General features: G+C 33.1%; 1 protein-coding gene across 1 annotated transcript; it reads right to left on the bottom strand.

Moving 5' to 3' along the window:
* Positions 1–22,908: 22,908 nt before the first annotated feature.
* Positions 22,909–34,340, bottom strand: LOC129957075 (fibroin heavy chain-like). Its single transcript, XM_056069215.1, has one exon. It carries the CDS (start codon positions 34,315–34,317, stop codon positions 22,984–22,986), a length of 11,334 nt encoding a protein of 3,777 aa, XP_055925190.1. The 5' UTR covers positions 34,318–34,340; the 3' UTR covers positions 22,909–22,983.
* Positions 34,341–72,089: the final 37,749 nt, after the last annotated feature.

The raw sequence follows: 72,089 nt of genomic DNA, 5'->3' as shown, positions 1-72,089 counted from the left end.
AATCTTTAAATGACTTCTTTTATTTTAATTTTACCTCTCACTATAGAGCTGGCCTTTTTTTTAAATTTTTTATTTCATGAATTTATTTCCGTTATTTTTGAAAGCTAAGACTTGCTTAAGCATTTTCCTTTCTTTGTAAAAAATATAATCACGTTTTTCTGTAATTTTTAAAAAGTTACAATAAGATTTTTGTATATAGATTAAAAAGCAGGCTTTTATTAAATTGTCAGATCGTCTAAAAATGTCTTTGCTAAACTTCAGAAGTAAAGAGAGATAAGACAGTTTTTATATAGTCTGACCATTTCTGAACGCTTCTATTCTTTTCTATTTAAAGAAAAAAAGATGATTTTAAAAAACATGCAGAATATAGCTTTGTTTTATCCTCAATTTCATGACAGTTTTGCCAGTCTTATGATGGTAGCCATTTAGTTCTTAATTTTTTGACACTGCAAATAAAATTTCTAAGTATAGTGAATTAATGCAGGAGGAAATTTGCACTTTCCATCCCTTGTTGAATTTTATTTGCTATCACATATACAAAAATCAAATACAAATTTTTTTTAATCATGCTATGTTCTTCATCAATATTGACACTCTCAAAAAGGATGTTTTCATCTAAATGATTTGTTAATTTTAAGAAATGCTGAAGAGATCAGAGATCTTTATTGTTGATGTTATAAAAGTTTGCTTAGTTTTTTAGTGTTGATGGTTTTTTCTTTCATTTTTACGATCATTATTATGTTTTTAACAAAACAAAAAGGCATAATTTGTTTTACGACAGAAGGCGTTCTGCAAATACGGACATAAATATTAAAATTTAACCTATTCCGAGCAGGATGTCTCTATTCTAGACGTTCAATCGGGATGTCGCCTATGCGAAAGGAATCATCCCACAGGACGTCTGTTTTGCGTCGCTAAACCTAACTTTGAAAAAAAAATCGCAAAAAATAAAGTTTAAGACCAAACATCGTAATTTTTAGTACCTATTTAAATTGTTAGTGCAGCTGTGGTATACATTAAAATTAGCATTTATTAATCATTTTCTTTTAGTTTACACAAAAATATATTTTTAAAAACTCACTTACATTGTGAAATAATTTTCAGAAGTTCTGTTAAAATTATTCTGAATTTTTAGTAGACAAAATAATAAACTTTAAAATAAATATTAACAAATTCAAAAATAAAAGGTAAAATAAGTAGCTGGCAGGCTTCAATGAGCTCAGATTCTGATAAAATATCCTTATCAGAATCTGCCGAAATCTCAATTTCTAATTCTTTAGACCATGAATCTGTGCCATTAATTTGCCTTAGTCATAACGCAAACTTTTTTTTCTTCTCGTAAAAAACGTTTTCTTGTCATAACAAATTGAATTCAAGGCATTCCAAATTTTTTTAAAAAAGGAAGTACCCTTAACATATCTAAATGCTACGCTAAATGCAACAGAACTGACAGTAAAACCCAACAGACCCTGAGAGCGGCTAGATAGAGCGGTGCACCTTACACGCCCAAAATGCTATTAACCGATCAACATTCAGAGTCAAACTGGCATTAGTAGAATCGGGAAAGAAATAACATTTCTCATTGTTTTGTTTAGTAGAAACATTTTATTAGATTAGTATTTCGAAGTAAAATAAAAAGTTTTTTTCATTTACCAGAATTTATTGATTCTTGTCAGAATTAGTTCCCCTTCCTAACCCCAGATGGCAGCACATTCCCTTGTCTTGAAAGTTATGCAGAAAGGATTTCTCGTTTTTTCTTAGCAGTCAAAAAAGTAGACGATCACGAGGTAGTGTGAGCGAAAAATGAGGAAAAGCAGAGCAAATTTATTTTAACGATCACGTAAAATTAGTAGTTTATGATATGAAATTGCTTATCGGAAATTGTATAAAAATAAGGAGTGGCTCCATGTGAATAAATGGATGACTAGTCAAGAAAACTGTTTCCTGATTTTTCTTGCGTAGAATCTTCTATTTTTTGCAAACAGGAGCACAGGGCATGTGCTCACAAACAGTGCAGAAATACTCCGTTAGGGAAATGTCCCTTTTATTCGACACTGATATATTCCATTAGTTACTTCAGTTCTCTTACTGATAGCCCTTTAACATTCTAGTTTAAATTTTATTATAATTCGAAGATTTATTGACCAATTCTATAACTGAGTCATAAAAGCAATAAAAATAAATAATTTTAGAATGTTTTATAATCAAACACTTAATTTTATTGCAAATGAATTGCGCGTGAACACATCATTTTAGCTACTTTTTTAATTTGAATACTTTTTAAATTCAGTTTTATATTGAATTTTTATATTGAAATGCTATATTGCACTCATTCTATAAAAGAAAGATAGCTGTAACATTTCTTCCAATTAAAGTAATAGTTCTTCTTGTGCTTTTAAGGAAATTTTATTGATATTATAAAAGGTAGAAACCTATCAGTTATTATATTCATTCAAATCTTTAAAACTGAAATTTGTGTGGCTTGAATAGAGAAATGAATTAAAATAAAGGAATTAAATAGTACACAATGAATTAAATAGTTGTAACTCTAATGATCTTATTTAATTAATAGTTTTGAAATTATATATTGACATATTTAGCTTTTAAATTATTTTTTCCATAATATTTAAAAATTTCTTAAGCTAATGTTTCAAAAAATAGTTTTTATATCAATATTATTACGATTACTCCAATTCCACAACTACTAAGTCAGTAAAGTCGCCGGGTTCATTTGTAGTGGGTGTATGGTGTAAAAACAATCAGCAGGCCTCAGTAGAAAGCAACAACGACGTTTATTTAACACGAGGACACTAATTCAAAGAAGACAAATACACAGCCGAGACGAACACAGAACAGCACACTATAGCAAATAGTAGCCCACAAGTAGTAATCGAACACAGCATACAACGCGATCAGACAGAATTCAGCAGGAGAGGGGATCTTCGGAGCTTCGCTCTACGGTCTATCCAAACGGCTGAAATACTCCACTGTCTCCTCGCTTTAGCTGTATCCAACTGCCGACTCACTACTACACAACTCGATGCTGTTTCCATAATAAACACAAGGACTCGGCACACAGCTCAGTTCAACACTCGCTTGAGCTCCACACAACGCTGGACTATTCCGCCGTTGCTTCGTTATACTCACGACGACTCGTTTCACGACTCCAACTTCGATTCATTGCAGCTTGAGACTGCCGGCCTTTTATAGTTCCCGGGAGGCAAGCCGAGAAGCAATCAGGTGTAATCATTAAACAATCAGGCGTATCGTGGTTCCTATCGGATAGATGCTAAAATTCTGGAAATTTCCAGCAATATCTATTTACTCCCACGTATATCCTTTCAACCGACAGGGAATCCTAGAGATTCCAAGGTCGGGGATATTCTGTGGCGAAAGAAAGAAAGCAACATCTATTTTGTCGCCTAATGGTCGCCAAGCTCTGAGATCACTGACGCGGCACCCGATCAGCACCAACAAAGCTGATCGTAAAACGGTCTTTCCATTGATTGAACTAAACGTGCTGGGAAGCAGCATTACTGGTTTGTAACAATATTAACACCAATTTTATAACTGAATAGAGGCGCTAGGATAAGATGCTACATTATTGCTTAATATTCTGTAGATACTAGTTTACACTGTCTAGAGTTTACATTTAAGGTTTTTTTTTTTTTTTTTTTTTTTGTCAGGAAAAAATTAAAAGCACAGAAGGGCTCATATAGACTCCTAGGGGATCTAGAAATTTACTGGGAGAGGCCATTTAAATCTAATTTGCAATTCTTAACATTCTTGTGGAGCATAATATACAGGGTGTGGATGGCCTGAAACACTTCGAAATCTGTTTGTGTTCTGGTTGTTCCATTGTATCATATATACGAGCAAATACATACGTATATGAATTTTGTCCAATATTTTAAAAGTCTTCGAAAAGTATAAAGTAGTTTTATTTTTAATGTATTTGGTTTTTGAATTAAACAATTTTGTATACTTTTCTTTATTAAAAAAACAGTACATTCAGTTTCCAAAGAATTGTGATTGGCATAAAAAATATTAATCACAGCTAAAATAGGATTTTTTTCTTTCTTTCCACGTAGTGTTATCACATTTTAACTTTATTGATTTCAGCTTTTAAAGTACAGAATGCATAATTTTCGTAAATTTGTGAATAGTATTTATCCAACAATTGATTTGTTTCTGGTTATTTTTATCAAATAGATTATCTGGAAAAAATTTATGTAACAATACATGCTCTTTTAAGCATTTATATTAAGATATAATACTATCAATGTTTGTGACTTTTTTAAATGTTTATAAAAATCTCCTGAAGATAAATCTGTTACTTATATTTTAACATGTTACTTTAAAGTAGCATGTTAAGCAAGCATTCATAAATTTAAAGTAATTAATATTCATTTTTAGCAATATTAAACATAAATTTAAGGCAACAATATAAATTGAAGACAATAAATAAAAACCAAACGTGCAGTTTTCTTTTTAATAATTTTGTTATTTTTAAAATCTGGGGAATGGGCAGTTTATAAATTGAATATGAAAGTTATGAAGTCAGGATTTAAGAAAATCAATGTAAAAGTAATATAAAAATTTGTTAAATACAGATATTGATTAATTTATAGCCCATATGATTAGTTTTTAAAGTATTTTAGTTAATTTTTGAATTAGAGTTAACTTTGAGCCTTATGTTTTTGATTATGCAAATTATACAATTTTGTTGTGTGATCAGCATGTGTTCCAGACAAATGTCTCTCAGCATTTCTCCAATTAACTCTTTCTTAATCCGTTTTACTGCGACCCAATCAAGATTCACATGCAAACGAACACAATTTTCAAGTCCTGAAATGAGTCAACAGATGGCAGTTTGATTCTGAATGTTGATTGACTAATAAGGTAAGTATAAGGTGCATCACTCCGTCTAGCATCTCGAACAGACCCTGCATAGAAGCAGAAATAAAATATAAACTAATAATAAACATAATTCGGAATGAGACCAGGAACGCGAGAATGTTTCTATCACGTGAGAAGCTAAAGAACCTGCTAAGCCTAACTGTGAAAAAAAATCACAAAGAGTTAAGTTTAAATCCTAACCTCGTAATTTTTGGTACCTGTTTAGATTGTTAATTAAGTTGTCATATACGTTAAAATCAGCATTTAGTACATTTTTTCTTTTAATTTACATCAAAAAATATTTTTAAAAACTCATTTACGTGGCGAAAAAATTTTCAGAAGTTCTGTTCAAATTTTTCTGAAGTTTTAATTGACAAAATAAATAAATAAACTTTAAAATGAATATTGACAAGTTCAAATATACAATACAAAATAAGTAGAAGGTAGGCACGCAGTGAGTTCAGATTCTGATAAAATATCCTCATCGGAATCAAACTCTTCACTTCTAATTCTTTAGACCATGAATATGTGCCACTAATTGTCTCATTCATAATGCGAAACCTTCTTCCTCTGTTAAATAACATTTTCTTACCATAACAAATTGAATTCAAGGCATTCCGAAGTAAAAACAAATTAAAAATTAAAAAAGAAAGAAGTACGGGTAACGTACCTGAATGCTACGGTAAATGCAACAGAACTAACTGTAAAACCCTAACAAACCCTACGTAGTACCAAAAATAAAATAAATAATAATAATAAATAAAATTCAGAGTGAGACCAGAAACGTGAGAATGATTATATCACGTGTAAAGTTAAAGAAAACAGCTCTGTTATTTACATTGCGGTTACCCACCCCCTCCCGCAGCAGCTGATGAATAAAATACCAAAATGAGGCAGATTATGAGTTAATTGAAAGCCAGGATACTAAAACTACGTTCATTTCAAAAGTAATGGACTCAGGGAGCCATCTAGTGGCCTTCGGTCCAGCTTAAAATGCACATATGCAACACTCATCACCTGAGCTCAACTTCCAGCGATGTACGGGTGGTACGCCCGGCTGTGAGAAACGTTTGTAGGTGATACCATAAATGATACGCCCGTCCCGAAAGGGTTAAAAAATACACATTTAAAATTAATATAAGATTTTTTTTTTCAATAAACACTATTCATTATTATAAAATAGAAAGCTTCTTTGCTTAGCAAAAAATGCAGATTTAAAAATGCATGCATATGCAAAGTTGCTTAATTTTTTTTTTGCTAAAGTACTCAAAAAATGCTTATAAGAACTTAATTTTTGCAGCAGTTTTGTCACTACGCACCTTGAGACAGTTAGACAGACTAACGCACCTGCGCACTAACATGCTCTCTTTATTGTAAGTATAGATATTATTTTTTTAAATTTAAATACTTAATATGTTTTATAATTCATTGTTATAAATATTATGGAATCTTAAAAATGAATATTTTCCTTGTCGTACAAGTGTAGAGAAAGTATTGTAATCTTCAAAATATTCGAACTCTCAATGTTGACGAATTTCTCCCTTAGAGCTGCCTATGTCCAAAAAATATATTTTTGGCACTATGTCTATCTGTATATAGACATAGTGCCAAACACAGTAACTAAACCAGTAGCGAACACAGTAGCTAAACCAGCGGAAGTATTGTCCCTAAAACTTTCTAGTGTACTCTCTAATAAACTTTTCATGTCAGAGAACATGTTATATTGCATTGGCGTACAATAGTTTCAAAATATTAATTTTTTGGCTTGAATTTAGCATTTTTGCGTAATCTGTCGTGTCAACCTTGGCAAGTTATTTGGCGATTAATCTCTGGCGTGCGGTTAATAGTGTCCGAAAATCGAATCTGTGTTTTAAATGCGTTTTCCTCAACCAATTGAAACAAAAATTTGTAATAAAACTACAAAATCGCATACCAAATTTTATATATATGTAGAGGTATGTTAACTCTGGCTCGAAAAACAGGCCTCTACTAATCGGATAATTTATCAAATTAAATATCTCTCGCGGGCCCTAGGGGAAAGCCCGGTTGAGATTAATGCGTAGAGATGGCTCATATTAAGAGAATCACACACTAATTAAACATAAACAAATTTAATGAACTGGACGAACGGCTGGGCCGCTTTACATCGAGGGACGCTAGTACAGTACCGAACACAGTTCTTAGAGCGGGAATCAGATAGCTTCTTATTGGCTGTTGAGAGACGACGCGAGCGCCGTTAGGATGACACTCCGTACCGGGAACGCCGCTAGGATGACGCTCCGTACCGCTAACGCCGCTAGGGGGACGCTCCGTACACTACAATCGGCCGTCCTGATGTTCTTGACGTCCTCGTCAATCTGAGAAAGAATCTGAAAAACTCAAAAAAGAAAATTTTAGATTTTTGCAAAATTTTTAGATTTTGTAAAGTAGATGCTTTATGCAGTTGTAGACCAAGGCTTCATATAATCTGCTGCTGTAGAAGTATGGTTGGGGCCTTCGTGGATTCCCACTTTCTCCACTAGGTACCTCTCGTGTGGCTTCTTCGCTGTAATGCGATAGGGACCATGGAACTTCGGGCGAAGCTTCAAACCACTGCCGAATTGGGTCCTCTGTATGGCCACTAAGTCACCTGGATTATATTGAGTAGCTTTCTTCCTGCGCTTGTTGTAAGCTCTTTTATTCTCTTCTTGAAGGCGCAAGATATTCTGTCGCGCTTCTTCGCGAATGTCCTCGCGGTTGTCGATGACCATTTGCTCATATTCTTCCTGTAGGATATCGAGAATTTTCTGGTCATTTTTATGCCTCATTTGCACACCGATCATGAGTTCGAAAGGAGTAAATTTTGTACTCCGTGGAGCAGTAGAGTTAAATACACGTTGTGCTGCTTGAACATGAGTGTACCATTTCGTGGGATCATTGATGGAAAGTTTGGCAAGCAGGGGGATAAGAGTTCCATGAACCCTTTCCACTTGTCCATTTCCTCGAGGTATTCCTGTGGTGATTTGAATGTGATTAATATTTTGATTCGCGCAATAGTTTCTAAATTCCTTGGAGGTAAATGCGGAACCTTTATCCGTGATGATGCGCATAGGATTTCCGAACACTGCTTCCTGCAATTGCAGTTTCGTAATTGCATCATTTGCAGTTACACCTTTAACAGGATATAACCAAACAAACTTTGAGAATGCATCTATTATAGTAAGAATATGATTATAATTTTTATTGGTTGACACTAAGGGTCCAATAAAGTCAACATGGTAAGTACTTAGAGGAAAGTTTTCCTTCGGAATAGGATGTAAGAACCCTTCAGGTTTACCACGCTTCCGGTTGACTAGGATGCATTCGACACAGTTTTGTATTACCGATTCAATACTTTTTTGCATATTCGGGAAAAAATAGTCACGTTCGATAATGTTTTTAGTTTTCTCCACGGCGAAGTGCCCTTTTGAATGCGCGTTCTTAATTATTTCGTGTTTCATTAGATCAGGTATTACAAGCAAACGACGGTTGTCCTGACATTTATACAGAATGTTATTTTGTACCACGAAATCAACTTGGTTGTTATCTTTACATAATTCTTTCAATTTTTTTATGTATTCATCTGACATCTGTGCCACTTGCACTCGCGCTGTTAAATCATCACAAAGTGCAGTCATGACTGTTGGGTATCTACTAAGTGAATCAACGTGACGCATTTGACTACCTGAGCGATGTACTATCTCATAATCGAAATCTTTTTTATTTTCATTTATGGGAGAAGTTGAATTATTATCATTTTTATTGGGAAAAGTATTTTTAAGATCTAAATAACTATTAGATGGTAAAATGCATTCAAAAGAAATATTAGTATCAACAGCTGCTAAAACTCTTTTCGTTACTGACTTTTTATTAACATGACTAATATCTATCGCCACTAACGGAAGACTGACAATTGAACTGTTCGCTAATTTAATTTTTGTGCTACGTCCTACATAATTTAATTTCTTTACATATTTAGGATTAATAATCATTAATACGCTTCCGCTATCAACCAAAGCTTTAATAGGAACGTCGTTTACAATAATATCTGCGTATTCCAACTCAGCGATTATTAATTCTTGTGGAATTTCATTTGATTTTAACACGGAGTTTACAGGATTTGAGTTATGGGATCTTCCCTGATTGTTATGTTGTCTAGCATCAACATTTTGGGGACAGAATTTTATTAAATGCGATGTAGAATTACATTTAAAACAAGTTTTCCTATCAATATTTCCACCGTGTACATGATCATTATTTTGGCGGGAATTATTGACGCGCGGCCTTGAGCTGTAGTCATGTGTATATCTACTCTCTTCCCAAAACAAACTTTTATTTCTTGCGCGAAAGTAAATGTCTATTTCTTTTGCTAACATCAGCGGTTTTAACCAGTCGGAGCCTTGTTTGATCAAAATGTGCTCGGATGTGTCCTTGTCAAGAGTGCTGGTTAATTTATCGGTTACAATTAGTTCACAAAGGGTCGCGAAATCTTTCACTTTTCTTAGTTCCAAATAATATTCTAAATTTGCTTTTAATCTTGAGACGAATTGCACGTGATTTTCCCCTTTAAATCTTTTGGCGGCTTGAAAGTTATCCCAACATTCTTTAGCAGATGGTTGGAATTCTCTTAACACTATTCTTTTGATTTCGTCATAATCTTTTATTTCACTTTCGTTCGCGTATAACAAAACATGTCGGCATTTCTCGCCTAACAAATTTAGAAGGACTTCGGCTTTGTATTCAGTTTTAACCTGTTTTGTTTCGAAAGCACGTTCCAAAATATTGAAAAACAAATTGAAATTTTCTGATTTAGTTGGTATTGGCATTGTTAATGTGCGGATGCTTTTAATTATTTGTTCGATGGACTCCGCATGATTTTCTTGAGGGGGTCCGTTAGGACTACTTATTCCGGTCGCTTGAACGTTTCTCATACTTTCTTCATGAGCTAAAGTTAGTTTTAATTTTTCTAATTCAAACTGTCTTTCCTTTTCACGCGCTTTTTCTGCCTCTTCACGCGCTCTTTCTGCCTCTTCACGCGCTCGTTCGGCCTCTATTTTTCCGCGTTCCTCTGCTTCTATTTTTTCGCGTTCCTCTACAGTTGAAATGATAATGTCTTTAACAAATTCCAAATCATCTTTAGCCGCTTGGCTATTTTCTATAATTTGTTTAAGCTTCACAATATTTGTTTTTTCCGGAACTACCTCACCTATTGCTTCAGCGACAATAATTAAATCTTTCTTTTTTGTATTTTTAAACATTTTGAATATGCCTTTATTTTTCCTAATAACAAATGCTAATATAATAACGATAATAATAATAATGCTAATATTTCTTCAAAACAGAAATTTCTAAAATAAACACATTCAAGCAGTTTCTTTTTCTTGAAAAAGTCATTCACAAATATATAAATCTTAAAATAAATGCTTGCAAGATTCTTTAATCAAAATGATATAGAAAATTCTCCTACCTGTTCTTCTTCAATTATATCCGTTGAGATAATATGCAGGAACTTCACAATTTGTTGGCCACTGCCGAAGCGAAGATTTGCTTGAACAATTTGTCGACCACTGCCGAACCGAAGATTTTCTTGAAAATTTTTGTCGGCCACTGCCGATCCGAAGACTTTTCTTGAAATATTTTGTCGGCCACTGCCGATCCGAAGATAATTCGACGAAAACTAATGGTGAAATTCCCAGCTTCTTACAGGATCGAAGATTATTTTTCTATTTTCGAGGTCATTGCACTCCGGACCGAGCCCCCACATGTAGAGGTATGTTAACTCTGGCTCGAAAAACAGGCCTCTACTAATCGGATAATTTATCAAATTAAATATCTCTCGCGGGCCCTAGGGGAAAGCCCGGTTGAGATTAATGCGTAGAGATGGCTCATATTAAGAGAATCACACACTAATTAAACATAAACAAATTTAATGAACTGGACGAACGGCTGGGCCGCTTTACATCGAGGGACGCTAGTACAGTACCGAACACAGTTCTTAGAGCGGGAATCAGATAGCTTCTTATTGGCTGTTGAGAGACGACGCGAGCGCCGTTAGGATGACACTCCGTACCGGGAACGCCGCTAGGATGACGCTCCGTACCGCTAACGCCGCTAGGGGGACGCTCCGTACACTACATATATATGTAATGATATTTTAAACTTTAATTTCAACTTAATTAATTTCCAAGATTTTATCTTAATTAGCCCATATTAACTTCATTCTAAAATATTCTTTTATTTCGTGATCCAATTCCACTTTCTCTACTTAATTAATTCAAGAGAAGCTTTATAAAATTGCTGACTCGACTAAACGCCGTTACTTTCACACGCTCGGCGTGAAGGGGTAAAAAATGTCCAGTAAGCACATTCTTTCTTAAAAGATCCCTGTGTTTCCCTTACATGTGATTGACATGCGTCTGAAATCAGTATCAGAGTCCTATTAATATATTAGCACTGTGGGGAAATATTTTCCCTATCAAAATCTAAGGTTATATAAGACGAGGGATAATTTATTTCGTCCCTTCTTCCCCACTTCGGCTTTTGTATCGCGCTGTGGCGGACGGCTTGTCCGCGTCTTTGCTTGTAAATAATTATGCTTTCCCGATGGATATTAAAAAGAATTTAAAATTTTAAAAAGTCTCTTCACTGCCTTCAAACTGCCTCATGCTTCACATAAAATAATGTTACATATTAAAGAGCCGACAGGATCCGAATTTGTTACATATATATATAATATATATAAGTCATTGCATTTTTGAATTATCGCGTTTACTTGCTTCTGAAAGTACAGACCGGCAGACAGTCAATACTTTATTGGTTTGTGTTTCAAATTTTGACAGATGTCTATAGTATACAGATATTAAATCTATGTACCGAAATTCATCTATCAAGGTCTCATTTCTTTGTGTTTATTGCGTTAACTTATATTCGAACAGCCGAATTGACATTCTCCTTCGAAACAGATTTTATTCAAAATTTGGTGTAAAGACCTTTTTATCACATTTCAGCTGTCTAAATCAAAGCGTTTTAGAGTTTTCTTTGTCTCAGACAAGCTAACGGACTTTTTCCAAATATGCGTTTTTAGAACTGGAGGAAATCTAAAACGGGAAGATTCGTCAAAATCTCGAGTTCGCATTTTTTTGAGATTACTATATTTTCTCTATATTACGGATACGAGAAAGTAACAACGGTAGGTGAATGAATGAGGAAATTTGTTGTACGTAATTTAGACAAGACTAACAAAATCCATTGAGCATAACTAATTCTGTTTTGATGTTCAATAATAAGTGAGTGAAGGCACTTGCTACAAAACGTAAAGAATTAGATGAATGAAATGTGATATACAGGGGTAGTATCTAAATTGCAGATTCTTATAAAAGTTTTCGCCAAATCTGTCAAAGTATTTGGCGCCTGACGATTTGTACTATCGCTTGCCTGAAACATATTGATTCATAAACACTATGACTCATAAACTTATATCATTGAAATTCGGTGTGTGATCTTTTTCGTAAGACAACCGTAATTTTGTATCAATTTTTGATGTCAAGCAGTCGGGAAAAAAAGGCGCCCAAAATGCGTATTGTTACGAAAAATTAATTGAAAATGCTAGATTCGCGTCAAAAATCTATGTTTCGTAAGTATTGTTCGCTAAAATCATGAAAGGCATCCGTAGCCTTACGGGATGTCCATTTTTTACGGGGAGAGGAGGGGATAAAATAAAGATGACGTTAATTTTAAACTCAAAACTAGACAGTTCCACTAGTTGGGAATCAAAATTTAAATGAAATGTGAACATAGTAATTCAACCAGCGGGTATTGTATGTGCTTGTTTGGTGGCAGTGACTTCAGTATATGTTTTTGTTGGTGTCACTTGTATTTTTGTCTTGTATTCCTCTTCAGCATCCTTTTCCTGTTTTTCTCGTAGAATATTACATAATTCACCTAGGACGGCTAAGGATTTAACCCTTTCACCATCATTTAGTCTAAACTTATAGCTTGCTTTCTTTCCCAGCAAAAGAAGGTCTCCTTTGTATACTCCAGTATTTTCCATTGCTTCGGTAGGCTTATTCTCACGGTTTTTTGTTATGGGCTTGTTTGCCATTTGTAAGTTAGTTGAATATCTTTTCGCAACAGTGTTGGAATCCTGGACTTCGGCAGGAACGGAATTTTTACTAATCATAATTCAATTTTTTCCGATAAAATAGAAGAGAAAAAAAATTACATGCTGTGGAAGAGAGAAGATTTACAGAAATATATCTGAGGCGGAGGTACCCTAATTTTGGGAGAAGTGTGCCAAAGAAGTCACAACTGTTTGTTCTGGATAATCTGGGCTTTGGGAAAAAAAGGAATGGATGGAGGAAGAAGGGGATATAACTTCCTTTTTTGAGAGATTTAAAAAATCAAAGCTCAGTTATGTTGCTATGATATTTACAGGGCCCTGACAACGGTCTTATAGTATCTAAAAATTAAATAAAAGGAATGAGCTTGTGCTAAATTGTTCATGCCGCCGGACATTTGTGAACGACTTGCTCATCTGTTGACTCACCACCCAAGCGTTTCTTTATATTATGTCCTGCCCCAATTTAGCTATTTGAACTTTTTGTTCAAAAAAGTTGAACTTCAATGAATGAAAATAATTTAAATTTAAGCCGGGGATGACTTGCATGAATAGGCACTATTATCGGAGAGGGATAACAGTCAAGAGATAAGAAGTAGGGTTTATTTAAGAAAATGGATATTATCTGTCTGTAAATTAAGTTAGGTAACCCCAGGCTTAAAATGTACTAGAAAATTTTGAGAGTGTAACAAGGTTATGCAACTGGGGTATTTACCAGTAATGGTATAGAAAAAGAATATTAAAAATAATGCGAGGAGAATGCTATTTGTTCATAATAATCATCCTTTAATTAAGTTAAGTAACCCGAACTTAAAATGTTCTTGAAATATTGAGAATGCATCGAGGATATGCCATTGGAATATTACCAGTAACGGTGTAGAAAAGAATATAAAAATGCAGTAAAAATAATGTAGGGAATTGAATGTTAAAAAATAATTTGAAATAAGGTATGAGAAGTTCACATAAAACTAAGAAATTAAAGATTAGGAAAATGAGGGAAGAAAATAAAAAATTAAAATTAAATTTAAAAAAAAAGAAAGAAAGGGAAGAAGACAAAAAATAATAAGACTTTAAAAAAATGCAAAGTTACTCAAGAACTGATTATTTATAAAGAAAATGACAGAAGAGAAGGGAAGGGTTTTATGTATTTACAACCTCGGAATAATTTCTAAGAGTTATAGTTTACAAGATATACAACATATACCGTAACCAGCTTGGACATACGAGTTTTCAGTTAAAAGAATTAAGAGTCCTAAGCTTTAAACCTACGCTCACATAAAGAGTTGGGGAAGAAACATTACTGCCTACTTGTGCCATCTCACGAGTCCAGAAGTTAAATAAAGAATAATAATAAAATCTTGGAGGATAGAAGAAAACTAACCTTAAAAACTAACATCAACTAAAAAAAAGAGTAAAACACATAGTTTACGCAAGATTATATGCAGATTGTCCTCAAATGGACTGTCGATTTTCAAAAATGCATAACAGGAAAACGGTTAAGGTTAAAAAAAGAATTCTTGCAGAAAATTCATGTGAAAGAGTATGGAATTTTCCTTCCATGTTTTTTAGCTTTAGTTCCTAAAGTTGTCGATAGATGGCGCTGCAGGCAGCAAACATGTAAATGAAGAAATAATTGAAAATTACATCACATTTTTTTGAAATCCTTTAATAAATGAAAATCACAGTATAATATTTTCGAAATTTCATCGGTTGCAATCACATAAGTAATCGGAGGACGAAATCGTTAGGCATTTTCTCGAAAGTGGCCAATGGAATGGCTTTACATGCATCATTGATTGGCTAATGTATTCCCTTTTCTGTGAAGCATGGGCAATTTAAATCAATTATACTGTTATCAAAATATCCCTTTAAGAAACGGAAAACTTCAGCAATAAGGTAAGGCCTTGCGCCATTTTGCATAAACCAGAATGGTTCGACTAAAACATCCTCAATGGTCACAAAATCGTACAAAATTTAAATATCGCTTATAGTCATAGTATCATGTAGAAAAAAGGTTCAATTACACCTTTACTGGAAATAGCTGCCAGTATAGTCATTTTTTGAGAATAGAATGATTTTGGAACACATACATTCAAGTTCTCAGTTCCACAAATTCACCAATTTTGCTTATTAAAGAAATCCATCGAGATAAAAATAGGCTTCATCTGTAAACATAGAGTTCATATCAATATTGCCACCGTCAATCATGTCCAAGGGTTCATTTGCATGTTCCTTTTCTCTATGCATACGGTATGAAGCTGTTGATGTGTTTGGATTTTGTAAGGGAACAAACGGCAATGGCAACGTCGTGTTGTTACGGAGTTCTGCGATGTGACAAAGTGGTCACGAGCACCTCCACATCATAATTTGGAATAAATAGTTTAATTTTTTAGTTTAGGGGCAAGTTAAAATTAATTGAACTAGTTTGTACGAGCGCAATAAAGCTCTAACGTCATGAGATTTGGTATTCAATTATTATTATTATTTATGATATAATTAATTAATTAAAAAATAATATTTAGATTATTTATGGGGTAAATATAGAAACTTTTAATGGAATTACGTTGCACATGCCTTACTAACTATTGGGAGTGATTTGTCTCATTTTGCTTATTTATTTTGAAAAAATTTCGAGAAATTTCACGTGTGTAGCTCATCGAAGCTATCTTAGGCCTAAACAAATACTTTTGAGAATTTTATCCACCAGACTGGTAACAGAGTTTCTCAGTTTTTTGACTGAGGAAAAATTAATATAAACGTTATCAATCGCAGTTCTCGGTCTCTTCTTCGAGCTGGATACTGCTAGATCGTATGCAGGTAAATTGAGTAACTTGTTACGAATCTGGGATAATTTGTCGAAGAATTTAATTGATATTCTTCTGATAAATTCAGAAACAGGTTCAATTTTGAGGTCGTCATGCGATATTTTCCTCCTGATATACCAGGGAGCGTTTACAATCTTTATCAGGTGCCTATTTTGAAAAACTTACAATCTCTTGATGTTAGTGGTGGAAGTCGCCTCCCAAATTTGGGAGCCGTACATTAAAATTAAAGTTAAACACTCAAGCATTATCTTACTCTTCGCCGTTTTGCTCGTTGGCTGTAGTTTTTTTCTGATGGATTTTCTAGGGATGCGTTCAATTGCTTCCTCAACGGTCTGTGCCCTTGCTTCTTTAATAGCCGAACGGTGTCGCCCAACAGTTCCGAATTCTCGTACAATTACTTTATTGTATTCGGCAGTAGACTCTTAGCGATTTGGAATTTGCAATGAAAGCTTCTTCTTGTTGCAGTAATACTCACCTCCAATCGGAGAAATTCTAAAACAAGAAACATCCTTACCTCCAACGAATATGTCATTTTCGAAACTTTCCTACAGAATTTGCAGTTCAGCTCTCTAAGGCTCGTCCAGTCACAGAGCGCTCATTTTAAAGTTGAAACAGTAACGCCTTCTGAAGTTGCGTATTTTGATGACTTGCATGCCGGAATAATAACAGGAACTTGCAGCGCCATCTATCTACAACTTTATGAACTAAAACCAAAAACTGTCGGGGGGTAAAATTTTTGCCTTGTCATATGAATTTGCTGCAAGAATTTTTTTTAATGCCTTAACCGTTTTTCTGTTATGAATTTTTGTAAATCGACTATCAATTTCAAGATACATTGCATATATAATATGTGCATATATATAGGACTATGACCGAAATATAGTTACACCTAATTTAAAGAGAAAAGCTTGGATTGCTTTATTTACGCAATAGCGTTCCCCTGCGTCTCCATTTTTAAGATGTAGCGGTTTGGAGCAAACAATAGTACATTACTAGGAAATATACAAAGCATTTACATGAAAGATATATCAAAATGCTCAGAGAACATAAGTAAGTTGAAAGAAAACATTAAAACATTAAGTTAAAAACTTAGAAATAAAATAATAGTTGAAATATATTAACAAGGTATATATGATATTGTGCGAATGCTCTGTTTATTTAGGAAGGAGACGGGATTGGGAAAAAAGTTAGCCAAAGGTTGTCTGAGTAGCAACTTGTAAAAAATTATAGAAAATTAACAAAATTCCCTAGGATAATGATCTGGATATGATTTTATTGGCAGTTGTACAAAGTTTTGTTCATTTTTTAGATTTTTTAAAAAGTTATTATAGTTTTTAGTAATAATTGTGAAAAACGAAACTTTGAAAAAAAATTCAAAATATATGGTGTGTTTTTCTTGGGAGACTTTCAATAAAAATTTGCCGTAGAAGAACTACTGAGCTCAGACTGACATATCGTATACCAAATTGCTATTGAATGTTCCCTCTATATGTGTAAAAAAATGATAAAAAAAATAATCATTAATAAAGACAATGGGGAGAGAAATATTGAAAGGTAGAAAGGTGACTGTTAGTTGCATTAACAAATTTACATTATTAAAAAATCACCGAAATGTCAGAAAGAAAAACACTTGTTCATAAATATACATAATTTAGCACACTATTACCCAACTGTATTAGGAACCACTTACCCTGGCCATTCTATGTTCTTCGCAGCCGGACATCATTAAGGGAGGTATCTCATGGGATTGGTGAATTGAAAAACACAAATAATCGAATAGAAAATATCCAGAAGACAACATACTTTCACTGTGCACTGTAGAAAGCACTTTGGCAACTAATGTTTTACAGAATACTTGCACTTGTGGTGAAGCACTCGCTAAAAATGAAGGAATCATAAACACATAAGAAGTTAAGACTACTTCCGGAGCTTTCGAATGTACGCCCTTCTACTCGGACAGGCTGAAGTATTCTCATAAAAAGATGCTGATGTACATATTATAAAAAAAGCCCTTTATTACTAACATGAAGCAAGAGAAACTCAATAAAAGCATGTGAAAATTCGTGGATAAAATTCGGTTGGGGGATTTATCACATGAATTTCATATTTCTATTAAAGAGGTGATTGCGTATTGACTAGTTATTGACTTGCCTATTATTTTATTCATGTTCTGTCAGTAGATGTTTGATAAATCAGAAAAACTAGATGAAAAAATACAGCGTGTTTCCATATTACCTGAATTATACATCTGTAAAATCATTTTGAATGAAATCTATCACTGAACATTCTTAATCTTTGTATTTTATATTCGCTGACTTTATAAATTATAGCATTTGCTTTTTTATTCCTTCTATAGGATTGGCGCAGCATGGCCAAATTTGAACTTGGCGACATGAAAATCAACACACTCACCAATTTTAAAGATATGTAGTGAACAATTCATTGTCAAAAAGAACTTAATTACAGGCATCTATTAAGACAAATTAAATAAAAGCGTGTGTAAATTCAGGGATAAAATTCAGTTGGTGAATTGATCATTTGAATTTCATATTTCTGTCAAAGAGGTCTGTTGACTGGTTATTGGTTTGCCCTATTGTCATACCTATTAGTTTATTCAAGTTATGTCAGCAGATGTTTGATACATACTAGATGAAAAGAACACAGTCTGTTTCCCTATTACCTGAATTTATTATTATCTGTAAAAAAAATTAATGAAATCTGTCACTGAACATTCTTAATCTTTGTATTTTATATTCATTGAGTTTATAAATTATAGCATTTGCTTTTTTATTCCTCCTATAGGATTGGCGCAGCATGGCAAAATTTGAACTTGGCGACATGAAAATCAACACACTCACCAATTTTAAAGATATGTAGTGAACAATTCATTGTCAAAAAGAACTTAATTACAGGCATCTATTAAGACAAATTAAATAAAAGCGTGTGTAAATTCAGGGATAAAATTCAGTTGGTGAATTGATCATTTGAATTTCATATTTCTGTCAAAGAGGTCTGTTGACTGGTTATTGGTTTGCCCTATTGTCATACCTATTAGTTTATTCAAGTTATGTCAGCAGATGTTTGATACATACTAGATGAAAAGAACACAGTCTGTTTCCCTATTACCTGAATTTATTATTATCTGTAAAAAAAATTAATGAAATCTGTCACTGAACATTCTTAATCTTTGTATTTTATATTCATTGAGTTTATAAATTATAGCATTTGCTTTTTTATTCCTTCTATAGGATTGGCGCAGCATGGCAAAATTTGAACTTGGCGACATGAAAATCAACACACTCACCAATTTTAAAGATATGTAGTGAACAATTCATTGTCAAAAAAGAACTTAATTACAGGCATCTATTAAGATAAATTAAATAAAAGCGTGTGTAAATTCAGGGATAAAATTCAGTTGGTGAATTGATCATTTGAATTTCATATTTCTGTCTCAATGAGGCCTGTTGACTGGTTATTGGTTTGCCCTATTGTCTTACCTACGAGTTTATTCAAGTTATGCCAGTAGATGTTTGATACATACTAGATGAAAAGAACACAGTCGGTTTCCCTATTACCTGAATTTATTATTATCTTTAAAAAAAAATTAATGAACATTCTTAATCTTTGTATTTTATATTCACTGACTTTATAAATTATAGCATTTGCTTTTTTTATTCCTACTATAGGATTGGCTTTATTTGCGCCATGCAAATCAAAACACTCACCAATTATAAATATATGTAGTAAAGAATGTATTGTAGAAAACAACTTTATTACAAGCATGTAGTAAGACAAATTAAATAAAAGAGTGTGCATGTTCCTGCATAAAATTCGGTTGATGGATTTATGACATGAATTTCAAACACTTATAAAATTTTGGACCAGCTCTGTCAATCAGAAGACTGTGTGTTTGTTTATTTCGTTAATGCTCATATATACTTAAACATATATGTGATAAATACAAAATCGGACGAACTAAATGAATGAAATCTATCGTTAGACAAAGGTTATCTTGCATATTTGAGTTCCTATATTGTGCAACAAACTGAAAGCACCATATTGTGTATGTTCATCCATTAGAGAAAGTAGATGGATTAAATTTTATTGTTTTTCACCTCTCTTACGAATTGCTTTCTTTATTTTAAACTTTTTCGTTAATTTTATTTAGTTTTCGTAAAAGCAAAGCATTTTCTACGTATTACTTATCCTTAAATTAAAATTTTTTACCTTCTAAAAAGGGCAGTCGTTAAGGTAAAAAATATTTGATAGTTTTTAAGAGAATAAAAGTGAGTTAAAACTGTTTTAGTAAATATATGCTTTTGCATTAATATTCATAAATATGGCGTGCAATAGTAAATTTTATTTGATTCATCCTTTTCCTCGAAAACAGGCATGAAAAAATATTTAATGCTTACGCTATAATTTAACATACTTTTATCGAATGTATTTTAAACTATAATACAAATATTTTTCATGGCTTCAAGGATAATTAAATTATTTTGGTAAAAGAACACTTCTTAAGGGGAATTTGTGTAATTTTTTTTTATTGATTTGTCATTATTTATATTATAATAAAGGTCAATGTGTGTGTGCGTATGTGTTGGCGCTCTACAGGCCAGACCGTTCGACCTACGCTACTAAATTTAGTAAGTGTATATCTTGGAGGATAGGGAAGGTACACCTCGGAACGATTGTAATTAAATTTTTAATTAGAATTTTAATTAATTAAAAATTAAGCGAAATTTTGGCGTTTTTCCACTATAAACTATGATTTTTCCACTATGATTTTTACATCAAATTGAAGTTCAAAAAATAATATTTTCAGTGATACTAATGTTTTAACCAACAAATTAAATTTCTTTTTTTTAATGATTTTTTTAAAAAAATAATTTAGTCATATTTTTTAACAATTTATTTCGTTCAAAATAAAACTAAAATTTAATCTGCACGAACACATTGCACATTAATGGGAAATAATCAGTTTTTATCAAGATGTTGCCATCCATGGATAAAGGCTCAAATACAAAAATAAGTTAACTCTTACTGGAAATTAAATAAAGAAAAATGTAATATTCAGTACGTGTCTGTATTTAATGAAGTAAATAAAAAATATAATATTTTCTAAAATAATGAATGCAAAAGAGGTTTTTATGATATTTTACAATATCTACATTATTAATTCAATAAATCAGCTATATTTAAGACAAACATGATTTAATATATATCTGTTCAATTCAGAACCCAACTGCTAATTTTTAAACCTTTAATAATAAAAATATGCGTGTTTAAATGGTCTAAATGAGGTAAATAATTATATTTTATATAACCTGAATCAATAAATACTCTAATAAATTATGAATGTTTATCTTTTATCTAGATCCACTGCTCTGTGAATCATAATTAACAAAGTATTTTTGAGACACTAATATTTTAAATGAAAAAAATTGCACTCCAATCAACTAAATCAGTCACTTAAACTGGCTGATTTATGAAAATTTGAATATCACTATACCATAAAAATGGACAATTTTAGATCATTTTATCGATTGTCTCAAAGAGCCCCAATCAGCGCCCATGGTTTCTCAAGACAGATTGACCTAAGTTTACGAAAATGTTGATTGTTCTAAACTATTCTATCCAAAACTTCATAAATCGATCAGATTTGATAGCAGAAGAGAGAAACGTCCATTTATTTACTTAAAAGTTGATGTGTCAAGAATATTTCACAAAATATGATTCCTTGGGAACATAGGTCTTTATAAAATTTGGACTTCAGAATTTTTAAAGTATACTTACAGACCCAAACAAAATAAAATATTGTTATTGACGTCATTTAAATGCTTTTGAAAGTAAAACTAAAAATTGACTTTAATGATGAATCTGAGAAAATTCTGATGAATAATCGAGATAATACATAAATTATGAAAATTACTCTGTAATGCCAATGATATGGGGTTTTTGAAAAGCTCCTAGGCTCGATGGCCTTTCATCTTCTATTCGACTAATATGATGGATGAGTATTAGACAATATATGTTGAACATAATTTTAGAAGTTTGTATTATTATTATTATTTTAATAGTCATATCTAATTACAGAAAAAAAATAAAAATAAAAAAGAGATTAATATTAATTAACTAATTACATTTTACCTAGCATTAAATAAATTACTCTGTAGTGAACATAAGACTTAAATGCTGAACGACTCGGTTTTCAGTACTCTTAATTTTTTTTTTTAAATGCATGGTTTAAGAATTTTTTTTTTCTATTAACTGCAGTTCAATCACTTGCACTTTAACTTGAAGTTGAAATTTTACGGGAGCTGGCAGAAAATTAGAAAGATACATTATTACATCATGGCTTAATACCTTTATAATAGTATGAGGGAATTATATGACTATCAAAATTTGAAGCTTCAAATTATTTCGACAGAAAAAATCTATTAAAAGAGAAATTATATAAAATATTTAATTCAAAATTTTAACTAGTAATAAGATTGGCGAACAAGCTGGTCGCAAAAGGTGGCTAGTCTTTGATATTTTTTGAATTATTGGAAATATGTTCTACAATTTTTAATATATTAGTTCAAACTCAAAGTAATATCTTGTAATAGTCATAAACTATTATTCATTACCAAATGAAATTAAATATTTCTGCTTAGAATTAGATTAAAACAAACTATTTTTCTGAGAAAAGTTTAAAGGGAAAAAAAACCCTTTTCTCGTATTTTCTCATTTATTTATTATTTCTAAATATTCTTTTATAATAAATCGAAATATATGAATCCAAAGATTTCAGTTAAAATAAACAAAAAAATGATAATGAAATAAAATAAAAATATTAATCAAAATTGAATATTCAATTATTCCTTTTTCTTAAAAATTGCACAAAATATTAAAATATTTTCGATTAAACTATTGTTAAAATATAACATCTAAGGATGACTATTAAAACTAATTGAATTATGTATAATGAAAAGAAAAATACTTCGTATGAAATTATGAAAGAAAAATACTTCGAAGCTTTTGTCTTTCCAAATGCTTTTAATGTATCTTAATATGAAAATTCAATTACATGTTTTATTCCAAAATATAACATTTTCCTCCAGGAACAAAATCCAAAAACGTTTAAGCTAACATTAATTCAAATGACCTGGCAGCAGAATTGGCGACAGAAGACGCCGTTGCCGGGTTCACTCCTCGAATTTGAGTGTTGCTCAAAAGTTGAAGCAGACCAACAATGCTTTCTAATAAAACTTCAATTTTAGCATCGCTTGAAGGCATGCCGGAGCTTCTGAGATTCGAGAAACTCGATTGAAGACTACGAGCAAGAACGTTAGCATCAACGCCATTGGGGCCGATAGCATTTGTTAGAGATGATGCTAGTTGACTAATTCTAGTAGCAGCGGAACCGGATCTTAATCCAACAGGTGAATTAAGAGCAGATATGACAGACACACCAGCCGATTGTTGAGCACCGGAGGTAAGCTGAGACGGCGCGCCACTTGGTCCAGATCCAATTGTGGGGCCGAAAGCGCCCAGTCCGCCAAAGCCAGATTGTTGTCCGAAACCGCCTTGTCCAGCAACAGATCCGGTATAGCCTGATGTTTGAGCGAAAGAACTTTGCCCTGAAACAGATCCGAACTGTTCTCCTGTGTAGCTTGTAGATCCTGATGTGCGAGTTGCAGCAGAACTGGTAGTAGAATCTGCTCTCTGAGAGTAACTGGTGGTCGAAGAGCTGGACGAGAGGAAGCTACTGCTTGAACTAATATCATTTTGTACGTTGCTGGTGTCGACATTCAAGCCAAGGTCTTGTGCCGCTCTTGATACTCCGTTCAAAACTCCTGACAGGACTCGGGATCCCAAAGTATCAACGTTGCTTGCATTGAGGACTCCAGCATTGAACAACGCAGATGAAAATGCTTGAGCGTAAGAAGAAGTGTCAGAACCCGCAGGCACTTGAGAGATAGCTTGTAACGCTACTCTGGAGAGGTTATTTCCATCGACACCGAGAGTACTGGCCAATGTCTGAGCTGTTCTCTGTACCACGTTGGAGGCTATCTGTTGGGATACACCTCTTCTGAGAACGGCTCTCATTGTTGATGAATTGGCAAGTGCGTTGGCTACTCTGGAGATCAGGCCGGCTGGCGCTCCAGTTGTGGGGCCGAAAGCGCCCGGTCCGCCAGCAGGTCCGCCAAAGCCAGATTGTTGTCCGGCAGCAGATCCGGTATAGCCTGATGTTTGAGCGAAAGATCTTTGTCCTGAAACAGATCCGAACTGTTCTCCTGTGTAGCTTGTAGATCCTGATGTGCGAGTTGCAGCAGCACTGGTAGTAGAATCTGCTCTCTGAGAGTAACTGGTGGTCGAAGAGCTGGACGAGAGGAAGCTACTGCTTGAACTAATATCATTTTGTACGTTGCTGGTGTCGACATTCAAGCCAAGGTCTTGTGCCGCTCTTGATACTCCGTTCAAAACTCCTGACAGGACTCGGGATCCCAAAGTGTCAACGTTGCTTGCATTGAGGACTCCAGCATTGAACAACGCAGATGAAAATGCTTGAGCGTAAGAAGAAGTGTCAGAACCCGCAGGCACTTGAGAGATAGCTTGTAACGCTACTCTGGAGAGGTTGTTTCCATCGACACCGAGAGTACCGGCCAATGTCTGAGCTGTTCTCTGTACCACGTTGGAGGCTATCTGTTGGGATACACCTCTTCTGAGAACGGCTCTCATTGTTGATGAATTGGCAAGTGCGTTGGCTACTCTGGAGATCAGGCCGGCTGGCGCTCCAGTTGTGGGGCCGAAAGCGCCCGGTCCGCCAGCAGGTCCGCCAAAGCCAGATTGTTGTCCGGCAGCAGATCCGGTATAGCCTGATGCTTGAGCGAAAGATCTTTGTCCTGAAACAGATCCGAACTGTTCTCCTGTGTAGCTTGTAGATCCTGATGTGCGAGTTGCAGCAGCACTGGTAGTAGAATCTGCTCTCTGAGAGTAACTGGTGGTCGAAGAGCTGGACGAGAGGAAGCTACTGCTTGAACTAATATCATTTTGTACGTTGCTGGTGTCGACATTCAAGCCAAGGTCTTGTGCCGCTCTTGATACTCCGTTCAAAACTCCTGACAGGACTCGGGATCCCAAAGTGTCAACGTTGCTTGCATTGAGGACTCCAGCATTGAACAACGCAGATGAAAATGCTTGAGCGTAAGAAGAAGTGTCAGAACCCGCAGGCACTTGAGAGATAGCTTGTAACGCTACTCTGGAGAGGTTGTTTCCATCGACACCGAGAGTACTGGCCAATGTCTGAGCTGTTCTCTGTACCACGTTGGAGGCTATCTGTTGGGATACACCTCTTCTGAGAACGGCTCTCATTGTTGATGAATTGGCAAGTGCGTTGGCTACTCTGGAGATCAGGCCGGCTGGCGCTCCAGTTGTGGGGCCGAAAGCGCCCGGTCCGCCAGCAGGTCCGCCAAAGCCAGATTGTTGTCCGGCAGCAGATCCGGTATAGCCTGATGCTTGAGCGAAAGATCTTTGTCCTGAAACAGATCCGAACTGTTCTCCTGTGTAGCTTGTAGATCCTGATGTTTGAGTTGCAGCAGCACTGGTAGTAGAATCTGCTCTCTGAGAGTAACTGGTGGTCGAAGAGCTGGACGAGAGGAAGCTACTGCTTGAACTAATATCATTTTGTACGTTGCTGGTGTCGACATTCAAGCCAAGGTCTTGTGCCGCTCTTGATACTCCGTTCAAAACTCCTGACAGGACTCGGGATCCCAAAGTGTCAACGTTGCTTGCATTGAGGACTCCAGCATTGAACAACGCAGATGAAAATGCTTGAGCGTAAGAAGAAGTGTCAGAACCCGCAGGCACTTGAGAGATAGCTTGTAACGCTACTCTGGAGAGGTTGTTTCCATCGACACCGAGAGTACTGGCCAATGTCTGAGCTGTTCTCTGTACCACGTTGGAGGCTATCTGTTGGGATACACCTCTTCTGAGAACGGCTCTCATTGTTGATGAATTGGCAAGTGCGTTGGCTACTCTGGAGATCAGGCCGGCTGGCGCTCCAGTTGTGGGGCCGAAAGCGCCCGGTCCGCCAGCAGGTCCGCCAAAGCCAGATTGTTGTCCGGCAGCAGATCCGGTATAGCCTGATGTTTGAGCGAAAGATCTTTGTCCTGAAACAGATCCGAACTGTTCTCCTGTGTAGCTTGTAGATCCTGATGTTTGAGTTGCAGCAGCACTGGTAGTAGAATCTGCTCTCTGAGAGTAACTGGTGGTCGAAGAGCTGGACGAGAGGAAGCTACTGCTTGAACTAATATCATTTTGTACGTTGCTGGTGTCGACATTCAAGCCAAGGTCTTGTGCCGCTCTTGATACTCCGTTCAAAACTCCTGACAGGACTCGGGATCCCAAAGTGTCAACGTTGCTTGCATTGAGGACTCCAGCATTGAACAACGCAGATGAAAATGCTTGAGCGTAAGAAGAAGTGTCAGAACCCGCAGGCACTTGAGAGATAGCTTGTAACGCTACTCTGGAGAGGTTGTTTCCATCGACACCGAGAGTACTGGCCAATGTCTGAGCTGTTCTCTGTACCACGTTGGAGGCTATCTGTTGCGATACACCTCTTCTGAGAACGGCTCTCATTGTTGATGAATTGGCAAGTGCGTTGGCTACTCTGGAGATCAGGCCGGCTGGCGCTCCAGTTGTGGGGCCGAAAGCGCCCGGTCCGCCAGCAGGTCCGCCAAAGCCAGATTGTTGTCCGGCAGCAGATCCGGTATAGCCTGATGTTTGAGCGAAAGATCTTTGTCCTGAAACAGATCCGAACTGTTCTCCTGTGTAGCTTGTAGATCCTGATGTGCGAGTTGCAGCAGCACTGGTAGTAGAATCTGCTCTCTGAGAGTAACTGGTGGTCGAAGAGCTGGACGAGAGGAAGCTACTGCTTGAACTAATATCATTTTGTACGTTGCTGGTGTCGACATTCAAGCCAAGGTCTTGTGCCGCTCTTGATACTCCGTTCAAAACTCCTGACAGGACTCGGGATCCCAAAGTGTCAACGTTGCTTGCATTGAGGACTCCAGCATTGAACAACGCAGATGAAAATGCTTGAGCGTAAGAAGAAGTGTCAGAACCCGCAGGCACTTGAGAGATAGCTTGTAACGCTACTCTGGAGAGGTTGTTTCCATCGACACCGAGAGTACTGGCCAATGTCTGAGCTGTTCTCTGTACCACGTTGGAGGCTATCTGTTGCGATACACCTCTTCTGAGAACGGCTCTCATTGTTGATGAATTGGCAAGTGCGTTGGCTACTCTGGAGATCAGGCCGGCTGGCGCTCCAGTTGTGGGGCCGAAAGCGCCCGGTCCGCCAGCAGGTCCGCCAAAGCCAGATTGTTGTCCGGCAGCAGATCCGGTATAGCCTGATGTTTGAGCGAAAGATCTTTGTCCTGAAACAGATCCGAACTGTTCTCCTGTGTAGCTTGTAGATCCTGATGTTTGAGTTGCAGCAGCACTGGTAGTAGAATCTGCTCTCTGAGAGTAACTGGTGGTCGAAGAGCTGGACGAGAGGAAGCTACTGCTTGAACTAATATCATTTTGTACGTTGCTGGTGTCGACATTCAAGCCAAGGTCTTGTGCCGCTCTTGATACTCCGTTCAAAACTCCTGACAGGACTCGGGATCCCAAAGTGTCAACGTTGCTTGCATTGAGGACTCCAGCATTGAACAACGCAGATGAAAATGCTTGAGCGTAAGAAGAAGTGTCAGAACCCGCAGGCACTTGAGAGATAGCTTGTAACGCTACTCTGGAGAGGTTGTTTCCATCGACACCGAGAGTACTGGCCAATGTCTGAGCTGTTCTCTGTACCACGTTGGAGGCTATCTGTTGCGATACACCTCTTCTGAGAACGGCTCTCATTGTTGATGAATTGGCAAGTGCGTTGGCTACTCTGGAGATCAGGCCGGCTGGCGCTCCAGTTGTGGGGCCGAAAGCGCCCGGTCCGCCAGCAGGTCCGCCAAAGCCAGATTGTTGTCCGGCAGCAGATCCGGTATAGCCTGATGTTTGAGCGAAAGATCTTTGTCCTGAAACAGATCCGAACTGTTCTCCTGTGTAGCTTGTAGATCCTGATGTTTGAGTTGCAGCAGCACTGGTAGTAGAATCTGCTCTCTGAGAGTAACTGGTGGTCGAAGAGCTGGACGAGAGGAAGCTACTGCTTGAACTAATATCATTTTGTACGTTGCTGGTGTCGACATTCAAGCCAAGGTCTTGTGCCGCTCTTGATACTCCGTTCAAAACTCCTGACAGGACTCGGGATCCCAAAGTGTCAACGTTGCTTGCATTGAGGACTCCAGCATTGAACAACGCAGATGAAAATGCTTGAGCGTAAGAAGAAGTGTCAGAACCCGCAGGCACTTGAGAGATAGCTTGTAACGCTACTCTGGAGAGGTTGTTTCCATCGACACCGAGAGTACTGGCCAATGTCTGAGCTGTTCTCTGTACCACGTTGGAGGCTATCTGTTGGGATACACCTCTTCTGAGAACGGCTCTCATTGTTGATGAATTGGCAAGTGCGTTGGCTACTCTGGAGATCAGGCCGGCTGGCGCTCCAGTTGTGGGGCCGAAAGCGCCCGGTCCGCCAGCAGGTCCGCCAAAGCCAGATTGTTGTCCGGCAGCAGATCCGGTATAGCCTGATGTTTGAGCGAAAGATCTTTGTCCTGAAACAGATCCGAACTGTTCTCCTGTGTAGCTTGTAGATCCTGATGTTTGAGTTGCAGCAGCACTGGTAGTAGAATCTGCTCTCTGAGAGTAACTGGTGGTCGAAGAGCTGGACGAGAGGAAGCTACTGCTTGAACTAATATCATTTTGTACGTTGCTGGTGTCGACATTCAAGCCAAGGTCTTGTGCCGCTCTTGATACTCCGTTCAAAACTCCTGACAGGACTCGGGATCCCAAAGTGTCAACGTTGCTTGCATTGAGGACTCCAGCATTGAACAACGCAGATGAAAATGCTTGAGCGTAAGAAGAAGTGTCAGAACCCGCAGGCACTTGAGAGATAGCTTGTAACGCTACTCTGGAGAGGTTGTTTCCATCGACACCGAGAGTACTGGCCAATGTCTGAGCTGTTCTCTGTACCACGTTGGAGGCTATCTGTTGCGATACACCTCTTCTGAGAACGGCTCTCATTGTTGATGAATTGGCAAGTGCGTTGGCTACTCTGGAGATCAGGCCGGCTGGCGCTCCAGTTGTGGGGCCGAAAGCGCCCGGTCCGCCAGCAGGTCCGCCAAAGCCAGATTGTTGTCCGGCAGCAGATCCGGTATAGCCTGATGTTTGAGCGAAAGATCTTTGTCCTGAAACAGATCCGAACTGTTCTCCTGTGTAGCTTGTAGATCCTGATGTGCGAGTTGCAGCAGCACTGGTAGTAGAATCTGCTCTCTGAGAGTAACTGGTGGTCGAAGAGCTGGACGAGAGGAAGCTACTGCTTGAACTAATATCATTTTGTACGTTGCTGGTGTCGACATTCAAGCCAAGGTCTTGTGCCGCTCTTGATACTCCGTTCAAAACTCCTGACAGGACTCGGGATCCCAAAGTGTCAACGTTGCTTGCATTGAGGACTCCAGCATTGAACAACGCAGATGAAAATGCTTGAGCGTAAGAAGAAGTGTCAGAACCCGCAGGCACTTGAGAGATAGCTTGTAACGCTACTCTGGAGAGGTTGTTTCCATCGACACCGAGAGTACTGGCCAATGTCTGAGCTGTTCTCTGTACCACGTTGGAGGCTATCTGTTGCGATACACCTCTTCTGAGAACGGCTCTCATTGTTGATGAATTGGCAAGTGCGTTGGCTACTCTGGAGATCAGGCCGGCTGGCGCTCCAGTTGTGGGGCCGAAAGCGCCCGGTCCGCCAGCAGGTCCGCCAAAGCCAGATTGTTGTCCGGCAGCAGATCCGGTATAGCCTGATGTTTGAGCGAAAGATCTTTGTCCTGAAACAGATCCGAACTGTTCTCCTGTGTAGCTTGTAGATCCTGATGTTTGAGTTGCAGCAGCACTGGTAGTAGAATCTGCTCTCTGAGAGTAACTGGTGGTCGAAGAGCTGGACGAGAGGAAGCTACTGCTTGAACTAATATCATTTTGTACGTTGCTGGTGTCGACATTCAAGCCAAGGTCTTGTGCCGCTCTTGATACTCCGTTCAAAACTCCTGACAGGACTCGGGATCCCAAAGTGTCAACGTTGCTTGCATTGAGGACTCCAGCATTGAACAACGCAGATGAAAATGCTTGAGCGTAAGAAGAAGTGTCAGAACCCGCAGGCACTTGAGAGATAGCTTGTAACGCTACTCTGGAGAGGTTGTTTCCATCGACACCGAGAGTACTGGCCAATGTCTGAGCTGTTCTCTGTACCACGTTGGAGGCTATCTGTTGCGATACACCTCTTCTGAGAACGGCTCTCATTGTTGATGAATTGGCAAGTGCGTTGGCTACTCTGGAGATCAGGCCGGCTGGCGCTCCAGTTGTGGGGCCGAAAGCGCCCGGTCCGCCAGCAGGTCCGCCAAAGCCAGATTGTTGTCCGGCAGCAGATCCGGTATAGCCTGATGTTTGAGCGAAAGATCTTTGTCCTGAAACAGATCCGAACTGTTCTCCTGTGTAGCTTGTAGATCCTGATGTTTGAGTTGCAGCAGCACTGGTAGTAGAATCTGCTCTCTGAGAGTAACTGGTGGTCGAAGAGCTGGACGAGAGGAAGCTACTGCTTGAACTAATATCATTTTGTACGTTGCTGGTGTCGACATTCAAGCCAAGGTCTTGTGCCGCTCTTGATACTCCGTTCAAAACTCCTGACAGGACTCGGGATCCCAAAGTGTCAACGTTGCTTGCATTGAGGACTCCAGCATTGAACAACGCAGATGAAAATGCTTGAGCGTAAGAAGAAGTGTCAGAACCCGCAGGCACTTGAGAGATAGCTTGTAACGCTACTCTGGAGAGGTTTTTTCCATCGACACCGAGAGTACTGGCCAATGTCTGAGCTGTTCTCTGTACCACGTTGGAGGCTATCTGTTGGGATACACCTCTTCTGAGAACGGCTCTCATTGTTGATGAATTGGCAAGTGCGTTGGCTACTCTGGAGATCAGGCCGGCTGGCGCTCCAGTTGTGGGGCCGAAAGCGCCCGGTCCGCCAGCAGGTCCGCCAAAGCCAGATTGTTGTCCGGCAGCAGATCCGGTATAGCCTGATGTTTGAGCGAAAGATCTTTGTCCTGAAACAGATCCGAACTGTTCTCCTGTGTAGCTTGTAGATCCTGATGTTTGAGTTGCAGCAGCACTGGTAGTAGAATCTGCTCTCTGAGAGTAACTGGTGGTCGAAGAGCTGGACGAGAGGAAGCTACTGCTTGAACTAATATCATTTTGTACGTTGCTGGTGTCGACATTCAAGCCAAGGTCTTGTGCCGCTCTTGATACTCCGTTCAAAACTCCTGACAGGACTCGGGATCCCAAAGTGTCAACGTTGCTTGCATTGAGGACTCCAGCATTGAACAACGCAGATGAAAATGCTTGAGCGTAAGAAGAAGTGTCAGAACCCGCAGGCACTTGAGAGATAGCTTGTAACGCTACTCTGGAGAGGTTGTTTCCATCGACACCGAGAGTACTGGCCAATGTCTGAGCTGTTCTCTGTACCACGTTGGAGGCTATCTGTTGCGATACACCTCTTCTGAGAACGGCTCTCATTGTTGATGAATTGGCAAGTGCGTTGGCTACTCTGGAGATCAGGCCGGCTGGCGCTCCAGTTGTGGGGCCGAAAGCGCCCGGTCCGCCAGCAGGTCCGCCAAAGCCAGATTGTTGTCCGGCAGCAGATCCGGTATAGCCTGATGTTTGAGCGAAAGATCTTTGTCCTGAAACAGATCCGAACTGTTCTCCTGTGTAGCTTGTAGATCCTGATGTTTGAGTTGCAGCAGCACTGGTAGTAGAATCTGCTCTCTGAGAGTAACTGGTGGTCGAAGAGCTGGACGAGAGGAAGCTACTGCTTGAACTAATATCATTTTGTACGTTGCTGGTGTCGACATTCAAGCCAAGGTCTTGTGCCGCTCTTGATACTCCGTTCAAAACTCCTGACAGGACTCGGGATCCCAAAGTGTCAACGTTGCTTGCATTGAGGACTCCAGCATTGAACAACGCAGATGAAAATGCTTGAGCGTAAGAAGAAGTGTCAGAACCCGCAGGCACTTGAGAGATAGCTTGTAACGCTACTCTGGAGAGGTTGTTTCCATCGACACCGAGAGTACTGGCCAATGTCTGAGCTGTTCTCTGTACCACGTTGGAGGCTATCTGTTGCGATACACCTCTTCTGAGAACGGCTCTCATTGTTGATGAATTGGCAAGTGCGTTGGCTACTCTGGAGATCAGGCCGGCTGGCGCTCCAGTTGTGGGGCCGAAAGCGCCCGGTCCGCCAGCAGGTCCGCCAAAGCCAGATTGTTGTCCGGCAGCAGATCCGGTATAGCCTGATGCTTGAGCGAAAGATCTTTGTCCTGAAACAGATCCGAACTGTTCTCCTGTGTAGCTTGTAGATCCTGATGTTTGAGTTGCAGCAGCACTGGTAGTAGAATCTGCTCTCTGAGAGTAACTGGTGGTCGAAGAGCTGGACGAGAGGAAGCTACTGCTTGAACTAATATCATTTTGTACGTTGCTGGTGTCGACATTCAAGCCAAGGTCTTGTGCCGCTCTTGATACTCCGTTCAAAACTCCTGACAGGACTCGGGATCCCAAAGTGTCAACGTTGCTTGCATTGAGGACTCCAGCATTGAACAACGCAGATGAAAATGCTTGAGCGTAAGAAGAAGTGTCAGAACCCGCAGGCACTTGAGAGATAGCTTGTAACGCTACTCTGGAGAGGTTGTTTCCATCGACACCGAGAGTACTGGCCAATGTCTGAGCTGTTCTCTGTACCACGTTGGAGGCTATCTGTTGGGATACACCTCTTCTGAGAACGGCTCTCATTGTTGATGAATTGGCAAGTGCGTTGGCTACTCTGGAGATCAGGCCGGCTGGCGCTCCAGTTGTGGGGCCGAAAGCGCCCGGTCCGCCAGCAGGTCCTCCAAAGCCAGTTTGTTGTCCGAAACCGCCTTGTTCGCCAGCTGATCCTCTAAAGCCTGACGTTTGACCGAAAGACGATTGCCTTGAAACGGATCCGGACTGTGCTCCTGTGTAGCCTGTAGATCCACTGTAATCTGAAGATTCCGTTTGACCGAAAGAGGATTGCCTTGAAACGGATCCGGACTGTGCTCCTGAGTAGCTGGTGTCAGCACCGCTGGTAGTAGAAGCTGCTCTCTGAGAGTAACTGTTGGACGATGAGCTGGAAGAGAGGAAGCTACTGCTGGAACTAATATCATTTTGTATATTGCTGGTGTCTACATTGATGCCAAATCCTTGTGCCGCACTTGATACTCCGTTTATAATTGCAGACACAACTCGAGATCCCATTTTGTCGATGTTGCTTTCGTTCAAGACGCCTCCATTTACCAAGGCGGTGGATAAAGCTCGAACGTATGTTGAAGTATCAGAACCCGCAGGCACTTGAGATATGGCTTGTGAAGTTATTCTTGATAATTCATTTCCGTTGATGCCCAGTGTACTAGCTAATGTCTGAACTGTTTTCTGTACGACGTTAGATACGGTTTCTCGAGATGCACTGCTTGACAGAATTGCTCTCATTGTTGATGTGTTCGCTAATGCGTTGGATAGTCTTGATACCAGTCCAGATTGCACGGCACCTGCTTGACTGTATGAACTTTGTCCACTTGTAGAAGTTTGTCCGAAAATAGGTTGTCCTGTATTTGAAGCGAACTGCCTTTCTCTGATGTAGGAAGACCCTGCTCCTCCACTGTATTGAGATGTCGCAGCTTGTGAAAATTGAGATCCCGAATTTCTAGATGAGGCTTGGTAGTTCTGGTCCGTTTCTTGAAACGATGATGAAACTGAGGAACCAGCTGCATATGAAGCACCTTGGTCTGGTATTTCATTGGTTTCGCTGGCTGCTTCTCTAGCAAACATTCTTATCAAGTCATTTATTTCGTTGATGAATTTCCTATCCACCGTGCCCATGACTGCTTGGAAACATTGTTCCAATGCTCCAGAAAGGGCCTGCGTCTTTACTGCAATGCTGGCCTGGTTGCCTACGTCTTCGGCAACGACTATTTCTGCCAGGGAAGAAGCAACTGCCATATTAATCGCCTTCAACTGCGCTGCAGAGCTTTTACCTTTGGCACTCGCTCCTTTTATTGCAGACATCAGTGTGTCCATAATGGATTCCAAGTCTTCTTTTTCTTGTTGAGGCAAGACATTTGAGCTGGCGATTTTGTTGATCAGACAATTCATCAATGAACCTGCTTTGGCTGGATTAGCCCAAGGGCTTCTCGACGAAGCAGATGACCAGCTTTGCGCCTCATCGTACTGAACTGACAGCAGTAGAATTGCAAAAGCAAGAGTAGGTAACCAACTCATGGCTGAATAACTGAGTTGTTCAACCGAACGTACTCCAATATGATATCCACCCTCCTTTTATACTGTAAAATTCGTGACTCCACGCAGGTGGAATTATTGCCAGCTCACCTTTGTTTTTTCTAGAGTCCAATTAGCAAATATTTCTCTTTGCGTCTCTGGATTCTTTTATGACTGTTATAAATCTCAGAAGTCGTAAAATACAGGTAAGAGATCTTACGATCGCCAGCATCTCGTTAAGAAAATAGGTGTTTGTCTATTTTTTTTTTTCAAATACAAAAGGGGAAGTATTCATATTTACGTTCTTCAGTGATCAAAGATCCGCGATTGAGACGAAGTTTTCTTTAGAGATACAATATTTGTAATGAAAAAGGGAATGTGAAATTTTTTAAGAAAGGGGCTTTATGCTTCACATTTCTGATAATGAAGTTAAATTTCAATTTAATTAACGTTTATAATTCCGATTCCAATCTAGGTGAAACATATACAAACTTATATTTCTTAGAATACCTCATATTAACTCTTCATTTATCTTTAAAGATTAAAGTAATGACTAAAAAATTATTGATTAGGAATTTTTTTTTATACAAGTTTCATTCTATTACATGTTTATACTGAATAAATTAAGTTTTTCTTTTTTGCAAACGGATTTTCAGATGTGAAAAAATTTCTTTTTTTCCCCGTATGGTTCGGGAGACGCAAAGGCGACCAAATATCGTGAAAAAGCTTGAGCAGTTTCATTTTTTTGTGCTTTCCTATATATCGAGAATATTTCTATTATTGAAATGAAATACCATGGCATGTTTAATGTTTTTAAAGATTTATATTTAATACTCCTCTATCAAAAATGTATTTTAATTCAGAAATGTTTTTTGAAGAACATACCTTTAAATTTCTTCTAGACGTCTTTATCAAATAATTAGCTAGATTTCTTTTTAAAAGCTTTCTTTTCAAGAATAACTTTCTGAAATTTTCTAATCATATATATTTTAATCATATATTACCAGAAAAGAAAGATAATTTCTTCGTTTTTCATACAAAATAAGCATTAACTGCGGTATGTAGATATTTCTAGATTGGTTCTAATTTTGCTGCTAATTAATGCATATTTTTAAGTTTCAGATTCTTGCTTTATTGGGTCACGATGGCTTATTGATAAGGTATCGGGTTCAGGAATGAGGGTTCCAAGTTCGAAGCACCATTTTACTTGAAGATCCCCCGTGTATGAGGGCCTGTTTGACGTTAACTAAATTGGACACTTTTGCGTTAGATTGATGTGGACGTTTTAAAGGAGACTGTGTCATCTCTGCCGTCCTCCCCGTCATCTGACCGATGTTAAAAATTGCCAGGTCTGTTTCGAGATATGTGTTGTTAGTAAATACGTTGTCAATCTAATGGAACAAAGAAATTCTAATTAGAAGTAATTCATACTTAAAAAAATTTTAAAAAATAAACTTTTATTAAAATTAACGTTAAAGAAAGATTCTGATGACTTTTCCTTTGAACTTTTTTTATACAAGAATGAATAAATAGAACAAAAAATAATCTTTTTTTTCATGCGGGAGGAAAAAGCGTTTATTTCGTCTGAACATTACTTTCGTGTTTTTGTATAGTGTGTTTTCCATAAAGTTTATTTGCCTGGCGTTTATAGTTATATATTATAATAATCTGTCATCATTTCTTTGAATATATAGCCTTGGAAGTGTAAAAAATCATCTAGATCATCTCGTGTTTTTATTCATTATCACGTAATTTATCAAATATGCGCTAAATTAATTAAAGATAATTTAAAAAATGAACCGATTTTCTAATGAAGTAGGTTCTAAAGAATTCTGTGATCCAGTGGCTACTATACATAGGATATGGTCACACTCATGTAGTAAATAATTAATAGAATAAATTTTCTTATGAGTACTATACATTTTTGCCTTTTCATACATGGTGAAAAAAGTACTGAATTCGTGAAAAAAAAATTAAACTCTTGATTTTGAAGATTCGTCACTTTCAGATCTCCGTGAATCCGAAAACCATATTTTTACATTATGTCTGCCTTTTGGTTTATTAAAATTGTAAAGAAAAAAAATCTATGAAAATTACACAAAAACACTCTGAGCTAAAAAATTAAATTTGAACTATTTAAATTTATAAATTTTTATCAATTTTTCGATTTTTCTATGAAATCCATTCCTTTGAAATCTGTCTGTCCGGCTGTAATCATAATGTCTACAAAACGTAAATGTCTAGGGAGAAAAAAAAATGTATACAAAAGTATAGACGCATATCAAATATGGGACCAACTCTATCAATGATTCGGCCTGTTTGTACTTTTGTATGCTTGCAAACACAATGTTCCGAAAACACAATGATTTTTTTCAAAAAAATTGATTAAATAATAAAAAAATAAAATTTTTGAAAAATGTTTAAATAAAGATTTTTAATTTTTAAAGTACACGTACGAGCACTCTATACTTCGTAATTTGCTGAAGAAAACCGAGTATGGTTTTTGGACGCCTTTGGCAGACCGATGTAAATCAAAACTCGACTAAAAAAATAAAAACCGCATACCAAATTTCATTAAAAAAAATTTGAATATGTATTTTGGATGTCTTTTCAAATCATATTTGGACATAGAACTAGAACTATGCCAACAATATTGCATACCAAATTGCATTTATTTAATAAACTGCATTTTTTGTTACTGCGTTTATCTATATGCGAATGCGCAGACCGACAGGCTTTCAACCGCGTGATGAATTCAATTCAGAATTTGACAGAAATTTACATTTTAGCTCTTTGGGTTTTGCAGTTTTCGTGATCATTTGCACTCGGACAGACAGACATCTTTCTTTTGAAGAGATTCTGTTTAAAATTAGACAGAGTTGGAAAATTTCGTATGAAAGCTACTTATTAAAATTTAATCTGTCTAACTGGAAGCATTTTTGAGGTATAGTTTTCGCAGAGAGATATAGTTCGAAAAATGAATTTTTTTCGATTTGAGAATGTTTGAAACATAGAGAAAATGTGGAATTTTGAATTTATTCATTATCATATAATTTTCTTCTTATATATTTTGTATTCGAGAAAGTAAAAAAAATAATCACATTTCTTTTAAGTTGATGTTTATCCGTTGCATTAAAAAGGTCTTTTCTACAAGGATAGACATTTAATTAAACGATTATATCTGAGAGTCCAGCGTAATTCGCTTCCTTTGACTTTCTCGTGTGTTTTTATAATATTTGGCTATCCTTGTACTTTGCTTTATATGATTGTCTAGATAAACTAAATTATTGCTCTCAAATTTTTTGTGTCCAAAATCTGATGCAATCTTCATATAATTTGTTTTTGATAATTTATAATTTTATTTATCAAATTTTTTATATTTTTAAATCATCTTGTCCACTCTACAATGGTAGACAAATATACAGATATTGTACTCTTCAAAGAATTTGATCCAAAAACTCACGCAACTCGATAATTTTGGTGAGAAGTTCTCTTTATTTATTCTATGTATTTAGTTTGTTACGTCTGTGGATTATCTATTTCTTATATTTACTAATAATAAAATTTAAAAAGTAATTAAACCTTTTAAGGTGCTATCCAAAAATGTATTAAATTCTTGTGAAATTATTAAATGGCAGATTTCATTCATTTACCTCATTATATTTTTAAGTAATTATTTTTTTTTTCTTTTCACAGGTTTGGTCCAAGATTTTGCGGATATCTATAATTTTATTTTAAAGACAAAGCCTAAATTTCATCCACTTAGCTCTTTTCGCTTTAAATTTTTATATTTTTAGGCAGACATAATTTCTCAAACGTCTTTTCTGAACTCAGAGAAGTCCAGGACGTGTTGATTCAATTGAATGTGGAACATGTTACATGTACATGGGGAAAAAATTAGCTTTATATGCTTCACACTGACTTTCATGACGGACTTATCTTATTAGTTTTAGCTGCATCACACTGACAGAAGCTCAAATTAACAAATAAGTTGTCTATAACTGCAAATTAAAGCTAGAAAAGTGTAATTTTAAATACTGTTCTATAAAAGCGTACGATTTTAGACCTCTCCATTGATCGCCTCCATGAAGAGCACTCGAGGTTTCTCACGAACTGATTGATCTAACACAAAAAAATGTTTATCGTTCTTAACTTGGAAAACTTCATAAATATTTGGTATTTGATCCCAGTACATAGAAGGCCGCGGTGGCCTGGTGGGAAGGTCTCGGCTTGTGAGCCGTAGGGTTTCAGGTTTGAAACCCGATTCCACCAAAGAATCATCGTGTACGGGGGTCTGTTGCACGTTAAATCCGTCATACCAAGCGTCCTCCCGCTGGTGTGGTGTGGAGAGGGGGGGACAGCTCAGGTGTCGTCCTCGTCATCTGACCGTAGTTTAAAATGACGAGGTCCGTCCCAAAATAGCCCTAGTGTTGCTTTACAACGGGACGTTAATATAACTGAACTGAAGAACCCAGTACATAGAAACGTCTATTTATATATTTGAAAGTTGGAGGGTCAAAAATATTTCGCAGAATACGATTCTGTTGGACCAAACAACTAACATTTAATTTTTTGAAATATATTTATAAACCGAAACAGAATAGAATATTATTATTGACATCTTTTAAATTTTTTCGAAAGTAAACCTGAAACTGAATTTTATGAGGAATCAAAGAAATTTTTGTTGAATAATATTTTGAGATTTTACATAAATTATGAAAATTATTCTATAGGGCGCATAAGACTTCAATTCTGAACGATTGTGTTTTCAGCTCTCATACATTTTTTTATATTAATTATAGTTTAATCATTTTCACTTTAATTTAAAGTTGAAATTTTACAAGAGATGACAGGAAATTAGATAGAGATACTAAGTAGACTAAATAGAACAGTTTAAGATCTGCATAATTGTATGAGTGAATATTGACTATCAATATTTGAAGCTTAAAATTATTTTGCTGAAGAAGCTGTTAAAACATCCAGTTGCGTAAAATATTTAATTGAAAATTTTACCGAGTATTCGTATTATCGAACCATTTGGCCGCCAAAGATGGCAAGTTACAAATATAATACAATTTAGTCTAATCTAAATTGTATCGTTATTTTCTTTTTACTTTAACATTTTTTATACATTTGATTTATGCTACTTAATGTATTAATACAGTACTTTAAATATTTTTTGTGAATTTAAAATATGTAGACAAGTTGAAAAGAATAAAGAAGTTCTTAGAAAGATATGATGTTTAAATCAGTTTAGCACTCACGGACCTCGTGGTAGTGGATTTTCATTACAATACTAGTGAAATTTATATCTACACTTTAGTCCTGATTTTATTTTTACATAGTCCCCTTCTGATATTAAAAAAATTTAGCTATGGAAGCAATTAAATTTATTCAAACTTTTTTCAGCACAGAATTTAGTAGTCCTCGTGTTGGTGTCATTTACTTCTAACATCAGAATTTTCTCTAACTTTTAAGCTGAGTAAATCCCCATAAAAGTTGTTGTGCACGTCCCCTGTTGTTCTTCATGGACCGTATAAACACGAAAACATACCATTCCATATTTTTTTGATATTTGTCTCCTATGACTAACGATTTTACGATGCAGATTGGCAGTTTTTTAAACAATCTGGATTATAATTTATGTGCACTATTCAACAGGTGGTTTTAGTGTAAATTTTCCAGAATGGTATGTTTAAGTTAATAATTAGATGTTTTCTGGAACACCGAAGCTGTGTAAATTTCTAGAAATATCTTAATGCCCTCCCCCCCCCTTCTCTTCCTGCTCTTTATGGGTAAACCAAACGTGCGCTTACCAAAACCACCCATTAAATTTTTTTCGACATTTTACGCAAAAGGTTTTAGTTAGCTTGTTAAGTTGGTATTCTATAAATATATATTTAAAAAAATTCATTTTACTGCACGCAAGACCGAAAGATTTGAGCAGGTGTCAGGAGTGGCAATTTCCCCCTAGAGGAATATATTATTGGATGAATGACTGACTACTAAAGTGATTTGATTTTTTCTGTGTCTCTGTAGATAAACGTAATTTAATTTTTAAATTTATTAGCTGTTATGATAATTTTTCATAATATGAAAATATTTACCAATTTAGGTTCATAATAAAGTAACTTTGAAAATTATGGGGAAATTGGACTGTTACCATCTTTACCGGACTAATATCAAATAAATACATTTTAAAGAATATATTTGATAATTTAATTTAAAAATATAAAATATAACACACAAGCTTCTCTTATCGTTTGCAACTTTTTTAAAGCTAAAATGAGAGTATGTATTAACGAAAACGACTATAAATACCATAGATTCCCGAAATATTAAGAAATGTATTTTTTTTAAAAAAACTCCAATGTTTATTCCTTACTTACATTATGAACAATTTTTTAAAATAGATAAAAATTTAAGCAAACATTGTGAATGGCCATTCGAAAGTAAAGAAATTAAACGACATTAACTTTCTCAAATGTTTTCATTCAATAAGAATGGCAACACTTAAGATAAAATAATCTTTATTGTTTATAAGTAGAATATAGTTTTTAATTATTAAAATTATTTTTTTTCTCATTCTTTTGCATCATAATAATTTTTAGCAAAATTTAAAAAAATTAATTACTATTCAATAGTTTATATAAATAAATTTGTATTTTAATAGGTTTTTTTTGTATTAAAATGTGCATTGGTGATTTAAATGTTATTAATTACATGCTATTGCACTATATGTAGGTTTTATGTTATTACTGTTAACTGAATATTTGTTATTCTAAATTGGCTATTTAAATGCATTAATTAACCATTAAGAAAAATGAGTTGATGAGACTCGGTTGAATTCACAGATTTAAATAACAGTTCTCTTTCCAATGACAATAAATTGTTGTTTGTTACTTATGACACTTAGACAAGTTCCCTGACGATTTAGTCAGCGATTTAAGCCGAGGTTTTCATGCAGTAGCTTCTGAGAGTAAAGGCCCCTGAGCATATGATCTAGAAGGCAGAAGTCTGACTTCTAGCTCATATGAAGATGACACTCACGCACTCGCTTGCACAAACCCTTTTTACAGGGGAGCACATTCACACACCTCACAGATAGAACACAAGTCAAAGAACAACCATGCCCGAATTAAGACGCTCAGATCACGGAGAAGGCATGCTAACCCTAGGTTAAGACGCCAGCAATGACAATCAATTCATTATTTAATTATAATTCTAATAATTTGAACAATCAAAAATGTTTCATATATTTTGTTTATTGCAAAATAAGTAAATTTATCAATAGGTAATTAATTAACTGGCTTAACAGAATAATTTAATTATATATAGAAATATGATATATAATTATTAGAAATATGAATTATTAAAACTTTTTATAAGAATTAAAAATTTATCCTTTCTGCCCAAGATATATCCTTCCTAATCATTTTAATATTCATGATATTCTTTCGCTGAATCGTACAATTTAAAAAAAAAATTCTTAAAGTTATTTTTAGGATAAATTGCTAATAGAAAAATATTTGGTATTTACACCAAGCAGAATTGGGAGCCAAATGATAAGCCATATGATAAGCCTATATACTTGGTTAGACGAACGATATTGGACTCATTTTGCCGAAAATTTAATGATAATTTCATGTTTGCATTCTATATATCATCCATCTAGTTCATTGTATGTTTGAATTATGTTCAGAAACAGATAGATATAATTGCAACAATTTGTTTTTTCGCCTCCTTAACTTCTAACATTTAAAAATTGAACAAAATCTTCATGTTTAGGTTTTTAGTGATTACAATGCAGTAATTTTTTTATTGTTCATGATTGTAATCTAAAATATTTAAAAAAAATCCTCAACTATAAATAAAGAAAAGGAAAAAAAAGGACTTTAAAAAATATTGATATTTTTATAGAAAAGTAAATTAATAAGTTCGTAATTGCAAAAATGTAATGTCTGTTAAGACTCAACTGTAAGTATAAGTTCTCTGCTCTAAATAAAAATTATTTAAAAATATTGATAATTTGTGCCCAGTTTTATTCTTTTCCTTTTTATGGATTACTCTCAAACTACTATCAGTTATCTTGCCTATTGGTTATTTAAATTTGAAATAAAATTTAGCGTATTATTCGTAGAATTAATTTATCACCTTTCGCCTTGTCTAACGTTTAGTTAAATCATATGTTTATTAAGTCATTTTTATGTATAGGTCTCCTACTATAAATAAAAATTGTTCAAAAATAATTTTCCTTTTATTCTGTGTCCTTTTCGGGTATTTTTAAGATTATTCGTCGAATATAGTTATCGTCTGTTGCCATTCCTAATGCTTCTTTAAATCTAATATTTATTAGGCCATAATTGTATATAGAGATCGCATGTTGTAAATAAAAATTGTTAAAAGCATTTTTGTTTTAATATATTTTATTTAGTAATTTTCATGTAAGAACATGATGTTGTTTTGGTTTCATGTTTTTAAAGCCACGTAATGCATGGGCAGAAAATTGGCGATTTATCGCTTTTGAGGCATCAATTTAACGTTTTTTGGGTTATTAGAAAATGATAAAGAAGGTTGTCAAATTTGGCTATTGATCGCCAACAAAAAATTACAACTTTGTGCGAATGTACCATGTACCTGATTCTCTTGTCTGGACCAATAGAGGGCGGGTCGTAATTTATATATATTATTTATGTATATATATTAGTCACGTGATTGTTATGATTAGTTCACGTGATATATATATATATATATATATATATATATATATATTAGTTACGTGATTGTTTAAAATCAGCGTAAATTGGTTTTTCACGAAAAAAAATTCTGGTCTCGAGAAAAAATCTTTAGAACTCGATTGATTTTGAGATCTTCAAAAACCATCGCTTTTCTAATGGTGGTAATTGCGAAATATGAGTCATGTAAGAACATGATCTTTTTCTGTCGGGTTGATACTACGTGATTTTAAAAAAAAATAATGTTCTCACATGATAACTTGAAATTTGCGATAGCAGATTTCAATTGGGATTTTTTATGTTATTTTATTTATTTAGTTTCGTTTTAATTTCAGTTATTTTGCCGTTAATCCGTAGAACTTACTTATCGTCGGTTATCGCCACTAATACTGGTTTAAATCTAACGTTTATTAATTCATAATTGTTGCCTATTATAAATAAAAGTTGTCCAAGAAGTATTTTTGTATTCATCTGTGCTCTTTTTCGATTACTTTGCAGATTACCAGTAGCGTTCGTCTATCATCGGTTGTCATGTTATCCAATTACGAGGGTAATCTGAAGTTTGTGGCACTTTCTTTATGCTTAGTCGATAAATGAAAACGTTAAAAGAGTAATTAATAACTAAATGCTGCAAAAATAAATTAATCATAGTTTCAAATCATGTAAATAAAATTATCTAATATATAAAAATGAATTTGTGTTTGTTCGTATTTTTTGCGCTGCCTTACCGTTCATCCGATTGCGATAAAACTTTGTTAACTTATTGCTTGCACTTGAGCGAAAGTTATGGGCATAATATAATTATTAGCATATATTTTGGACAATGCATTTACAAATAAAGCATTTCATACGTTTCTATTATTTTAAAATTGACAATCGACAAAAGACAAACGGCATATGTCATTTGTAGTTAACGCACATATATCAAACAAAAAAATTATTAACACCGATGCCAATCAGTAGGAGTGAAAGGAAATCGAAAATATTTAGTCCAAGCGCTATTTTTTTTCGTTGCAATTCGTTCGTTGTTTGAATAGTCTACACAAAATATTATCATTCAACTGCACAATATTTTGGCTGCAACGAACCTCACATATTATTCAGAGTTTATCTCACACATACAAAATATTATCGATGCGGTTCAAGGTAATTTATATATAATGGAAATTTTCCAGTGCAAACAGTAATTTTTCTATTTATTCAGTGAATCGACAAACGACATTTCGGTTATGCAAGCATATATCGTGTTAATTGCTTCCTCCAAAATATGTCTCCAAAATTCGTCACTTGGTAGATCTACCAGAGCAGCACGTAGAAATAAAAAAAAAATCAATGTTTTCAAACAAACGAGGAACGACAATCGAGCAATAAAGCAGATCGTTTACGAGTTGCCAATTCATGTGCTTCAGAATCTGAAGATCAACATGCGGCAAGAATCAAGGAAACTACTCTTAATAGAAAGTCGAAAGATATGCTCATTTCAAGCATTCCCATTATTCCCACCAGCATGCCTTTTGATTTGAAATGACTGCAGTTCTCCATTCGACTTGCATTCTCGGTGATCATCAACAAGGCTCAAGATCAATGCCTTCAAGTGTGCGTATTGAAACTAGAAAATTCATGTTTTTCTCATGATCAGTTGCTTGTTGGATGCTCACGAGTCAAACAGCCAAGAAATTTATTTGTTTTTGTTGAAGACGGAATAACAAAAAATATTGTCTATCCTAAAGCACTAGAATAATAAAGTTTAAAAAAAAATTAATATTATTGATACTTCTTCTTTATATATCATTCAGTTTCATTGAATGTATTCATTGTCGACAAGAAAATAAATATTACTCTATCTATCATTGCTAATTAAACAAGATAGGTATTTCAAATTTCAAACGATATTTCCAAAATTGTTTCTTCTGCTGCAACATCGCGCCAGGTACCAGCTGATAATTAATCAGATAAAGTGTGGTTCATATTAATTTTTTTACGATTCTGTTTCCATTTTAGTGGATATTAACTTTTATCTTGTAATTCTCAACAAATAAAAAATTCTAAAACATTCAATTTTTGGATTAATAGCACATATAATAATTCCAAAAATTGGATGATACCACAATGGATATCAGCAGAAAATCCAATTTTCATATTCAAGTTTTTTTTTTCTTTTTTTCCTTCAAATTTTGAGACCAGGAATACCACTTTCAGTTTGTAATTAATATCATTATAAATAACGATTATGTAGCTATTTCACTGGATTATTTATTCGTTACTAACTGTCTTTATCCCTATCTCTTCTTCTATCGTTCAGTTTTGAAAATATTGTTTGTATCATTTATATCAATAAATTCTGATTTTTTTTAACACTTATTTGTAATTCTTGTATTTTTTGTTTAGTTTTTTTTTCTTGCACATGAAGCACGCAAGGAAAAAATATTATAATAGTCAACTTTGATAAGAATCTACTTTTTAGATGCTAAAAGTGTTTACCAGATTTTATTTTCCCAGCTCTTTACGTTTTGTAGTTATCATAATCATCTGTATCCGGACAGACAAACTTTGTCTGAATGAACTTCGTTCAAGGTTTGATAGAAATCTAGAATTTGGTGTAAAGACCGTATACCAAATTTCATGCTTCTAGCTTCTACCATTTTTTGTGATATTGGATACATAGATAGATAGACAAGCATAATTTCAAAAGTGTATCTTTAGGTCTTAGGGAAATCTGAAACATGGAGATTCATAATAATGTCGATTTCGAATTTTTACAATTATAATATATTCTCGTTGTACACTTCGTATACTGAAAAGCAATTTGCCTTTATTGTGTTTTTGATTTATGCACAAATAAGCGGACAGGCAGATAGGAAACTTATTATTGGATTTGGATAAACATTTGATGCAAATTCTACGATTTCAGTAATAAAACCATGCGCCTAATTTTATACGTCGAGCAGGTTCCATTCTTTTGTTATCCTAGTTATAAGAACACAGATGAACATATGCACAAATTCAAAGAATTATTTTAGAAATTTTTAAAAATCATTATAAAAAAATTCAACAAGTTTATTAACATTTCAACATATTTAATATGATCTTTTATATTTTTGAAAATACATGTTTACAACTTTTAAAATCCTAATGGATTTTAATGGTTCATTATTATTGGGCTTTATAATAAATGTGTTTTTTAGAATTTAATTAAGACTGATTATCCTAAACCTTCGAATGTTTCATGCGTTTTTGATGTTTTTGTATTGAATACGGTTTAAATTTTTTGTTACGCTTTGTTATGTATTTATATTTTCCTACTTATAGCTTTTATTCTTTTTTATTTGATATTCGTTCTGTAATGCAATATGTAACTGCGTTATTATTATTATTGTTTTTTTTTCTGTTGTGTATATTATATTTTAAAATAAATAAATTAATAAAATTTGAGAAATTTATTCTGAAAAGCACGTATATTAAATTTTAGCATGTAGCTTGTAACATTTTTGAGTTAATATTCTCTCACATATGATTTTTTTAAGCCAAGAAAATCAAAAATATAGAAATCTGAAAAAATATTCTTTTTTATGAAACAGTATTTTTTGTTTCCATATTTCGTTCAAGAGAAATTTAAAAATGACAAAAGAAACTCTACTTTTATGGTCAAATTGAACTTTCTTATGCCTGGTTGTATAAAAATAAAATACTTTACCACCTTAACACTGGAACAATTAAGACCGTCATTTTGATGGTTTTCAAATTTCATGCTGAAAAATGTTGATGTATTTTATGTATTGTTCTAGAACTTTATGACGGCTTTTAATGAAGTATAAGGACAATTACATATTCCTGTTGAATTTACACTCATTTACACATTCCATAATCAGTATGATCTGTACCTATTTACACCGATGACAGCTTTAGCAATTTCAAAATTTAGAATATTTTATGGATCATCTATACAATGACGGACATCAATACGTATTTACAATTATTAATACATCTCTTTCAGATATTTCCTGGACAAATTTGAATTAAATTTTTCATATGAAATTGTATTGATTGATCCAAAGTGTTCGTCAGCCGTTATTTTATTCCGATTATGATTCAGTTTAGAACTAAAAGCTCTAACCTAAATTGAATTTATTTTGCATTTATAACGCCTATTTGCATTTATACACGGATTTCATATAAATGGAAATACAAACTGTTTTTCTTGATTTTTTTTATTTATAATTAATGAATTATTATATTAAATGTTGTTTTTGTTAAATTACATTCTTTTATTTACACAAACTAAGCCAAAAGTTACAATGAAAGCCATGATGATCAAAAACCATCAATTTGATGGCTGTGGTAAAACTAGTTATATATATTTAAAATCGGTATTTCTTGCTTTAATAAACTAAATCGTTACCCATATATAACCAGAAAAATGGAACTAAAAAAAAACCTTCTCTTATGTCTTCTAATGCAAGTGCTATCCTCCTTCCGTATTAAACTGTGGACCTCAGTCCTTTAATTTTTAGAGTTGCGCACAGGGGAGTTATATGCTTCATTGTGTAATAAAGGTAGTTTTAATATCACGGTATTCGTGAAAGATATTTACAAATATCAATCTTTGGCATAAATTTCTCTTATGTCTTCTAATGGCTATCCTCCTTCCGTATTAAACTGTGGACCTTAGTCCTTTAATTTTTAGAGTTGCGCACAGGGGAGTTATATGCTTCATTGTGTAATAAAGGTAGTTTTAATATCACGGTATTCGTGAAAGATATTTACAAATATCAATCTTTGGCATAAATTTCTCTTATGTCTTCTAATGCAAGTGCTATCCTCCTTCCGTATGAAACTGTGGACCTCAGTCCTTTAATTTTTAGAGTTGCGCACAGGGGAGTTATATGCTTCATTGTGTAATAAAGGTAGTTTTAATATCACGGTATTCGTGAAAGATATTTACAAATATCAATCTTTGGCATAAATTTTAGGACTTTTATTAAATTTAGAATGCTATCTGTGGTGATTTGTCGCTGGTATGTAATTAATACACAGAATACTAGAAAACTGAATAGATATTTTAGAAGTCTTTTTTATCCAAAGAATGAAACTAAAATTTCATGTATAACTATAAATGTAGTCATTGTATTTGTTGTGGTTTCTGATGGCATTTGCCATGGACAAACCCGCTGTTTCGAAATCAGCGATTTAAGTCGATAGGGAGCATCTCTTGTTTTAGTAGCGCCAACTAAGGCCAAGAGTACAATTTTTCTACTCACGCATCACTCATTCGCTTTCACAACCCCTTTTTACAGGGGGCACATTCACAGATAGAACAACAACCATGCCCGAACCGGGACTCGAACCCAGGACAACCAGGTCACGGGGAAGACGCGCTACCCCTATGCCAGGACGCCGGCGTCATTTATTTAAGTCATTGTGGTTGGTCATGCAGATCGACAAAACGGTCAACCCCTTTAAGAAACTGATTTCCAAATGTGATACAGATCTCTAATTTAGATGCTAAACTTGTGTATCAAATTTTATCTATCAAGTTCTTTAGGTTTTATTGTTATTGTGTTTACTTGTACTATGAGAACTAATATAGACAGATATTCACTGAATGGATTTTATTCAGAAATTGATATAAATCTACTAATTTGGTGTTAAATCCATGTACGAAATTTCATCCTTATAGTTCAAAACACTTTTGAGCTATCGTGTTTACAGACAGAGAGATATAGTTCCAAAACAAGTTTTTTTTTTAAAAACGCCAAGGCGTTCTGAAACGTGGAGATTTGTTTAAGCTATCAATTTTAATTTTTTGACAATTACCGTACTTTTTTTTTCTGCATTTCGTTTATGATAAAATGGCTCACTTGTCTTTAAATTCAAAAATTATCTTTTCTGATCAGAATTATAATTCTGCCGTCTTCTCTTGATAAATGTGTAATTAATATGTGGTTGTCACAATTATATAATTTCTGTGCCAAAATTGTAAAAATATAATTTTTGACTAGTTTGTTAATAGGTAGAAAATGTGAGTTTTTTCTTTCATTTTGTATATGAACATATACTCTTTCATTTTGTGTGTGAACATATCTTGCTCAAGAATATTGTCAGCAAGAACAATGAAATTTGCTTTACGATCACACATATATAAACACTGTGATTATGTGAATTTTTACCTTTCATTGTGTGCATGAACATGATAGCTCAAGAATATTGCCAGAAATATGAATGACATTTGCTTAACGATCATAACACATGCTATTATGTGAATTTTTCCCTTTCATTGTGTGTATGAACATGATAGCTCAAGAATACTGCCAGAAAGATGAATGAAAGTTGCTTAACGATCACAATACCTGCTATTATGCGAATTTTTCCCTTTCATTGTGTGTATGAACATGATAGCTCAAGAATACTGCCAGAAAGATGAATGAAATTTGCTTTATGATCATAACACTTGCGATTATGTGAATGTTTCCCTTTCATTGTGTGTATGAACATGATAGCCCAAGAATACTGCCAGAAAGTTGAATGAAATTTGCTTAACGATCACAATACATGCTATTATGCGAATTTTTCCCTTTCATTGTGTGTATGAACATGATAACTCAAGAATACTGTCAGAAAGATGAATGAAATTTGCTTTATGATCATAACACTTGCGATTATGTGAATGTTTCCCTTTCATTGTGTGTATGAACATGATAGCCCAAGAATACTGCCAGAAAGATGAATGAAATTTGCTTAACGATCACAATACATGCTATTATGCGAATTTTTCCCTTTCATTGTGTGTATGAACATGATAGCTCAAGAGTACTGCCACTATGATGAATGAAATTTCCTTTATGATCACACTCACATAAACACTTGCAATTATGTGAGTGATTCCCTTCCATTGTGTGCTTGACCATGATAGCCCAAGAATACTACTAGCAATATTAAAGAAATTTGCTTTACGATCTTAAAATAAAATTTATCGCATTACTCTTTAATTAAATTTTAGTTGTAAAAAAATATCGAATCTCTTCTTAATTATCTTACAGATAATAATTTTGAACGCTCAGCTTTAAAACTATTTGATCTGAAAAATGTCGATTCAAAATTTTAACCCTTTGATAACTGAACCTCGTTATAAAGTTGAATGATTAATTTTTAAAGAAAATATAGAAACATGGATAAATAACAAAATAATTCAGACAGTGAAACGTGTCTTTGTTTAAAACCCATTTTATTATTTCAAAAATAACTAGGTGGTTACATTCTGAAAATTCAGAATTTTGGATGCGTATCATTCGAATTTGCAGATTAAAACACCTCCAAATTTTTTCAGCCAAAACTAGTCTATTATCATCTGGAAATTTAAAGCTGCAGCAGCTAGAAAAGTAAAAAAAAATCATTAGCTTCAAAACATTAGAATTTATTAAAAATTATGAACTCTTTGTTTTCTTTATTCATGATTTTATATACTTTTTTGATAGACACTTCATTTATCCGACCTAATATTATCCGGTCTCTAAAAGTCGACTGAATAACGAAAAAGAAATAGATCTATGTTGCATAGAGACTTGCTTTTAACATTCATATTATTAAATTATTCTTTTCATCCATAAATCCTATTTTATTCACATTTTTTACATATTACTGCAGGTCAATTCTTTAAAAATGATTGTTATACATTATTTTACACATTTTACAAATGCATTATAGAGAAAGAAAGACATAGAAAAAAAATATTGCAAACATCTAAAAAAAGAAATAATTACAGGAAATATAAAGTCATGTACACTGCACGGTATGAAAAGCAAACACAATTAAACAAACTATTAAAGTGAAGCTTGGCTATTACGGAAATATTTAAATTTTTATTATTCACTGACGTGATATACTTCGTCAGAAATGCGCGGAAAGCAGATTCACTTAAATGAAATACCAGTATACTTATGATTTTAAATAAAACATTTGGAACTGAAGCTAATTAATATAAGTTTCAAAAATTTAATATAAAAAAAACATTTGGAGATGGAGGTAATAAATGCAAAATTCAAAGATCCCATACAAAACACCTGTAAATAAATATAATAAACACAAGATTAAAAATAATCTTATAATAAACATTTGTTATTAAATAAGTGGTATAAAAATATTTGGGTACTTGAAAAAAAAGACATTTGTGTTTGGAAACTTGGGAGTATTCTGACAGAAGAGATAACAGAGGATAGCTGAATTACAATCAGAGGTGTAAAAAATTTCTCCTGGAGTATTTAGTACTATATACTGATTATCACGTATCTTTTAGAACTTTGGGCTATTATTTTTCTTCATTTTCAAGGTATGTATGCACATTAAAATATGAAAGTATTCTAATACAATAGGTTACAGAGGATAGTTTAACTACAATCAGAGTTATAAAAAATTTCCTCTGAGGTATTTATTACGTTTTCTGATTATCATGTGTCATCAATTTTATTTATTTATTTTTCTGAAATGAAATATATGAATATATATGAGATTTTTTTTATTCCGAATGATGCCGAGTAAATCACCTAATATTTTAATAAATACTTGTATACCATTTAACTGGAACATAAAAATCCATGTATTGTTTAAACAATGCGATGTATCACTATTTTTAATGTTGTTACGAGCGTCTTTGGCTAAAAACTAATTTTAACTTTAATCATACTGGAGCTATAACTTGCTTTTACAACTCTAAAATCAGAATTAACTGCGCACGAAACCAATGTATGTTTTTGTATATGGCAACTAAATATAAATATAGCATGTAAATAGAATTGTAATACAGATAAAATAAAATGGAGTCAGATTAATAACGAGTGGATTATTTCACGTTACGATCCCACATCTTTGAATCTTATTAGCGGAGAAACGACTGAATGAAATGAAATTCAGGTAGAGTCTCAACAAATGTTATAAAAAAAGAAATAAATTTATAAAGAAATCAATGTACTGGATATGGTGTGAAAACCATGAATATTTACTGTGGTAAGTTATGGTAAGTCTCATTGTTTCTATAATGTTGCCTTGTTTAAATAAAACTTTATCCGATTTTAATTAACATTATTCAAATTTTGTATTTAAAATCCAGAATTTTCTGTTTCTAACATGAAATGGTTTTGTTGAATTATTTGTAAACTAATCACATTTGGAGAGTGGTTGATCCACTGGACAATTTGCTTCTGATTACTTTTAATTAAATCACTTAGGCATAAAATTCATTATTCCTTTGTGAAAATCTTTTCAAGCATCAAATTGTAGCAAAAATTAAAGCCCTGTTAGTTGGATCTTAAATGTCTTGACTAACAACTGCTCACTTTATTTTGCATATGAACCATACTAATAGAATCGAGTTCCATGGTATCAAAGCGCATAAAAATGTAATTGATCTGTTCATCTGAATTTCGCAGTGCTGTAACTTCATTTTCTTATTCTCAACTAGTCGCTTTGGGCGATCAGCTGGTTTGCCGAAGATATTAATTATATTCAATTCCATTTCATTCAATTCCTTTTAGATATAACTTAGGTTCATGATATTAATAAAAAGATAGATTCTAAATTGGGTTGTTTTAATTCTCTTACACATGTTTTATTCTAGCCTTTCGAATGAAGACAACTACCATAACAACATAATGCTGCTAAAAATGTAAATTTCTGGTTCATCTATCTTGTAAATTTCGCAGTACTGTAACAATTTTTGAAATTCGTTTCATAAACTACACAGATATAAAGCAGAATCCTTCTTTTTTAGATTACAGCAATGAAAAAAAAAATCACGCGATTAAATATTTGATGAAACAATGAAAACGATTTGAATTCTAAGGCAAAAATGTAATCCGTTGTTGGAAATTAGACACAAAAAAAAAATCTTTTTTGAAACTGCAAAAATTAGTTCTATTTTTTAATTGATATATCAATAAAAAGACATTCTTTTTATTTTAAAAAGATGTAAAATTTATTTGTGTGTTATACTGTTGTCACAATTGCTGGAAAATTCCAAAATTCAGCTTAATTTTTAATTAATTAAAATTCTATTTAAGATTAAAAAAATTTCCGAGGTGCATATTTCTGCTCTTTACAGTATTTATGTGTCATATTTGTTTAGCTATAAGTCAAACTGTTTGGTTTGTAGAGGCCAGTACAACACACACATACACACACGCGCAAGCACGCACACACAAACGCACACTTGTTATAAGCACAGATAAAGATAGCATTCAAAATTATATACTACCATAAAGGCAATAGTGTAAAATATTATTTACTCCAGAAACTTCCAAAAACCTCCGTATTTTTATAAACATAAGAGCAAGTTTTATTTTTTAATTCATATTTATTTAAACTGCGTTGTGAGTGCTTTTTGAAAAAAATTGTAAAACTGACTTTGTACATAATAATATTATGAATCCTCCATTAGCAATTAAAATAAGCTTAAAACTGTGCATAATATGTATTACTCAAATGAAATGAAATGTACTTTTATGTATAATTTATTGTATTCTAGTATAATTTTATGTTTATGCATTACTTTTGTTATCAATAGTATATTGCTTTCTACTAAATAACAATAGCAATATTATCAAAAAAATTGAGTAAAAGAAATTGAATTGCAGAAACAAGCAAAACAAGATATTACGTTTTCTTCAAATTTAGAATTAAGTATAGAAAAGATTAGAAAATGCATTTTTTTCTCTTAATATTACCATTATATGCAAATAATATAATAGAGCACTTTTAAATTTGCTAAAGAATAATTAAATAAGTAAATAAAAACTTACTGAAAATTGAATTGAAAATTAAATGTGTATTTGGCCTTTATAGTCCGAACGACTGTACTGAATAAAAGTACTTTATTCAGTACTTTTTTCGATATGCAGAAAAGAAAAGCCAATTTTATTTTCCAGATAAATATCTGTAGAGAAATATATAAATTTAAAATGTAACAATAAGCAGCTACATATTTTCACATTAAATGCATTAAAAAGTTCATCAAAATTAAATTCATTTATAAATCTTTTAATAAGATTAATTAGACTTAATTTCGCGAATGCGTCCTCAAATTTTCGATTTTACATATGAAACCAAAATTTTTTCCTGAAATCCAACTGAAAATGATAAATAACTCATCAAATGATTTTATCTAAACGACCAACTTTTCCAAAACGGGAAAGTTGGAAATTATATAACCAAAATGCAGAATCCATATTACAAGTCATTCTTTCATGAAATTAGAAAAAAAAATAATTTTGAAAATAAAGAATAATAAATTTGTAAATTATAAAAAGTTTCTGAATAATAGTAGTATAATTAATGAAGAATATTCTTTTAAAAATTATAAATAAAACATCTTACTATTTTTCCATCAGAAGGAGATTTATATACTTAAACATTAATATTAATAATCCCTATATTTTGTATTGTTAAAATTAGAAGAAAGAATTGTTCGAGAGCTAATTATTTAAAAAAATCAAATTTATCAAATATTTTTTAATAAAGACTATTTACTAATTATTATAAAACGGAACAAACTAGTATAATTATTTCAAATACTGGACAATTTTGTTTTTTCCGCGAGCTTTTTTTGTAGAAAAATCAAATAATCCAAAATCGGAATTGTTTCGGATAATCTAAGAAATTTAAGTATTTTAGATGCATAAAAAAGATGAAGAACAGAATTACTTTTTATTTATAAATAACTGTTTAATTAACACTTTTTAAAAGTTAAATCTAATTAATCTTCTTTTTCATAATAATTATTTTCTTATAAATAAAATATGGTGCAGGCGTAGACATTTAATTCATACCCAGGACAAATGCTGATCACTTTTTTCATTTAAGAACAAATAATCAAATTCTGTATTATTGGTTAATTTAGTTGAATAACTTCTGAAAATGTGAAATTCTTTGTTAAAACAATATTGTCTATAAAATGAGCTGATTGAAATAAACTGAGTCCCTAAGTGTTCTACTCCATTTTGTTAAAAAATTTCTACATCTGTTTAAAGATTTTTCAAGTTCATAATTCTAAATAAATCACTGAGCAATAAATTTCTGAAAATATGGCTTATTATTTATTTATTTATTTGTTATCAGAATAACTATCAAACTTCTGTGTTCGCGGAGACATGTGTGCAACAGAAAATACAGGTGGTCTATTTCAGTATCAGCCAGTATTCTGAAGAAATTCTGAATCGACTTCATTTTATTCTGTACTTATATATTATGCATAAATAAAATATATGCGTTATAATATATGAGTAAAATATAAACATTAGATTTTAATTTATGTTAAGAAAATTCTATCCAAAGTTAGAATTTGAGAAAATTGTACTTACAGAATGTAATTTGCAAATGTATTATGCAAATATAAAATGCAAATGCATTATGCAAATATATTAGAAAAATATTTTTAAAAAAATCAATGTAATTTCCCGAAAAAGGAACTTAGAAACAAAATTCAAATAGTTTATGAAGTAGTTTGTTAAAAAAATTAGAATATTGAAAAAAAATATTTATATTTTTGCAAAGAGTCAAATTTTTAATCACCGACCTCAGATTACAAAGAAAATAAATCGAGTGTAATCTCGCATGTTTAGTAGCCTGGAGCAGAGATTTCTAATCTTTATTTAATCCGCTGCTTCCAGATTAGTAAATTTATTTTTGAATTTTGTTATAATTACATCCTATTCAATCAGCCCTTCATGCATTATATTATTAATACTCAGGGTAAAGGTCAGTTCAATTTAAATTAATTTACTAAAATGTATTGGAATATTTTTTTAAATTTTATATTTTTTTTCATTTTTTATTAATTTTACATCTTAAAAATATTCACTCTGCACTGAAATGACTTCATATTAACTTATGATGAAAGTTTACAATTATTTCATCAGGATAACTATTTAAATTGGAGTCAATGCAATCTTTGAGTTTATTTCATAAATCTTAGTTATAAAATTAAGTTCAAAAGGAGGTATAATTTCATGTCTAGAACTGCTTATAATGTTATTTGTTATTAATATTAGCATGAGTATATTCTTTCCACAAATTATAGGTTCTTGGAAAATTTTAAAAAAGTATTTTGCAGAACTCTTAGCATTTTTCTTCATTGTCAACCAGTGAATTTGTATAAATTTAATTTTTCATACTAACTTGTAGAAACTAATTAAAAAAAATTTTCTAAATTTTTTTTATTCATTCTAATTTCTTGTGTTTTGCATTTTCCACTTTATTAGCATTACTTGCACGTATCAATTAAATCCTTCATATTCCCCTAGGATCCATCATACATTAGTTTGAGAATCTCTGAATAAATTATACTTTTAGCTAATAACTGCTTCAGGCATAGAAACTGCAGATATTCTGAAAAGCAGAAGGCACACGGCAATGGAACATAGCTTACTCAAAATGGTCAAAACACACACAATTTTTTTTTTTTATAACTTTGGCATAAAATTGAATTCAGTAAAACTGGTACAAAAGAAAACGATAATTTCAAAATTAAAAATCGCAGTAAAGATTTATTCTTTATGTATAATTGCCGTAATAAATTATACAAAATTAATAAATAAACTATGAATAATTTTAATAAAAGAATGATTATAATTTTAATGAAATGATTCTTAAAACTATTGATTTAAAAAAAAAACATGTGATAAAGCTTATTAAAGAAACAATATATCACACACTTTGAATATAATAATTGCGTAGTAAAATCTTTAAATATACGATGTAATGCTTATCTATTTTGTTCATAGTTTTCAAAGAGATATTTTTTTCAATATTTTGTACAGTGATATTAAATCCTGGAATAAATTAATAATCTGAAAAAATGTATTCATTTATAGTCATTAAGGATACGAGTTATAAATATATTTAAGTAACAAGAAAATCCGTACATAAATTAATAATCCCTCATAAACAAAATTTTACTGAGATTTAAATTTGCGTGTTTTAAATTAGTTTTATTTTTCGAAAATGAAACAGAATGATAATCCTGTAAATCAACTAGCAATTAAAGATATGCCAGAATGATAATCCAGAATGCAGGTCATATCGCAATTAAAGGTAAATCAAAATTATAATAAGAAACTTAAATAGTAAGATATTGTCCTAGCTATTTAATTATTTTTCGCAGAATTATTTGAAACGGGTATCTAAATACATATCAAATATAATTTTCGATGGCAATTTTGTTGCCCCATGTTAACTTAAAATTATAATTCATTACTATTAGTTTATGAAATCATACCACTTGTAACCTGATGATATATATGAAATTGATATCCCTTTTAAAATAGATACATAATAATTGTTTGTTTTTTTAAATTAACAATGCACAGCTGTTACATACCACCAAACATAGACACAAAGATCAGCGGCCTTCAAGAGACCGAGACTGCCGGCTGTAAGCTCGTCTCGAAAGCTTATTTTTCTTGTGACTGGCGAAACTGTTTCGCGACGGTGATGTCGTTTCCTCCGTACGGTTTCGGCCGGGACGGGGTTAAGCGTGAATATCGCAAAGTGATTCAAATCTAATGAAAGTAACGGAACATTTCTTCGGAACATTTAAAAACCATTCAATTAAACCATTTAATTCAGTTTAAACTGAACTCCATTTAAAACCGTTAAAGGAAATATTCTTATGCTGTGTTATTGTAAGAAAGAAGCGAAGATTTCATCAAAGCATTTTGGGGAATTTTTGTTGAAAAATTACGAATATTCATCAAAATTATTATTTTTTAACTTATATTTCTCATATTTATAGCGTGGATTTTGCTTCTAACATATGCTTTGGTAATACTAAAACTATTAGAATGTGAATAGAAACTACTTAATTAATTTTTTATATCCAAAATAAATCTTTACAAATTTGTTCTAAAGATACAGAATATTTACAGTAACAGACATATACAGATTTTGATCATCTACAATAACATGTTTCAAAAGGTGACAGATTTAAATTATTAAAACCAATATTTTTCGTAAATAAGTTCCTGGATTTTTACAGGGAGGTAATGCATTAAAGTTTATTGTCGTTTAAACATTAATATCTGGATGGATGACTTTCAAATATATATTCTGTACTAATCTCGCAATATAATAATAACAGAATTCACCTGGAATTAAATTTTCTATATGTTTATAACGAAGTTTTATCATTCGAAAGTGAATCAGAATGATAATCCTGTATATCAATTAACAATTAAAAATAAATCAGAATGATAATCTTGATTGTTATTTCGCAATTAAAGGTAAATCAGAATGATAATATTGCAGGTCATTTTGCAATTAAAGATAAATTTGAATGATAATCATTCAGGTCATTTTGCAGTAATTAATGATAAATCAGAGTGATATTCATACAAATTCATGTTGCAATTAAAGGTAAATCGGAATGTAAACATTTAGGAATAGAAAGTAAATCAGACTGATTAAGATTTAGTAATAAGTAACAGGTGAAATAGAATGATAATCTAGGAGGACATTTAATAGCCTGTTGAGTAAATATAATTGTTTTTTTAAATCCAGATTGCTAATTTATGAGATAAGGATTCTTCTAATAATGATAAGCTATAGATTATAGTAATAAAATTAGAATATTTTTAAAAATTCAGTTCTTTCCTCTGAGCCAGGTCCAAAACAATACATGAAAGCATTAGAATGTTATTCCTATGCAAAGTTTAAGCCATTTATATAGTCTGCTACTATTTTCCAAGTTTAAAATATTGTTTAAAATTATAAAAATAATTAAAGATAGAATTTTAGAAAGAGATTTGAGAATTCAAGTGTAAATATTTATGTATGTATGATACTCATAAGTGAATTAAATAATTTCCTTTTTTTTCAAATATAAGAAGCAAAGCAAAGCGGATGATATTTCTTTTCTAACAAGATAAAAACAGTTATTATAATTTAGTCTATTTATATGATATTTATTCTGTGACATTTCCATTGTAAATCAAATCTTAAAAGTGTTTAAAACAATTCCTATGAATATATTTATTAAGAATTTCAAATGATAAAGGGTTGAAAAAAATCAAGTGATGAGAAAAAAAATCAAGAGCTATACTTTTGAGATAAATGGTTTCGTATACCAGTAAGTATCGTCTAGAAATTCTTTTTATATATGCCCGAATTTCAAGATTTTTATTTTATATTATTACTTATTGAATTTCTTAAGCATTGTAAATGGTTCAATACACGCTTTTAAAATTCATTATAAAAAATTTAAATTAAAAAATAACTATTACCTTATAAAGATGGAAGTTAAAAAATGCCTTATTTTCATCTTTAAACATTTTAAAACTATTTTCAAGTACTATCTCTACTATTAATAAAGATGTATGGGTGTGTACATACTCTACAGGCCAGACTATTTGACTTAGAAAATTACTAAACTTAGCAGATACATTTTTTGTAGGATGGGTTTAAATTTTAATTAGTAAAAATTAAATGAAATTAGTTTTTAATAAGACAATTTTAAATTAGTTATTAAAAAATAATCTAAACATATATTACAACGATATATTTTATTCTAGAAGCAAAACTCAAATCGTTTTCATCGTTTTTGCTAATAGTTCCATTGTTGATGACCAAGATATGAAGCTTCGCTTTTTTTTTCTTTCGAAACTGAATAGCATTCAGTGTGAGGTAAGCTTTAATTAAATATTATGGAAATTTTTTTGCACTTACAATGAGGGTTTGAAATCAGAATCAAGGAATAATGAAATATTTTTAAATATTTATGCTCATTATAGTATACATTGCCTAATTTTCTATGAATTTATGAAGATATTTATAGAAAATTAGGCAATGTAAAGTAAAATGAACAGAATGGTATTCTAAAATAATATTAAAATTATGTCTATTAAAATTTAGATAAAAACATTTTGCTGTGGATATTAAGACATGGATACACAAAATGTTAATTGAAATTTTATAAACCATTAATTCGGCAAAACAACTGGTCACTAAGTTAGTGCTCTTATAAAAAAAAGGCATTTAAAAAATGCAACTGAATATTTAAGATTCATTTCACATTTTATTAATTCAAAATCAATTAGCTTTTATTCTAAATAAATTATATTTTTATTACATTGGTGTGCAATAAAATTTGTTTTGTACATTCATGCGACAACTAATAAACAATGTAATATCTACTCTTGTCTTAAAATTCAGTATGTGTTTCTATTTTTACTATTTAAGAAATAGTCTAACATGCTTATATAACTTATCATAAAAACTAGCATAACAGTTTCTATTTGTTATAAGATTTTACGATCATTTAAACGTATTATTATGCTTGAAAAATCAAACAAATTTCCGAAATCATAAAATAAAGAAAATTTTTAAATAAATGAAAATATTAATCATCATTAAAGCGCATTTTTACATTAACTGTACTTATATGTGCTAATAATAAAGATGCGCTCTACAATATAAATTGTTAGATCTAGAGCTACTAAATTCGACCCGATATACTTTGGAGGGTGGAAATATGCAACTGGAAAGTATTTTTTAAAGTTTTTATTAACGTTTCAGCTGTTGAAAATTAAGTAAAATCTTCAAATTTCTCCAACTTAACTGAAGAAAATATCTAAAATTTTTACACAGTTTTTGAACAATTTCGATAAAGGATGGGGAAAAAAAAGCAAATGTTTTGAAATAAAAATTTGTAGCAACATTTTAGTACTTGAAATTAGAAATATCGTTTTCTACTTTTAAGCTTATTATTATTTCAAAAGGCGGCATATAAACAAACTATAGATTGAACGACACGATTTTGCGCTCTTCCACAAAAAATATTTCCATTCCATAATCCCAATATGTTGTGAAATGTGTGGTATTAAATTTCTCAACCACAAAACATTATACACAACGATAGATGAAATCTAGGAATTTTGGAAGAAGAATAGAAATTAATACATCTAAAAATTTTATGAAATGCCTTTCTATGCAATCACGGTGCAAATTTATAGTCCAGAAAATGGGCTATCATATCCAACATTAAAAAAATGCCTTTGCAATTTAAACATTTATTAAACGGCCCCAAAATTGTTCTAAAAATGTGTAAACACCATCTATAGTACTGCGCAAAAATAATTTCTGTACCATTACGAAATACAAACATTTATTTTATCGATGACATCAACTATTTGCATTCATTTTTCCCCCCATTTTTTTATTAGTTTTTACGAATATATTTATTTTTATTTTATAAAATGTATTTCATTTTTTTTAATAAAACATAAATTTTTTCAGTATTGCTACAAACATTTCTTACAAATTTTGTTTACTTATTGATGATGACTTTTTTTAATAAAACGTAAATTGCTTTCCCTATTTTTATAAATATTTATCCAAATTTTGTTTACATTGTTGATGATAAATTTTTTCCTTTTAATAAAACGTAAATGTTTCACTATTGCTACAAACATTTCAACCAAAATTTTGTTTACAGTATTCATAATTCTTATTTTCTCATGTTGAATAATTTTCAGTGAAAAATATGTTTTTTATAAAAATTTTTGAAATTTTATTATATATGCTATACAAATTAATTTCAAAATATGATGATACTTTTTTTTTAATGTGTATCCATTTTTAAACATTGATGTTGTCTTCCCTGCGTTGTAATTAATATATACACGATATATTGTCATTCTTATAGTTGAAAATCGTTTTTTTATTTTTATTTTTTATTTATTTATTTTTTTATTGCCGTACTCTGAATTTTCATTTTGAATCAGAAATTTTTTTTTATTGAATAATTTTCAAAGATATTACCTAAATCATGGAATAAATTCTGTAATGCTTTTCAGTGCTGAACAATTCTGTTTGTTAACGTTATATATATATATATTTTAAGAACATGCTTAATTTCAAAAATAAAGTTTTTATATTAGTTGAATTACTGTCGTTTAAAAGAAAGCTCATATTTTAAATGAGATGGCAAAAGATTAGAGAAAAGTGTAGCATATTGAAAAGAATGATGTAAATTTTCTAAAATAATACCTGTTACACGTTTATTAAAATTTGAAGTTTAAAATATTTTACTGAGTTAGTCATTAAAAGCAAGCTACACATAAAATATTTTAGTAAAAGTTTTAGAAATCATTAATCCTGGCTAGCTGGTTGCTAAATGTATAATTAGTGTAACAGTAAAATAAAATTCCTTTTATGATGTGATGTTTTAAATTTAGTTATAGTATTTAGAAATTAAAATAATTATAATTAACACAATTTCCATTCCTAATTCAGTTTAAGGAAGTAGTCATGAAAAAGATCGAATATTACTTTTGTTTGTAAAAAGTTCCATTATTTTGGTTTCCATACTGATTGAATTTTTAAATTATTTGTTGCCTCTGGTGACCGCCTATTAACTGTTGATAAAAATTCAATTAAATATTTTATGTGTCTATATTTTTATGGCTTCCTTTGTAAAATATTTTTAAACTTCAATTTTTGGTAGGCATATAATTCATACTATTTTAGAAACCTTACATCGTTCAGTTCATTGTGATGTTTTTTTGGTCTATATCTTTATACATCCGGTTACTTCACAGAAAAGAGCAACAGTAATAAAAATATGGGTATATTTTAAAAAATAAAAATTATTAAATTAATATTAAATAAAAATTAATTTTAAATAAGACAAAATTGAAAAAATTAAAAGCTATTCAACTTTTAAAAATAAGCCGAAATTTCATATCTTAGTCATTATCAACAGAAAAATAAATCTGGATGAAATAATAGTAGCACCAATGAAAGCTTTTTGAGTATAAACTTGAAGCTATATGTTGTTGTTAAATACACTTTGATTATATTATTTAAAAAAATAGAAAAAAAATGACATGGCAAAAACTTCACGCCATTTAAAAGATAATTTTTTTTAAATTTTAAGATGATGTAAAAATGACTTTTGCACTGTAATATTTTTGGAAATGATTGCGGGGAAATGAACAGTTTAACTTAATATTTAACTAATTAAATTTTTTAAAAAATTCTTTGAAGTGCACATTTCTACTTTTCAAAGAATATAGTATATACTAAGTTTGGGAGGTCTAGATCAAATAGTCTGGACTGTTGAGTACCAAATACATGGAGAGAGAGATACACACACATTCATTTTTATTATTAGAAGAGATTATAATTGTTTTCAAAATATATTCTTAGAATATTTTTTTTTCAGATTGGAGACGATAATGTTTTTGTCTGGAATAGATGGAAACATTATTTGCACTTGATTGTAACAAATTCTTCAAAAGGAATAATAAATCGCTCAGATGGCGTTGTCAATAGAAGCCAATCGTGTTTTCACAATGTGAGAACAGAAAATAATTAATTTTCTCAATCATGGATTTTTCTCAACATATATAAAAGAGTCGCCTATTATCTATTCTGCGCGTTAGTCTCTAGTCATTTGATATTGCCAATTGGCTATCTCTCTTGTGCAAAAAAAAAAAAAAAGTAACTATTTTTTTATTGAGTTCAAAAAGGAGTCATTGATATGCGTAGTGTTCAAAATAGATGCTGTTCTATAAAATATTTTGTCGATGCGAAGAATGTTTTGCTTTGAAATGAATAAAAATGAATTGGAACTAAAAAAAACAATAATAATTTTCTAAAGAAATGATGCGGATAAAACGATGATACCTTCTAATATAAGGAAATAATCTTTTAAAAGCATTTTACTGTATTCTAAATTTTACAGAACTAAAAGGTAGTCAGTCATGTTTAGAGTTACCGAACTATATGGAATGTCATGCGAAACTTTAAGGGTAGGTAAAATCCATATAAATCTTTTTTTTTTTTTTGTATGGGAATATGGGGTTGGAAATGAAAATTGTTGGCCGATAAAACAAAAGAACTGAAGAAACGAAAAGAGAATTCTTTACTTACTTAATGTTATAGCAAATGCATAAATGTGTCGCCACCAACATCGAAACAAGTCTGGTAGCGTTCAGCGAGCAATTGGCGTACTTTTTTGTAGATGGCAGGTGTTTCACCAACAGCTGCAGCAGCGGTAGAAAGTTTTTGCAATGAAGTCGTCAGCAGATTCAACTGGCGTGTCGAAAACTATATTTTCCCATCCTGTTTGTACTTACTTACACTTACTTGTTTCTCTTACACTTTCCATTTCCGATCCCATATTACTATACATAAAATATTTCTTTATATTCTCTATTCTTTTCTTCTTACCTATCCTTAAAATTTGGCTGTTGAATTCAGAAACAGCTTGTTGAATATTTGTTCTATACGAAGAGTTTTTTTTATTTTTTTACATTGAAATAAATTGGAACTATGAAAAAATGACGTATTAAGGAAATAATTTTCTAAGGAATTTTTTTTATTTCTAAGTTTTACAAAGCAATAAAAAAACCCAGATAATTATGTTGAGACCTCAGAATAGATGCCATGCTATAGAATATCTGTTCAGTACAAACATTTTTTTCTTTAAAACGAATAAAAAAGAACTGGAAGTTTAAATAAAACGATTACTAAAGAAATAACCTTCTAAAAAAGCTTTCTTATATTCGTAAATTTACAAAAAAGCACTTATGTTGAGAGTTCACATTATGTGCCATGCCATAGAATATCTGTTCGGTACGAAAACTATTTTCTTTAAAACGAATAGAACTGAACTAAAAGTTCCAAAAAAATAACGACTACTAAAGAAATAACCTTAAAAAAATGCTTTCATATGTTTTTAAATTTACAAAAAAAAAAAAAAAATGCAGTTATGTTGAGAGTTCATACTAAGTTCCATATTCTAAATATCAGCTCAGTGCGTAGAATGTTTTGGGTTAAGTTGAATAGAAAGTAAAATGGAACTAAGAAAAAGTGACTTACTAAGGAAATAACATTATAAAAAGTTTTATTATATTCTAAAATTTACAAAAAAGATGTTATTTAGAGATCTAGAATAGGTACCATGCTATAGAATATCTATTCGGTGTCAAGTTTTTTTTTTTTTTTTTGCATTGAAATGAATATGAATGAAATGTAACTGCGAGAAAATAATATACTAAGAAAATAACTTCCCCAAAAAAAAGTTAACTTTATTCTAATATTTACAAAACAAAAAAAATGGAGTTTTGAAGTTGCTTATTCTTTATTATACACAATAATACAATGTTTTAATCCAGGAACTGGAATTGTTTGAAAAGCAGCAACAATTCAGAGTTTCTCAATCTGTAATAACTGCATTCTCACGGGTATTTAAAACTGTCCCTGGAGGTATGTTGAAAAAAAAATTAATGGGGACATTGATAAATATGTAGATGTTAGTAACTATATATAATGGGTAGGGCTGTTGTAGGTAGAGCATTGATGATAAGCCTTGAGATACATAAACAAAAACAGCTGAGAAACGCTGCTGTAATTCCTTTAATTTTTCAAGAACGGTTTGGCTTTTATTTTTTTATTTATTATTTTCTTTTTTAATTAGAAGGGTTCACAATCTTTATTATAAAAAATATAATTTCAGCTACATCAAAAACCTATTTACTAGCAAGTATTCTATTTAAAGCATTCTGCTCGTTACACATTTAAAAATATTTTCGAATGATTTGTTTTTATATTTGTAATTACAGACGTGTAATAGAATACTCGAGAATTTTCTGACACTTTCATTTCGTAGTTGTTAGAAATCATAGAAAATACATATATATGTACGCAACATGAACAAATACTGATATGTTTATATACGCATCAAAACATTTTTTATATAAAAAAATTCAATTATTTATTATCAAAAATTAATCGAATTCTAGTATTTGCAGAAGCAGATCTTATAACAACAATATTTACAATTATTATTCGTTTATAACTGCATCTATTTCAAGCAAATTTGCTACAGAGAGAGTTAAATATAGAAACAAAACATATAGAAGCAGAATATTAATTCCTAGATTGCTTATAAAAAATTTTAAAATATTCGTGTTTTCGAGCAAATTTAATATGCTGGATTCCCAACGCTGGTAAGTTCTTAAGAATTTCTCTTATTTTGGTCCTTTAAAAATTTAATCGTTTTAATGGTAATTGCATTACGAATAGCTCGTTGCAGCGCTGATGCTGAAAACCAAATTGAAAGTCTTCATTTCCCCGAGTTATTTCCGAATGGATAACGGATCCGAATCCATAAAGTGAACGATCTTTATAAGAATAATTATCCAGTTCATTACTTTCGCAAATATGGATCATTTAATTAAAGCTGATGCTTTTGTTTATGAAGAAACTGCACTTATTTTGTAGATATGTTCATTTGAGACCCACCTCAAACTGAAAATAATTTGATCGATAAATAATTTAATATAAAGGAGTCAATAGAATAAATGAATCTAGATCATTGATCCCATTATTTATATACTTATACAGTAGCAGTTAAAAATGGAACTTATACAGTACTTCTAAGATTCGTCTGTAAAATAAAACAGAAATAAGAAGTTATTTGTTCTTGTTTTTTTATTCAAAGTATTTCCTCTAACTTCAATGTATTTGTTACAGAGATTCAATAATTATTTGTACCAGTTCACTTTTTAAATGACACCCCCCCCACCTCCAAAAAACGCGTATTGGAGTTGTTTTTATGATTAAAAATAACAAACTATGGGAATAAAAAAAGTCACTAAAGGATTCAATACACTGATATATTATTTTTGAGTTATTACCTTAACGCCATTCAATGCATCTTTATAAAATTTAAATGCAGAATCGAAATGGCCTTGGAAGAGTGTACAAAATTATTCGTATAGATCTTGCGAGGCGATTTCAAGCTTGTTCCGATAAATATTTCCGAATCGCAAAATTCTCAGAAAGTTCACTTGTAAGCCAGTAAAATTCTCTTACTTCAAATCATTAGCTTTTAGCATTGCTTCATATGTTAAAGGTGTTTTATTTATCGTGTAATGTCCTGATCTAGTCTGATCAAATAATGAAGCAGAATTTCCAGACAGTTCTTTATTTTACAGCTCTATATATACAAAGAACAACTTGTTCTAATCTTGGTTAAATAAATAGTTATTTACACCTGTAGTAGGAGATACAACAGTCAAAGTCGAAGGTTTTTCTTGAAACTCAGTTCTCCATCACGTCAACACGATCACTCCAGGGGTAGTTTCTCAGACTCCGAACTCGTGGGCATAATCCAACCGTCTCCTGCAATTCGTTTCTTCTCTCCTCCTAAAAAAAATCTCCGCGCTTTATTTTGGCGACAATCTCTGCCTCTTAATTTACATTAGTCATTTGAGCTCTCTTTCGGCCAATTGGGGTTCAGCCATATGCTCTCTCAGCGGCGCCAGTGGGTCGTGGGAAGGTCCTTTCACAAAGAGAAACATCTTTCTCTTTGAAGGTACTATCAATACCTCTTGGACGAGGAATTCCACATGTGGTCTGTCATTGTAGTCGCTAATAAACAGATGCGAGACCACCCAGGTGAAAAGATTCACCATCTGGCTATCTCGAGGGGTTTAGTAAGTAACAGCGACGACATAGTTACAATCTGTCTCCATCACCTCAATACGTCCAATAAGTCTAATGTTCAAATAGTTCAATAAATCTATCCAAAAGAAATAAATGGATCTACATTCAGTTTTGGAGGGGGAGAGAAAACAAGGCGATTCAAATCAGATAATAAGATATAAGTTTTCAACTCTCATAGGCCATTCCACGGCCGAAGTTATTTTAAGAGATTTTCGCATTTAGGGAGAAATTTTATCTATTTTCATGAATGATTTTGCAGGAAATTTTAAATTTTGACTTCATCAATGGAAAAATACAAAAGGAATTTTCAATATTGTAAAAAAATATAGATGTTTGTAGTTTGCATATTGTCAACAATCCGTTTAAATGTGTCGTAATATTATCTTATGGGATATTGAATCTATTTTTATCTAAAACATTATTTTACGAGAATTTTGTGATTCTGTAGAAAAATTGGATTCGTGTTGATAAATGATTCTTCAGTACATTTTAACTCTTTTGATTTCATCAATGGGAGAATGCAAGAGGAATTTTCAACATTGTGAATAAATATAGATAGTTGCAGTCTGCATATTGTCACCAATTCATTTAAACTTTTCGTAATAGTATTCTTATGAGATATTGAATCTATTTTTATCTAAAGCTTTATTTATACAATCAGCAAGAGAAAAAAAATGCCTGAACTTTTCAAAGACTGGGAAATTTTTTAAGAACATTGGCAGAATCAGAGAATCCATCAGCTGCTGAACAGGCAATCAAGATGTGAAGTGACTTTGTGTTATTGCTGAGAATGTTGAAAAGGGAGGATACCTACACTAAAATCTAAATCATTTAAATGTGTTGCAAAAGATAGTAAAAATTCGATCGTACTCGTCCAACTACAAAAAAGTGTTCATTGGCTGTTTGGAAGTTTTCAGTGGCATACAAAACTAAGTTCTTGGAGGCCTAAGAGCTGTAATTAGCAATTCTAAACTTGACTTTTAGTACAAAGATTCGTTTATCAATACTAACAAAATTAGTTCGACTTTCTTTGAGGATTGAATGTTAAAAATGACTTACATGATTAAATTAATTAAATAATTTAACCCTTTGCTGTGCATTATTCCATTACATTGAACATCTAACTTCGCTTGCTTCTAAAATAGTTAATTTCATATATAAATGGATAAAAAAATAGGTTTAGGTTTCACTTTTAACTTTTGTTTTAATAATTTGTTTTAACAATTGAAATCAAATTGATCCATAATTTTCAGCTGTTTCGTTTTATGTAAAGGCCTATTTTTTCCAAGGAAATTTGTTAATTTTTTCTAGTAAAAAATAATTTTAATGTTATTTTCTGGCTATATCTTAAATTATTTATTCTATGTATTTTTAAATGTTTTATAGAAAAAGCGTGTTGTAATCATTGGATAAAATTAAATGTTCAGCCAGCTGGAACACTGCGCCGATCGTGTTACTCGGCAATATGCTATGCCGGAAAGAGAGCATCTATGTCTTCGCTTCCTGTTCTTCCTTTTTCGTGGAAAATGAACTCAATTCAAGGAACACTGAGAGGGTCAGAATTTTGAAAAGGGTCGACTCTTACTTTGGATCTCTAAAGAGATTTTTTTTATTTATTCATTTTTTTTTTTCTAAATCAGCAGCTTTGGCCATCTTTACTTAGAGCTACACGCAATATTCTGCTCTTTATTTAGAGTGTCGATAATGTTCGCTTTATATAATTATGTAAATAAATTTATTACACATACATACTATATATATTATAGCTTATTTTTTTTATTTAAATATAACTGTAAATTTTAGTTGTAATTAATTGTACGCGGAGGATCAACTAAATTTTTCCGGAGCACCAAAAATTCTTCAAACATTGCTCTCTAATAGCGAGTCTGAACATGCCTCCTTGTTGTGGCTCCTTGGTTTAGTTTAGTTTAGTTATATTAACGTCCCGTTTGAAGCAACACTAGGGCTATTTTAGGACGGACCTCGTAATTTTGAACCGCGGTCAGATGACGAGGACGACACCTGAGCTGGCACCCCCCTCTCCACACCGCACCACACCAGCGGGAGGACGTTTGGTCATGACGGATTTAACGTGCAACTGACCCCCTTACACGACGGTTCTTCGGTGGAATCAGGTCTCGAACTTGAAACCCTCCGGTTCCGAAGCCGAGACCTTACCACCAGGTCACCGCGGCCCTTGTGGCTCCTTGGAGGAAGCCAAATCCGCTACAGAGGCATAAAGAAGTCTTTTTTTCAACATACTTACTCACTTAATACACTTCTTACTTTTTACTCACTTAGTCGCACTTTTCAAAGTTCTAGCGACGCAGTGTTCCAGCTGATGGAACACCCCCAAAATCAAATCGATAAGTGCAATCGGGAAATTTAACCTGTGTACTTCCATAAGTCAAATAGATTATCTAAAAGTACTTTGTTTGACTTTAAAATGTAAGGTAACGCTTGGCAAAGGATTAAAATAAAAAAGGTATTAAATGTTAGAAACAACCTGTGGTGAAAGCTTATAAGTCAGTTAACAACTACATTGCTTTTGCTTAACATTGTATTAAATGTCAGAAACAACCTGTGATGAAAGCTTATAAGCCAGTTAACAACTACATTGCTTTTGCTTAACACTGCTTTTGTATCATGGTCATGTTACTGGACTGCAAACCACAAGGCCCCAGGTTCTGTTCTAGCACATATCAATCCGCCATAAACCTTTACATTACAAAAATCTGTGAAAAAATTAACTGAAAAACTTAGAGAAGAATAGATATGTTCAGTGCATTGTAGGACCAAATAGTTTTAGAAATTGAAAATTTAACATTGCCAAAAAATATTCAATTATTTAAAATATTTTAATAGTACGATATTTTCAATTTATAGTTCCAAATAGTTCGGTAACAGTTTGTGTGAAATTCCCCTGTCTTGATTTCATTGTGATCTCCAAATCTATTTTGAACTTTGACTATTAACAGCAAAATGAGCGTAACATATAAACATATAGAAAACGTATACAAGGAAATAAAGGCGAATTTAATTCTTTATCGGAAAATATTTGATTTAAATTCATTATTTGCATTTTTATGTTTAAAGTATATAATATTATGGTGGGTGAATATGTAAAAATTGTTCTTGAAAGTATTTAAAATGTTCATGAATATTTTTCTTCCTATTTTATCGGCAATTCATTTTCCTTGTGGTTATGTTTCAAAGTCATGGTAGCATTAGTTACTGAGTCTTAATCTTACTTTGTTGTGTTGTTACACATCCTCAAGAACAGCAGAGATATATCAAGTCTATGAAACTGTGAACCCTGAAGAATTCCTGCGCTAACAATGGATTGTTAATAAGATCCTGTCTGGGGAAGTCAGACAAATAAGAATGTGAACTGGTGAAGCCTCTTCCGTAAAACACTTGGGGCAGGTTTCAAGCGGCAAGTTCAACATTCAGAATATTTCATCGTTTCATGGTGCCCATTGAGAAAACATGTAAGAGTAGACTGATCCTGCCTATTACAATCAAGAGTCAGAGAGCCCCTTGGACGACTACTCTTTTACCAACTATGCCCTGGTTGGACAAGCCAAGTGGTTTTATTTTGGGTTTTAGTTCTCGAGAAAATTTCCATATAGGCAAGTCTTATACCAACGATGCCCTGGTGGGACAAATCAAGTGGTTTTATTTTGGTTTTTAGCTCTCGAGAAATTTCCATATAGGCGACCAACGATACCCTGGTGTGACAAGCCAAGTGGTTTTATTTTGGGTTTTAGTTCTCGAGAAATTTCCATATAGGCAAGTCTTATACCAACGATACCCTGGTGGGACAAGCCAAGTACTTTTATTTTGGTTTTTAGCTCACGAAAAAGTTTCCATATAGGCAAGTCTTATACCAACGATGCCCTGATGGGACAAGCCAAATGGTTTTATTTTGGTTTTCAGCTCTCGAGAAAATTTCCATATAGGCGACCAACGATACCCTGGTGTGACAAGCCAAGTGGTTTTATTTTGGGTTTTAGTTCTCGAGAAATTTCCATATAGGCAAGTCTTATACCAACGATACCCTGGTGGGACAAGCCAAGTACTTTTATTTTGGTTTTTAGCTCACGAAAAAGTTTCCATATAGGCAAGTCTTATACCAACGATGCCCTGGTGGGACAAGCCAAATGGTTTTATTTTGGTTTTTAGCTCTCGAGAAAATTTCTATCTAGGTAAAAGTTTCAATAGGCACAGAGGCATCACTAGCTCCTGCTTTAGTCTGAGTGTCCGCAATCTCATTACCCTCTATACCAACATGAGAGGGTATCCATTGTAGATGAATCTGATGAGACAAGGAAAAGCGTTTTAGATTTTTGAGTATATTCACTCACACATTATCCCTCACATTGTGCCAGTTGGCCAAGTGTTGAATTGAACTTCTACTATCTGACAGAATCCAGATTTCATTTTTATGAGTAAGGGAATTGAGCAGTATCAATCCTTCATTGATGGCAATAAGCTCGTTATGTAAAACAGATTAGAAGTCGGGATTCCTCCTCTGGATTTTTA

This window comes from Argiope bruennichi, chromosome 11 (genome assembly GCF_947563725.1).
Source record: "Argiope bruennichi chromosome 11, qqArgBrue1.1, whole genome shotgun sequence".
Taxonomy (NCBI): Eukaryota; Metazoa; Arthropoda; class Arachnida; order Araneae; family Araneidae; genus Argiope; species Argiope bruennichi.
The sequence above is the reverse complement of the archived record's forward strand: the minus strand, read 5'-3'. Positions and strand labels throughout refer to the sequence as shown.

Excerpts from the sequence above, each read along its gene's own strand:
- LOC129957075 (XM_056069215.1), bottom strand. The coding sequence starts at position 34,317 with ATGAGTTGGTTACCTACTCTTGCTTTTGCAATTCTACTGCTGTCAGTT.